Source organism: Triticum aestivum, chromosome 2A, assembly GCF_018294505.1.
Source record: "Triticum aestivum cultivar Chinese Spring chromosome 2A, IWGSC CS RefSeq v2.1, whole genome shotgun sequence".
NCBI lineage: Eukaryota > Viridiplantae > Streptophyta > Magnoliopsida > Poales > Poaceae > Triticum > Triticum aestivum.
The window spans coordinates 780339313-780411401 of NC_057797.1; the positions used below are offsets into that span (position 1 = coordinate 780339313).

At 44.8% G+C, this 72089-nt stretch overlaps 3 protein-coding genes across 4 annotated transcripts; 1 reads left to right on the top strand and 2 right to left on the bottom strand.

Annotated features, from left to right (window-relative positions):
- Positions 1-20050: 20050 nt before the first annotated feature.
- Positions 20051-25272, bottom strand: LOC123191195 (uncharacterized). The gene is made up of 3 exons (XM_044603987.1): positions 24647-25272; positions 23150-23379; positions 20051-20912 (listed from the first exon to the last, which is right to left on the bottom strand). The coding sequence occupies exons 1-3, from the start codon at positions 25206-25208 to the stop codon at positions 20289-20291; spliced, it is 1416 nt and encodes a 471-aa protein (XP_044459922.1). The 5' UTR covers positions 25209-25272; the 3' UTR covers positions 20051-20288.
- A 2583-nt stretch (positions 25273-27855) lies between these two features.
- Positions 27856-29338, top strand: LOC123191197 (RNA demethylase ALKBH9B). The gene is made up of 2 exons (XM_044603988.1): positions 27856-28156; positions 28271-29338. The coding sequence occupies exons 1-2, from the start codon at positions 27940-27942 to the stop codon at positions 29083-29085; spliced, it is 1032 nt and encodes a 343-aa protein (XP_044459923.1). The 5' UTR covers positions 27856-27939; the 3' UTR covers positions 29086-29338.
- A 1086-nt stretch (positions 29339-30424) lies between these two features.
- Positions 30425-37010, bottom strand: LOC123191198 (zinc finger protein zpr1). Of its 2 annotated transcripts, XM_044603990.1 has the most exons (16): positions 36675-37008; positions 36492-36536; positions 36354-36394; positions 36186-36267; positions 34595-34639; positions 34448-34504; positions 34288-34347; positions 34074-34201; positions 33147-33411; positions 33001-33067; positions 32784-32854; positions 32579-32668; positions 32051-32159; positions 31497-31588; positions 30882-30987; positions 30425-30726 (listed from the first exon to the last, which is right to left on the bottom strand). In XM_044603990.1, exons 1-16 carry the CDS (start codon positions 36804-36806, stop codon positions 30623-30625), a joined length of 1494 nt encoding a protein of 497 aa, XP_044459925.1. In that variant the 5' UTR covers positions 36807-37008; the 3' UTR covers positions 30425-30622. The 2 variants fall into 2 exon arrangements, with proteins under 2 accessions (XP_044459925.1, XP_044459924.1); XM_044603989.1 differs by having other exon boundaries at positions 34448-34639; positions 36675-37010.
- Between the last annotated feature and the right edge of the window lie 35079 nt (positions 37011-72089).

Consider the following 72089-nt stretch of genomic DNA (forward strand, 5'->3'; position numbering starts at 1 on the left):
ATAATCACCCAGTTACGTTGTGACATTTGGTAGCACACAAAGTGTTCTTCTGGTAAACGGGAGTTGCATAATCTCATATTCATAGGAACATGTATAAGTCATGAAGAAAGCAATAGCAACATACTAAACGATCGTGTGCTAAGCTAACGGAATGGGTCATGTCGATCACATCATTCTCCTAATGATGTGATCCCGTTAATCAAATGACAACCCACTTCAATGGCTAGGAAACTTAACCATCTTTGATCAACGAGCTAGTCAAGTAGAGGCATACTGGTGACACTCTGTTTGTCTATGTATTCACACATGTATTATGTTTCCGGTTAATACAATTCTAGCATGAATAATAAACATTTATCATGATATTAGGAAATAAATAATAACTTTATTATTGCCTCTAGGGCATATTTCCTTCAGTCTCCCACTTGCACTAGAGTCAATAATCTAGATTACACAGTAATGATTCTAACACCCATGGAGCCTTGGTGCTGATCATGTTTTGCTCGTGGAAGAGGCTTAGTCAACGGGTCTGCAACATTCAGATCCGTATGTATCTTTCTATGTCTCCCACCTGGACTAGGCCCCGGATGGAATTGAAGCGTCTCTTGATGTGCTTGGTTCTCTTGGGAAATCTAGATTCCTTCGCTAAGGCAATTGCTTCAGTATTGTCACAAAAGATTTTCATTGGACCCGATGCACTAGGTATGACACCTAGATCGGATATGAACTCCTTCATCCAGACTCCTTCACTTGCTGCTTCCGAAGCAGCTATGTACTCTGCTTCACATGTAGATCCCGCCACGACGCTTTGTTTAGAACTGCACCAACTGACAGCTCCACCGTTCAATGTAAACACGTATCCGGTTTGCGATTTAGAATCGTCCGGATCAGTGTCAAAGCTTGCATCAACGTAACCATTTACGATGAGTTCTTTGTCACCTCCATAAACGAGAAACATATCCTTAGTCCTTTTCAGGTACTTCAGGATGTTCTTGATCGTTGTCAAGTGATCCACTCCTGGATTACTTTGGTACCTCCCTGCTAGACTTATAGCAAGGCACACATCAGGTCTGGTACACAGCATAGCATACATGATAGAGCCTATGGCTGAAGCATAGGGAACATCTTTCATTTTCTCTCTATCTTCTGCAGTGGTCGGGCATTGAGTCTTACTCAACTTTACACCTTGTAACACAGGCAAGAACCCTTTCTTTGCTTGATCCATTTTGAACTTCTTCAAAACTTTGTCAAGGTATGTGCTTTGTGAAAGTCCAATTAAGCGTCTTGATCTATCTCTATAGATCTTAATGCCCAAAATATAAGCAGCTTCACCGAGGTCTTTCATTGAAAAACTCTTATTCAAGTATCCCTTTACGCTATCCAGAAATTCTATATCATTTCCAATCAGCAATATGTCATCCACATATAATATCAGAAATGCTACAGAGCTCCCACTCACTTTCTTGTAAATACAGGCTTCTCCAAAAGTCTGTATAAAACCAAATGCTTTGATCACACTATCAAAGCGTTTATTCCAACTCCGAGAGTCTTGCACCAGTCCATAAATGGATCGCTGGAGCTTGCACACTTTGTTAGCTCCTTTTGGATCGACAAAACCTTCCAGATGCATCATATACAACTCTTCTTCCAGAAATCCATTCAAGAATGCAGTTTTGACATCCATCTGTCATATTTCATAATCATAAAACGCGGCAATTGCTAGCATGATCCGGACAAACTTAAGCATCGCTACAGGTGAGAAGGCCTCATCGTAGTCAATCCCTTGAACTTGTCGAAAACCTTTCGCAACAAGTCGAGCTTTGTAGACGGTAACATTACCGTCAGTGTCAGTCTGCTTCTTGAAGATCCATTTATTCTCTATTGCTTTCCGATCAACGGGCAAGTCAACCAAAGTCCACACTGTGTTCTCATACATGGATCCCATCTCAGATTTCATGGCTTCAAGCCATTTTGCGGAATTTGGGCTCACCATCGCTTCTTCATAGTTCGTACGTTCATCATGATCTAGTAGCATGACTTCCAGAACAGGATTACCGTACCACTCTGGTGCCGATCTTACTCTGTTTGATCTACGAGGATCAGTAGCAATTTGATCTGAAGTTCCATGATCATCATCATTAACTTCCTCACTAGTTGGTGTAGGTGTCACAGAAACCGATTTTTTTGATGTACTACTTTCCAATAAGGGAGCAGGTACAGTTACCTCATCAAGTTCTACTTTCCTCCCAGTCACTTCTTTCGAGAGAAACTCCTTCTCTAGAAAGGATCCATTCTTAGCAACGAATGTCTTGCCTTCGGATCTGTGATAGAAGGTGTACCCAACAGTCTCCTTTGGGTATCCTATGAAGACACATTTCTACGATTTGGGTTCGAGCTTATCAGGTTGAAGCTTTTTCACATAAGCATCGCAGCCCCAAACTTTCAGAAATGACAACTTTGGTTTCTTGCAAAACCATAGTTCATAAGGCGTCGTCTCGACGGATTTCGATGGTGCCCTATTTAACGTGAATGCGGCCATCTCTAAACATAACCCCAAAACAATAGTGGTAAATCTGTAAGAGACATCATAGATCGCATCATATCTAGTAAAGTACGATTACGATGTTCGGACACACCATTGCGCTGTGGTGTTCCGGGTGGCGTGAGTTGCGAAACTATTCCGCATTGTTTCAAATGTAGACCAAACTCGTAACTCAAATATTCTCCTCCACGATTAGATTGTAGAAACTTTATTTTCTTGTTACGATGATTTTCAACTTCACTCAGAAATTCTTTGAACTTTTCAAATGTTTCAGACTTATGCTTCATCAAGTAGATATACCCATATCTGCTTAAATCATCTGTGAAGGTGAGAAAATAACGATATCCGCCACGAGCCTCAATATTCATCGGACCACATACATCTGTATGTATGATTTCCAACAAATCTGTTGCTCTCTCCATAATACCGGAGAACGGTGTTTTAGTCATCTTGCCCATGAGACACGGTTCGCACGTACCAAGTGATTCATAATCAAGTGGTTCCAAAAGTCCATCAGTATGGAGTTTCTTCATGCGCTTTACACAGATATGACCTAAATGGCAGTGCCACAAATATGTTGCACTATCATTATCAACTCTGCATCTTTTGGCTTCAACATTATGAATATGTGTATCACTACTATCGAGATTCATCAAAAATAGACCACTCTTCAAGGGTGCATGACCATAAAAGATATTACTCATATAAATAGAACAACCATTATTCTCTAATTTAAATGAATAACCGTCTCGCATCAAACAAGATCCAGATATAATGTTCATGCTCAACGCTGGCACCAAATAACAATTATTTAGGTCTAATACTAATCCCGAAGGTAGATGTAGAGGTAGCGTGCCGACCGCGATCGCATCGACTTTGGAACCGTTTCCCACGCGCATCGTCACCTCGTCCTTTTCCAGTGTTCGCTTAATCCGTAGTCCCTGTTTCGAGTTGCAAATATTAGCAACAGAACCAGTATCAAATACCCAGGTGCTACTGTGAGCTCTAGTAAGGTACACATCAATAACATGTATATCACATATACCTTTGTTCACCTTGCCATCCTTCTTATCCGCCAAATACTTGGGGTAGTTTTTCTTCCAGTGACCAGTCTGCTTGCAGTAGAAGCACTCAGTTTCAGGCTTAGGTCCAGACTTGATTTCTTCTCCTGAGTAGCAACTTGCTTGCTGTTCTTCTTGAAGTTCCCCTTCTTCTTCCCTTTGCCCTTTTTCTTGAAACTAGCGGTCTTGTTGACCATCAACACTTGATGCTCCTTCTTGATTTCTACCTCCGCAGCTTTTAGCATTGCGAAGAGCTCGGGAATTGTCTTATTCATCCCTTGCATATTATAGTTCATCACGAAGCTCTTGTAGCTTGGTGGCAGTGATTGAAGAACTCTGTTAATGAAACTATCAACCGGAAGATTAACTCCCAGCTGAGTCAAGTGATTATGGTACACAGACATTCTGAGTATATGTTCACTGACAGAACTATTCTCCTCCATTTTGCAGCTGTAGAACTTATTGGAGACTTCATATCTCTCAATCCGGGAATTTTCTTGAAATATTAACTTCAACTCCTGGAACATCTCATATGCTCCATGACGTTCAAAACGTCGTTGAAGTCCCGGTTCTAAGCCGTAAAGCATGGCACACTGAACTATCGAGTAGTCATCAACATGCAACAGCCAGGCATTCACAATGTCTGCAGTTGCTATGGCAGGAGGTACACCTAGCGGTGCTTCCAAGACGTAACTCTTCTGTGCAGCAATGAGGATAATCCTCAAGTTACGGACCCAGTCCGTGTAATTGCTACCATCATCTTGAAGGAAATATGCCCTAGAGGCAATAATAAAGTTATTATTTATTTCCTTATATCATGATAAATGTTTATTATTCATGCTAGAATTGTATTAACCGGAAACATAATACATGTGTGAATACATAGACAAACAGAGTGTCACTAGTATGCCTCTACTTGACTAGCTCGTTAATCAAAGATGGTTATGTTTCCTAACCATGAACAAAGAGTTGTTATTTGATTAACGAGGTCACATAATTAGTTGAATGATCTGATTGACATGACCCATTCCATTAGCTTAGCACCCGATCGTTTAGTATGTTGCTATTGCTTTCTTCATGACTTATACATGTTCCTATAACTATAAGATTATGCAACTCCCGTTTACCGGAGGAACACTTTGGGTACTACCAAACGTCACAACGTAACTGGGTGATTATAAAGGAGTACTACAGGTGTCTCCAATGGTAGATGTTGGGTTGGCGTATTTCGAGATTAGGGTTTGTCACTCCGATTGTCGGAGAGGTATCTCTGGGCCCTCTCGGTAATACACATCACATAAGCCTTGCAAGCATAATAACTAAGATGTTAGTTATGAGATGATGTATTACGGAACGAGTAAAGAGACTTGCCAGTAACGAGATTGAACTAGGTATTGGATACCGACGATCGAATCTCGGGCAAGTAACATACCGATGACAAAGGGAACAACGTATGTTGTTATGCGGTCTGACCGATAAAGATCTTCGTAGAATATGTAGGAGCCAATATGGGCATCCAGATCCCGCTATTGGTTATTGACCGGAGACATGTCTCGGTCATGTCTACATTGTTCTCGAACCGTAGGGTCCGCACGCTTAACGTTACGATGACAGTTATTATGAGTTTATGCATTTTGATGTACCGAAGGTTGTTCGGAGTCCCAGATGTGATCACGGACATGACGAGGAGTCTCGAAATGGTCGAGACATAAAGATTGATATATTGGAAGCCTATGTTTGGACATCGGAAGTGTTCCGGATGAAATCGGGATTTTACCGGAATACCAGGAGGGTTACCGGAACCCCCCCGGGAGGCAAATGGGCCTATCGGGCCTTAGTGGAAAAGTGAAAGGGGCTGCCCACAAGGGTTGTGCGCCTTCCCCCCTTCCCTAGTCCTATTAGGACTAGGAGAAGGGGCCGTCCCCCTCTTTCTCTCTTCCCTTTGGAAGAATCCTATTGGGAATAGGATTGGGGGGGAGTCCTACTCCCGGTAGGAGTAGGACTCCTCCTGCGCCCCTCTCCCTAGCCGGCCGAACCCCTCCCCCTGCTCCTTTATATACGGGGCAGGGGGTACCCCATAGACACACAAGTTGATCCTTGAGATCGTTCCTTAGCCATGTGCGGTGCCCCCTGCCACCAAATTCCACCTCGATCATACCGTTCTAGTGCTTAGGCGAAGCCCTGCGTCGGTAGTACATCAAGATCGTCACCACGCCGTCGTGCTGACGGAACTCCTCCCCGAAGCTTTGCTGGATCAGAGCCCGGGGATCGTCATCGAGCTGTACGTGTGCTAAGAACTCGGAGGTGCCGGAGTAACGGTGCTTGGATCGGTCGGATCGGGAAGAAGACGTACGACTACTTCCTCTACGTTGTGTGATCGCTTCCGCAGTCGGTCTGCGTTGGTACGTAGACAACACTCTCCCCCTCGTTGCTATGCATCACCATGATCTTGCGTGTGCGTAGGAAATTTTGAAATTACTACGTTCCCCAACAGTGGCATCCGAGCCTAGGTTTTTATGATTTGATGTTATTTGCACGAGTAGAACACAAGTGAGTTGTGGGCGATACAAGTCATACTGCCTACCAGCATGTCATACTTTGGTTCGGCGGTATTGTTGGACGAGACGATCCGGACCAACCTTACGCGTACTCTTACGTGAGACCGGTTCCCTCGACGTGCTTTGCACATAGATGGCTTGTGGAAGACTGTCTCTCCAACTTTAGTTGAACCAAGTGTGGCTACGCCCGGTCCTTGAGAAGGTTAAAACGGAGTCTATTTGACGAACTATCGTTGTGGTTTTGATGCGTAGGTGAGATGAGTTCTTACTTAAGCCCGTAGCAGCCACGTAAAACTTGCAACAACAAAGTAGAGGACGTCTAACTTGTTTTTGCAGGGCATGTTGTGATGTGATATGGTCAAGGCATGATGCTGATTTTATTGTATGAGATGATCATGTTTTGTAACCAAGTTATCGGCAACTGGCAGGAGCCATATGGTTGTCGCTTTATTGTATGCAATGCAATCGCGATGTAATGCTTTACTTTATTACTAAGCGGTAGTGATAGTCGTAGAAGCATAAGATTGGCGAGACGACAACGATGCTACGATGGAGATCAAGGTGTCGCGCCGGTGACGATGGTGATCATGACGGTGCTTCGGAGATGGAGATCACAAGCACAAGATGATGATGGCCATATCATATCACTTATATTGATTGCATGTGATGTTTATCCTTTTATGCATCTTATCTTGCTTTGATTGACGGTAGCATTATAAGATGATCTCTCACTAAATTATCAAGAAGTGTTCTCCCTGAGTATGCACCGTTGCCAAAGTTCGTCGTGCCCAGACACCATGTGATGATCGGGTGTGATAAGCTCTACGTCCATCTACAACGGGTGCAAGCCAGTTTTGCACACGCAGAATACTCAGGTTAAACTTGACGAGCCTAGCATATGCAGATATGGCCTCGGAACACAGAGACCGAAAGGTCGAGCGTGAATCATATAGTAGATATGATCAACATAACGATGTTCACCATTGAAAACTACTCCATCTCACGTGATGATCGGTTATGGTTTAGTTGATTTGGATCACGTGATCACTTAGAGGATTAGAGGGATGTCTATCTAAGTGGGAGTTCCTAAGTAATTTGATTAACTGAACTTAAACTTATCATGAACTTAGTACCTGATAGTATCTTGCTTGTTTATGTTGATTGTAGATAGATGGCTCGTGCTGTTGTTCCGTTGAATTTTAATGCGTTCCTTGAGAAAGCAAAGTTGAAAGATGATGGTAGCAATTACACGGACTGGGTCCGTAACCTAAGGATTATCCTCATTGCTGCACAGAAGAATTACGTCCTGGAAGCACCGCTAGGTGCCAGGCCTGCTGCTGGAGCAACACCAGATGTTATGAACATCTGGCAGAGCAAAGCTGATGACTACTCGATAGTTCAGTGTGCCATGCTTTACGGCTTAGAATCGGGACTTCAACGACGTTTTGAACGTCATGGAGCATATGAGATGTTCCAGGAGTTGAAGTTAATATTTCAAGCAAATGCCCGAATTGAGAGATATGAAGTCTCCAATAAGTTCTATAGCTGCAAGATGGAGGAGAATAGTTCTGTCAGTGAGCATATACTCAAAATGTCTGGGTATAATAATCACTTGATTCAGATGGGAGTTAATCTTCCAGATGATTGCGTCATTGACAGAATTCTCCAATCACTGCCACCAAGCTACAAGAGCTTCATGATGAACTATAATATGCAAGGGATGAACAAGACTATTCCCGAGCTCTTCGCAATGCTGAAAGCTGCGGAGGTAGAAATCAAGAAGGAGCATCAAGTGTTGATGGTTAACAAAACCACTAGTTTCAAGAAAAAGGGCAAAGGGAAGAAGAAGGGGAACTTCAAGAAGAACAGCAAGCAAGTTGCTGCTCAGGAGAAGAAACCCAAGTCTGGACCTAAGCCTGAAACTGAGTGCTTCTACTGCAAGCAGACTGGTCACTGGAAGCGGAACTGCCCCAAGTATTTGGCGGATAAGAAGGATGGCAAGGTGAACAAAGGTATATGTGATATACATGTTATTGATGTGTACCTTACTAGAGCTCGCAGTAGCACCTGGGTATTTGATACTGGTTCTGTTGCTAATATTTGCAACTCGAAACAGGGACTACGGAATAAGCGGAACGCTAGCAAAGGACGAGGTGACGATGCGCGTGGGAAACGGTTCCAAAGTCGATGTGATCGCGGTCGGCACGCTACCTCTACATCTACCTTCGGGATTAATATTAGACCTAAATAATTGTTATTTGGTGCCAGCGTTGAGCATGAACATTATATCTGGATCTTGTTTAATGCGAGACGGTTATTCATTTAAATCAGAGAATAATGGTTGTTCTATTTATATGAGTAATATCTTTTATGGTCATGCACCTTTGAAGAGTGGTCTATTCTTGTTGAATCTCGATAGTAGTGATACACATATTCATAATGTAGAAGCCAAAAGATGCAGAGTTGATAATGATAGTGCAACTTATTTGTGGCACTGCCGTTTAGGTCATATCGGTGTAAAGCGCATGAAGAAACTCCATACTGATGGGCTTTTGGAACCACTTGATTATGAATCACTTGGTACTTGCGAACCGTGCCTCATAGGCAAGATGACTAAGACACCGTTCTCTGGTACTATGGAGAGAGCAACAGATTTATTGGAAATCATACATACCGATGTATGTGGTCCGATGAATATTGAGGCTCGTGGCGGATATCGTTATTTTCTCACCTTCACAGATGATTTAAGCAGATATGGGTATATCTACTTAATGAAACATAAGTCTGAAACATTTGAAAAGTTCAAGGAATTTAAGAGTGAAGTTGAAAATCATCGTAACAAGAAAAATAAAGTTTCTACGATCTGATCGTGGAGGAGAATATTTGAGTTACGAGTTTGGTATACATTTGAAAAACTGTGGAATAGTTTCGCAACTCACGCCACCCGGAACACCACAGCGTAATGGTGTGTCCGAACGTCGTAATCGTACTTTACTAGATATGGTGCGATCTATGATGTCTCTTACTGATTTACCGCTATTGTTTTGGGGTTATGCTTTAGAGACGGCCGCATTCACGTTAAATAGGGCACCATCAAAATCCGTTGAGACGACGCCTTATGAACTATGGTTTGGCAAGAAACCAAAGTTGTCATTTCTTAAAGTTTGGGGCTGCGATGCTTATGTGAAAAAGCTTCAACCTGATAAGCTCGAACCCAAAGCGGAGAAATGTGTCTTCATAGGATACCCAAAGGAAACTGTCGGGTATACCTTCTATCACAGATCCGAAGGCAAGACATTCGTTGCTAAGAATGGATCATTTCTAGAGAAGGAGTTTCTCTCGAAAGAAGTGAGTGGGAGGAAAGTAGAACTTGACGAGGTAACTGTACCTGCTCCCTTATTGGAAAATAGTACATCACAGAAAACTGTTTCTACGACACCTATACCAATTAGTGAGGAAGCTAATGATGATGATCATGAAGCTTCAGGACAAGATACTACTGAACCACGTAGATCAACCAGAGTGAGATCCGCACCAGAGTGGTACGGTAATCCAGTTCTGGAAGTCATGCTACTAGATCATGATGAACCTACGAACTATGAAGAAGCGATGGTGAGCCTAGATTCCGCAAAGTGGCTTGAGGCCATGAAATCTGAGATGGGATCCATGTATGAGAACAAAGTATGGACTTTGGTTGACTTGCCCGATGATCGGCAAGCAATTGAGAATAAATGGATCTTCAAGAAAAAGACTGACGCTGACGGTAATATTACTGTCTATAAAGCTCGACTTGTCGCAAAAGGTTTTCGACAAGTTCAAGGGGTTGACTACGATGAGACCTTCTCACCCGTAGCGATGCTTAAATCCGTCAGAATCATGTTAGCAATTGCCGCATTTTATGATTATGAAATATGGTAGATGGATGTCAAAACTGCATTCCTGAATGGATTTCTGGAAGAAGAGTTGTATATGATGCAACCAGAAGGTTTTGTCGATCCAAAGGGAGCTAACAAAGTATGCAAACTCCAGCGATCCATTTATGGACTGGTACAAGCATCTCGGAGTTGGAATAAACGCTTTGATAGTGTGATCAAAGCATTTGGCTTTATACAGACTTTTGGAGAAGCCTGTATTTACAAGAAAGTGAGTGGGAGCTCTGTAGCATTTCTGATATTATATGTGGATGACATATTGCTGATTGGAAATGATATAGAATTTCTGGATAGCATAAAGGGATACTTGAATAAAAGTTTTTCGATGAAAGACCTCGGGGAAGCTGCTTACATATTAGGCATAAAGATCTATAGAGATAGATCAAGACGCTTAATTGGACTTTCACAAAGCACATACCTTGACAAGATTTTGAAGAAGTTCAAAATGGATCAAGCAAAGAAAGGGTTCTTGCCTGTGTTACAAGGTGTGAAGTTGAGTCAGACTCAATGCCCGACCACTGCAGAAGATAGAGAGAAAATGAAAGATGTTCCCTATGCTTCAGCCATAGGCTCTATCATGTATGCAATGCTGTGTACCAGACCTGATGTGTGCCTTGCTATAAGTTTAGCAGGGAGGTACCAAAGTAATCCAGGAGTGGATCACTGGACAGCGGTCAAGAACATCCTGAAATACCTGAAAAGGACTAAGGATATGTTTCTCGTATATGGAGGTGACAAAGAGCTCACCGTAAGAGGTTACGTTGATGCAAGCTTTGACACTGATCCGGACGATTCTAAATCGCAAACCGGATACGTGTTTACTTTAAACGGTGGAGCTGTCAGTTGGTGCAGTTCTAAACAAAGCGTCGTAGCGGGATCTACATGTGAAGCGGAGTACATAGCTGCTTCGGAAGCAGCGAACGAAGGAGTCTGGATGAAGGAGTTCATATCCGATCTAGGTGTCATACCTAGTGCATCGGGTCCAATGAAAATCTTTTGTGACAATACTGGTGCAATTGCTTTGGCAAAGGAATCCAGATTTCACAAAAGGACCAAACACATCAAGAGACGCTTCAACTCCATCCGGGATTTAGTCCAGGTGGGAGACATAGAGATTTGCAAGATACATACGGATCTGAATGTTGCAGACCTGTTGACTAAGCCTCTTCCACGAGCAAAACATGATCAGCACCAAGGCTCCATGGGTGTTAGAATCATTACTGTGTAATCTAGATTATTGACTCTAGTGCAAGTGGGAGACTGAAGGAAATATGCCCTAGAGGCAATAATAAAGTTATTATTTATTTCCTTATATCATGATAAATGTTTATTATTCATGCTAGAATTGTATTAACCGGAAACATAATACATGTGTGAATACATAGACAAACAGAGTGTCACTAGTATGCCTCTACTTGACTAGCTCGTTAATCAAAGATGGTTATGTTTCCTAACCATGAACAAAGAGTTGTTATTTGATTAACGAGGTCACATCATTAGTTGAATGATCTGATTGACATGACCCATTCCATTAGCTTAGCACCCGATCGTTTAGTATGTTGCTATTGCTTTCTTCATGACTTATACATGTTCCTATAACTATGAGATTATGCAACTCCCGTTTACCGGAGGAACACTTTGGGTACTACCAAACGTCACAACGTAACTGGGTGATTATAAAGGAGTACTACAGGTGTCTCCAATGGTAGATGTTGGGTTGGCGTATTTCGAGATTAGGGTTTGTCACTCCGATTGTCGGAGAGGTATCTCTGGGCCCTCTCGGTAATATGTTAGTTGTGGGATGATGTATTACGGAACAAGTAAAGAGACTTGCCGGTAACGAGATTGAACTAGGTATTGGATACCGGCGATCGAATCTCGGGCAAGTAACATACTGATGACAAAGGGAACAACGTATGTTGTTATGCGGTCTGACCGATAAAGATCTTCGTAGAATATGTAGGAGCCAATATGGGCATCCAGGTCCCGCTATTGGTTATTGACCGGAGACATGTCTCGGTCATGTCTACATTGTTCTCGAACCGTAGGGTCCGCACGCTTAACGTTACGATGACAGTTATTATGAGTTTATGCATTTTGATGTACCGAAGGTTGTTCGGAGTCCCAGATGTGATCACGGACATGACGAGGAGTCTCGAAATGGTCGAGACATAAAGATTGATATATTGGAAGCCTATGTTTGGACATCGGAAGTGTTCCGGATGAAATCGGGATTTTACCGGAATACCGGGAGGGTTACCGGAACCCCCCCGGGAGGCAAATGGGCCTATTGGGCCTTAGTGGAAAAGTGAAAGGGGCTTCCCACAAGGGCTGCGCGCCTCCCCCCCCCCTTCCCTAGTCCTATTAGGACTAGGAGAAGGGGCCGGCCCCCTCTTTCTCTCTTCCCTTTGGAAGAATCCTATTGGGAATAGGATTGGGGGGGGAGTCCTACTCCCGGTAGGAGTAGGACTCCTCCTGCGCCCCTCTCCCTAGACGGCCGAACCCCTCCCCCTGCTCCTTTATATACGGGGGCAGGGGGCACCCCATAGACACACAAGTTGATCCTTGAGATCGTTCCTTAGCCGTGTGCGGTGCCCCCTGCCACCAAATTCCACCTCGATCATACCGTTGTAGTGCTTAGGCGAAGCCCTGCGTCGGTAGTACATCAAGATCGTCACCACCCCGTCGTGCTGACGGAACTCCTCCCCAAAGCTTTGCTGGATCGGAGCCCGGGGATCGTCATCGAGCTGTACGTGTGCTAAGAACTCGGAGGTGCCGGAGTAACGGTGCTTGGATCGGTCGGATCGGGAAGAAGACGTACGACTACTTCCTCTACGTTGTGTGATCGCTTCCGCAGTCGGTCTGCGTTGGTACGTAGACAACACTCTCCCCCTCGTTGCTATGCATCACCATGATCTTGCGTGTGCGTAGGAAAATTTTGAAATTACTACGTTCCCCAACACATCTTTCAACTTTGCTTTCTCAAGGAACACATTAAAATTCAACGAAACAATAACACGGGCCATCTATCTACAAACAAACATAGACAAGCAAGATACTATCAGGTACTAAGTTCATGATAAATTTTACTTAAGAACTCCCACTTATAAAGACATCCCTCTAATCCTCTAAGTAATCATGTGATCCAAATCAACTAAACCATAACCGATCATCACGTGAAATGGAGTAGTTTTCAATGGTGAACATCACTATGTTGATCATATCTACTATATGATTCATGCTCGACCTTTCGGTCTCAGTGTTCCGAGGCCATATCTGCATATGCTAGGCTCGTCAAGTTTAACCTGAGTATTCTGCGTGTGCAAAACTGGCTTGCACCCGTTGTAGATGGACGTAGAGCTTATCACACCCGACCATCACGTGGTGTCTGGGCACGACGAACTTTGACAATGGTGCATACTCAGGGAGAACACTTTTATCTTGAAATTTAGTGAGAGATCATCTTATAATGCTACCGTCAATCAAAGCAAGATAAGATGCATAAAAGATAAACATCACATGCAATCAATATAAGTGATATGATATGGCCATCATCATCTTGTGCTTGTGATCTCCATCTCCGAAGCACCGTCATGATCACCATCATCACTGGCGTGACACCTTGGTCTCCATCGTAGCATCGTTGTCGTCTCGCCAATCTTATGCTTCCACGACTATCGCTACCGCCTAGTGATAAAATAAAGCATTACAGGGCGATTGCATTGCATACAATAAAGCGACAACCATATGGCTCCTGCCAGTTGTTGATAACTCGGTTACAAAACATGATCATCTCATACAATAAAATTTAGCAACATGTCTTGACCATATCACATCACAACATGCCCTGCAAAAACAAGTTAGACATCCTCTACTTTGTTGTTGCAAGTTTTACATGGCTGCTACGAGCTTAGCAAGAATCATTCTTACCTACGCATCAAAACCACAACGATAGTTTGTCAAGTTGGTGATGTTTTAACCTTCGCAAGGACCGGGCGTAGCCACACTCGGTTCAACTAAAGTTGGAGAAACTGACACCCGCCAGCCACCTATGTGCAAAGCACGTCGGTAGAACCAATCTTGCGTAAGCGTAAGCGTAATGTCGGTCCGGGCCGCTTCATCCAACAATACCGCCGAACCAAAGTATGACATGCTGGTAAGCAGTATGACTTATATCGCCCACAACTCACTTGTGTTCTACTCGTGCATATAACATCAACGCATAAAACCTGGCTCTGATGCCACTGTTGGGGAACGTAGTAATTTCAAAAAAAATCTACGCACACGCAAGATCATGGTGATGCATAGCAACGAGAGGGGAGAGTGTTGTCCACTTACCCTCGTAGACCAAAAGCATAAGCGTTAGCACAACGGGGTTGATGTAGTCGTACGTCTCCACGATCCGACCGATCAAGTACCGAACGTACGGCACCTCTGAGTTCAGCACACGTTCAGCCCGATGACGTCCCTCGAACTCCGATCCAGCCGAGTGTTAAGGGAGAGTTTCGTCAGCACGACGGCGTGGTGATGATGTTGATGTTCTACCGACGCAGGGCTTCGCCTAAGCACCGCTATAGTATTATCGAGGTGGACTATGGTGGAGGGGGGCACCGAACACGGCTAAAAGATCAAGCAGATCAATTGTTGTGTCTCTAGGGTGCCCCCCTGCCCTTGTATATAAAGGAGCAAGGGGGGTGCGGCCGGCCATAGGAGGAGGCGCGCAGGAGTAGGAGTAGGACTCCGCTCCTTTTTCCTAGTTGGATTAGGACTTGGGGGAAGGAGTGGAGGAGAAGGAAGGAAGGAAGGGGGGCGCCGCCCCCCTCTCTTGTCCTATTCGGACTAGGCGGAGGGGCGCGCGGCCAGCCCTTGCCTCCTCTCCTCTCTTCCACCTATGCCCACTAAGGCCCATTTGATTCCCGGGGGGTTCCGGTAACCTCTCGGTACTCCGGTAAAATCACTATTTCACCCGGAACACTTCCGATATCCAAACATAGGCTTCCAATATATCAATCTTCATGTCTCGACCATTTCGAGACTCCTCGTCATGTCTGTGATCACATCTGGGACTCCGAACAACCTTCGGTACATCAAAACATATAAACTCATAATATAACTGTCATCGTAACGTTAAGCATGCAGACCCTACGGGTTCGAGAACTATGTAGACATGACCGAGACATGTCTCTGGTCAATAACCAATAGCGGAACCTGGATGCTCATATTAGCTCCTACATATTCTACGAAGATCTTTATCGGTCAGACCGCATAACAACATACGTTGTTCCCTTTGTCATCGGTATGTTACTTGCCCGAGATTCGATCGTCGGTATCTCAATACCTAGTTCAATCTCGTTACCGGCAAGTCTCTTTACTTGTTCCATAATACATCATCCTGCAACTAACTCATTAGTTGCAATGCTTGCAAGGCTTAAGTGATGTGCATTACCGAGAGGGCCCAGAGATACCTCTGCAACAATCGGAGTGACAAATCCTAATCTCGAAATACGCCAACCCAACAAGTACCTTCGGAGACACCTATAGAGCACCTTTATAATCACCCAGTTACGTTGTGACGTTTGTTAGCACACAAAGTGTCCCCCGGTAAATGGGAGTTGCATAATCTCATATTCACAGGAACATCTATAAGTCATGAAGAAAGTAATAGCAACATACTAAACGATCGTGTACTAAGCTAACAGAATGGGTCATGTCAATCACATCATTCTCCTAATGATGTGATCCCGTTAATCAAATGACAACCAATGTCAATGGCTAGGAAACTTAACCATCTTTGATCAACGAGCTATTCAAGTAGAGGCATACTAGTGACACTCTGTTTGTCTATGTATTCACACATGTATTATGTTTCCGGTTAATACAATTCTAGCATGAATAATAAACATTTATCATGATATAAGGAAATAAATAATAATTTTATTATTGCCTCTAGGGCATATTTCCATCACTCTCTTTCCCTTATGGCCCAACAAGGCCCATTAGCCCCCGGGGGGGTTCCGGTAACCCCTCCGGTACTCCGGTAAAATCCTGATTTTACCCGGAACTATTCCGATGTCCAAATGTAGGCTTCCAATATATCAATCTTTATGTCTCGAACATTTCGAGACTCCTCGTAATGTCCGTGATCAAATCCGGGACTCTGAACTACCTTCGGTACATTAAAACATATAAACTCATAAAACCGATCGTCACAGAACTTTAAGCGTGCGGACCCTATGGGTTCGAGAACTATGTAGACATGACCGAGACACGTCTCTGGTCAATAACCAATAGCGCAACCTGGATGCTCATATTGGTTCCTACATATTCTACGAAGATCTTTATCGGTCAAACCGCACAACACTATATGTTGTTCTCTTTGTCGTCGGTATGTTATTTGCCCGAGATTCGGTCGTCGGTATCCCAATACCTAGTTCAATCTCGTTACTGGCAAGTCTCTTTACTCGTTCCGTAATACATCATCTCGTAACTAACTCATTAGTTATCATGCTTGCAAGGCTTATAGTGATGTGTATTACCGAGAGGGCCCAGAGATACTTCTCCGACAATCGGAGTGACAAATCCTAATCTTGATCTATGCCAACTCAACAAGTACCATCGGAGACACCTGTAGAGCACCTTTATAATCACCCAGTTACGTTGTGACGTTTGGTAGCACACAAAGTGTTCCTCCAGTATTCGGGAGTTGCATAATCGCATAGTCATAAGAACATGTATAAGTCATGAAGAAAGCAATAGCAGTAAACAGAAATGATCAAGTGCTAAGCTAACGGAATGGGTCTAGTCAATCACATCATTCTCCTAATGATGTGATCCCATTGATCAAATAACAACTCATGTCTATGGTTTCGAAACTTAACCATCTTTGATCAATGAGCTAGTCAAGTAGAGGCATACTAGTGACACTATGTTTGTCTATGTATTCACACATGTATTATGTTTCCGGTTAATACAATTCTAGCATGAATAATAAACATTTATCATGAAATAAGGAAATAAATAATAACTTTATTGTTGCCTTTAGGGCATATTTCCTTTAGGAGGATCATTACATGTTTTGCTGAATTCCAAACTACCCTTTGGTGCTTATTCACGGATTCGTCAACTTTAATAAAGAAGGGGTTTTGAAGGACAAGTGCAAGCAAACACGATACTCGCACACATATACGAAGCATCTGTATGTGTTTCTTGTTTGTTGTTTTTGTGTTGATATGTAGGCACCATAAATTATTTATTGTGATTAGTTGTAACAGATTTAAACCCATATCAATGTAGGGAATTTGTCAAGTTCTATGATGGTGTGCTGGATGATGTGGAGAAATTCTTGATTGTGCTTTATAGAAAACCTAATTCGAAGCCATCCAAAGAAGGTCGTTTGGTGTTTGAGACGATCTTCGTACTCCTTGGCGAATGCCCTCGGTTTGGGCCCTTGGAAGAAGATGCTTCGTGTTCTATTATCTTCTGGGACAGAGCTCTGGCTAGGTGCATTGCTGTTGGGCGGTTGTTTGATTTGATCAAAAACTGTCTTACACAGCATTCTGTTTATTATTACTGCTCTTGGAGGAGAGCTTGGTTGCCAAAATCAAACAAGAAGTGCGTGAGGATGAGACTGATCTTGGTGCTTTGATTGAGGAAGTGGAGGAGAACCGTGTTGTGTTGGGAAGGAGATTTGAAGCCATCTTTGTGAGCTCCAAGGCGTTAGATACATTCCCTGCTCTGAAACAAGAGACTAAACGGTTGTTGGCCAAACCTGATCAGATGGTACCCTATGTAACTGCCACTGTTGCTCCATCTGTGCGTGGGAAAGCAAGTTTGGATCACTTGATCCACCGTTTTCTCTACCTTCTTAGGTTTGACAACGCGGTTGTTCCTGGGATCCTTGCGAGGAAGGGTGGCTACAAGGGTCCCCTTGGTATCCACTTCTGGATAGAGACAGAGGATGGTCAATCTTGAACAATCTGTGGTGGTTTATCTTGTATCCTGCTCTCGTGTTAAAACTTGTTATGTGATGTACCTGAACACCTTCAGTTATATCGAATCATGTAGCCCTTGTTGTTGTTGTTTGGTGTAGGAGCTGAACACCTTGAACAAATGTGGTGTGGTGGCTAAGTTTTGCCTGCCTCTTGTGTTGAACATGGTAATGTTAGTGTAGTATCCTGAACACCTTGAACAATTGTGGTGGCTGATCTTGAAACTTGTGTAGTTGATGAGCCTGACCGCATCCGTGGTCACAGTCTTGTCGGGATTAAAAATGCAGGTCCGTTTAGATTATTAGAAGTGCATCTTCTCTTCTCCCCTCCCCTCTGATGTTCCTCTCTTGCTTCTCGAGCTTGCCTAAACTGTCAGCTCTCGAGTTTAGGCAAGCTCCTCGAGGAGCTTGCACAGATTTAATCAATGCTGGGGACGAAAACTGTCAGCTCGCCTCGAAGCATGTGGCGTGCTTGCTCTTGGCGACTCATCTTTCTCCTGCAGATTAAAGCTGCGTGCTCAAACTGACCAGGTACTGAGTTCAACGTGCGCGCTTGGCCTGCTGCTGGTAGGTGGCCAAACACTAGTAGCTCACTAACGGGATGTTCCATTCTTTGACTGCGGGGCGAATCATCTCAAGTTACGAACTTCAGTTAGCAGCTTATCCATTAACTTGGCAAACGGAGCATCCCTCTTTGGCCATCAGAGCTTTTGCTCCTACCCAAGGCCGTACCCCAAAAATCAGGGGGGGCCACCGAAATCAGCACCATGCATAAGAAAATCAATTAGGTGATTAAATAGAAACACCTTTTATTAAGAAATATCTCAAAGAATACCAAAAGAAAATCTCAGAATTTTGAGCTACAAGTCTATCTACATTAGAATCTATATTCTGATTTTCTGAAGATACTTGTGCTTCTTTCATAGATATATAGAAAATAATAATATCAATAGCCCACTTTCTGATATTTAGAAGACATCCTGGAAATTTAAGGGCCTTGTTTGGCTGCCTTTTTTTTCCTTCTCTTTTTGTAGTTAAACGTTTCAGTCATTAATCCCCCGAAATCGCGTGCTCCTGGGAGATTTCGTTTCTGGTTTTCTCTTTTTTCACTTTAGTCCTGAAGGGTTTTAGGTTTCCTGGTTTTGTTGATCTGTTTGTCTCTCGTGTTGCCGTCCGTGCTGCTGCCGCCATTTCTTCTTGCTCCGTTTCCTTTTTGCCGGCCTTGCCGGCCCCGCCTGCGTACGGCGGCCCTTGTTCGCCAACGGTAATTGTGTTCTTTGTTGGTTCCCTGTTTCCCATTAGTTTTCATGTATGTTTCCCATTATATTTCCGGGCAATGGAGATTTATGGGGTGACTATGGCTGGGGGCTTCCAACACTATCAAATGTCAACTTTTAACTCGCTTTCACTCTAAATTACTACCCTCATCTCCTGTGTTGCTATGTATCAGTACAGTAGTATATCTGCATACCCATATACACCAGTTAATTTCCATGCACAGCATCATAGCTTGGAGCTTGCAATGGGTAGGTCCCCAGGGCCTTGCTTCTGGCTATGTTCCACATCTGCTTCTTCAGAATCAAATTTCTTCTTCTCCTTTCAGCTTCTACTGTTGCTGGGATAGTATTTCCATCTTCTCAGATTTTCTTCCACTCTGTTTCTAGCATTGTCAGGTCAGGTCGTACTGAACCTAATTGGATGCTGCACTCAAGGGCTACCCCAGTGTGATTAATCAAGGGTATTTTTTTTCTACTATGATGCTACCCCAATGTTATTAATAAGAGTATAGCTTTTTTCTACTATGAGAAACGTTTTGCTCCAGTTTGCCCATGCGGGACGACCCACATTTGTTAGCTTGGCAAAGGTCACGGCTTTGTCCAAAACAAACTACATTCGTCAATTTGATTCAACCACAATTATATACTCCCTCCACTTGAAAATACTTGTCGGAGAAATGGACAACCAGACAAAGGGAGTATTACATAATAAAAGGCACCTTCCCAGCCAGTTCGACTCAACCACAGTATATATTACATAATGAAGGTACCTTCCCAGCAGGGCAACAGTTGTACGAATGGAACAAAAGAAAGCATAGGTCTACTTAGTTTGATGACACGTTTAATCACACAACACAACATAGGTCAACTTCAAGTTAGATTACACAAGACAACAAAGTTCTAAGTTTGATCACCCCACCAAGTTGTCGAACTAGCCACAGAGAGAGGGATAAGTGAAGGCATACCCCGCTGCCATGTTGTCAAGCTTGTCCCTCACAAGTAGGGACCAAGCAATGACAACCTGCAGCTTAGAATCACCAATAACACGTTCCTGACTGCTTATCTGACAATGCTTGGCATCGAATTCAAACTCAGCCTGGTGAGCAACAAGATGAGATTCTGTGTAACTTTTTATGATGATCCTCAGTGAACCTTTTGATTCCACCGTAACAACATTCCTTGCCAATGGAACGTAACCTTCCAGATCTTCACAAAATTCTTCACTAGAATCAAACAACACAACTTGGCGACCTGCAGTAGACAATGAACACGCAATTTGCCCTCCAAATTCAAAAGTAGACAGCCCTCCAGTGACACGAACTGATAATATCGTGACCTGGACAGCACTAGCAACAGTCTGGAGGTTTAACTTTGCTGAACACAGGCAGCCAAAGAAAAGAGCAGTATCAGCACAAAAATGGTGGTGGTTAGTAGAACTGATCAATGCTTTATCTTGAGACTCGCTTCCATCTTTTATCCTTAGTTCAACTTCAAAATCAACCGGATACTCAGACAGAATAGCACGAGAAGGGCCAGTCAAGTGCAAAAAAGGATCCTGCAAACAACAATCATCATTATCATTACTAATGCCATGTGAAATGGTTTACCATGAGATACACACACGGAGAGAGAGAGAGAGAGAGAGAGAGAGAGAAGAAAAACCACTGGATCTGAATCGAATATGATTGCTTAACCATCATTGACACTTCATTTTTGTACACAAATAACAAATGCAACTGCCGTGCTGTACACGTACAGCGTACAGACCTACAATGCCCACCACACAATGCAGTGACACACTCAACTCTCAATACTCAAAAGTGTGAACCACACTAGCTTGAGGACAGGACCGGATCAGATTAGAGTACTATTATCATCACCTAGCAAGCCTTATTATTGTAATCATCACCATCATACAGCTTGCGCTCAAGACTTACCAGGTGCCATGTCCACTGGAAAGTCAAATGGTTAGCAGCATAGAACCCGGGGAATGAACCAGGAATTAATGGTCTCATTGATTGTTTGAATGTTCCTCTTGCTGCTCACCACACTACAATTGATTATATCTTCCATGGTTATTAGAAGGTAGAATGGGAGATCGACAGACACATTGGCATAGTACTTGTTGGACCAAATAGTTAAATGAAACCGAGTCAATTGCAAGAAACCACCACATTTGTGGCTAGGTTTGCAGAAAACCACCAACTCGTTAATCCGTTGCAAAAAACACCGCAAAATCACTTAAGTCATTGCAAAAAACACTGATCGGGTGATTTAGCTCATTTAATCACTTTCTGACAGGTAGGACCGAGTTGTAAGGTGCTGACTTGGCAATCAAATGTCATACACACCCATGTATCTTAAAAAGAAAAGCAATCAAACCCTCCCTTCCAATCCCCGTCCATTGCTCCAATCAGCTCCCACCAGCTCCCGTCGCCGCGCCACCCCCACCGGCTCCCGTTGCCGCTGCCGGATCCCGTCGCCGCGCCGCCCCCACCCACTCCCATCGCCGCCGCCGGCTCCCATCGCCGCACCGCCCCCACCGGCTCCCGTCGCCGCCCCCACTGGCTCCCGTCGCCGCGCCGCCCCCACGGGCTCCCGTTGCCGCGCCCACGGGCTCCCATCGCCGCGCCCACGGGCTCCCGCCGCCGGATCCCGTCACCGCGCCGCCCCCACTGGCTCCCGTCGCCGCCGCCAGAAGCCCACCCGTTGCCCTCTCTCAATGGCGCAAACGCCGCGAGCGCTTCTGCCGTGGCAGCGCCAGAGCGGCCTCCGGCCAGAGCGCCAGGAGGGCGACGGGAACGGCTTGTCGAGCAGGTGGAGCTCGTCGCCTCCCCCCCCCCCCCTCCACTCTCTTCGCCAACCACATCAGAGGAGGCTGCCGCTCCTCCGCTTCGGCTCCTGACACATGCTCCAGATCGCCGCCGCACCGGCAGGCCAACGCCTCGAAAATGCGCACACCCTGGCCGCCTCCTTGTCCTCTACCGCGGCCGTACCCGTCTCCGATGCCGACGAGGGCGCCGCCGTGCCTACCGGACAACAGGGCCAGTGCGCTGAGGTTGTCCACACCGAGGGGGCTGATTGCACTTTTTAAAAGGTCTAGGGGGTGTGTGTGTCAATGTTTTGCCAAGTCAGCTCTTAACAGCCAGGCCCCATTTGTCAGAAAGCGATCAAACAGGCTAAATCACCCGATCAGTGCTTTTTGCAACGACTTAAGTGATTTTGCAGTGTTTTTTGCAACGGATTAACGAGTCGGTGGTTTTCTGCAAACCTAGCCACAAATGTGGTGGTTTCTTGCAATTGACTCATTGCTTGACACCGAGCCCCTCTACTTCCTAATATGTTTTCATTTCTGTTTACTGAATTAATTTTCTTGCTTGAACTACATCAGGCGAGCAAGTGTCAGAACCAAGCCTATGATATTGATGCTGTTGAGATATGCATTAAACTATTGCAATCAACTTTGACCATGCAACTATATCAACAAGGGCCTGCATTGTGCCTGGAAGGTGCAGTATTGAAGATGCTTGCACTGATCCAGAATACATCTTGACTTCGACCAGAAGTAGAAACTATTTTTTTCATGTAATATTTCCTTGTACTAATTATCACTAGATTGTTAACTCATAGAGCGAATTTGTTATCTTCTGTACTAATCAACCAATGCTGCTGAGCTTAAGAACCAGCAAAGCCATATCAACCGACATATTAATTTTCTATCTTTGCTAGTATAAATGTATGTATTATGCACAAGATCACATGCAAGAGGAAGGGGAAATGTTGTATACATACCTCTTTAGTGAGTAATTGGCAGTTAGCCGTGGAGCGAGAGAAGAGAAGGTTGCGGTTACCATCCACAGCATCTCGAGCAGCGACCACACCATAGATATTGAGTGGCCACTTCAAGCTGTCATCCAGCTCAAAGATTTCGAACGAGTAGATCTGTAAGGCCTCGGTGGCAAAGGCGGACGATGGGATGATACGAGGGGCGCAGGGGGTAAAATACATAGGAGACAGTGTGGCTGCAACATCAATGTGTGTAGTGTTATATAAATGTAGAAACTACTAAACAAAGGGAAGTACAATCTCTTACTATACAAGAAGAAAATGAGCAAGTGAAATGATTGCATTGACTGAGAAATGCATATTAATAAGAAAGAAAAAGGAAGCAAAAGCAGGAAATACATAGGAGCACACAGGTGCTACACATTCACCGACTTCAAAGCCGAACGTCCACTTGGGAAACTGTGAACTAGTGTGTATTTGTGTATGTATATAGCTTTTCCCATCATCCATATCATTGGTGTATTTTCTTTCAAATGCACTGCGTAATGGGCCCTCCACAACTTCACTATCCAGACTTTACTTCATTAGTTACTACCTTCCAGCAGCTACTCCTACTAGACAACTTATTGTCTCCATGTTTGAATGGTACGGTTCGCTAGTCCTCTGAGATGCACATATGATCAAGCAATACCCTTTTCTCTACGGTAAACGGATTAGAGAATCAATTGATCTGTCCGTAACTCTGACACACATGTTGCATTTTAAATTCTAGGAATTTGGTGTGGATTTCTCTAATTTCTGACATGAGCACTAATTGCCCGGGAACTACTACAATGAATTTCCCCAGAGTTAAAAGTTTCCTATAAAAACTGGAATTTTGGAATGACAAGTGGTACTGAATTTCAATGACAAGTGGCTCGTTGTCTCTTAAAAAAATCTGAAGAAATGTGTTCTGTGCTCTGTGGAAGGATGGCAACATTGTTTGCTGCTTCTCTGCAATTTCTTGGTTCTTTTATTTGCATAAATCTGTACATTATCTCTTGTCATGTTTGTGGAATGGAAGTTTATATGGTTCTCTGCAATGTTGTTTTATTCAGTGCGTATACAACAACAACTTTTCTAATGTAGTATGTACAACATTTATTGCTGCTGTTTGTATTTCTACTAACTGAAAATTGCTATTCCTATTGCTAACTAACGGAAAGCTGATATTCCTATTGCTAACTAACTGAAGAACTTGTGCTTGTATTTTCTAATGGCTGAAATCATCCAAGTCTGAAGTATTTTTCTTGTTCTGTTGTGCTGGATAGATGCCTAGCAGCAATGTCTGAAGCATGTGTCTTTGTCTTATATGGTTCACTCGTTGCACTAGTTGCTGAGCTTACTCAATACATTTTCCTTTCTCTGCAGCCACTAGTCAATTCTGCATGCGTATGAAGCATTTTAAGGAAGAAACAGGAAGGAAAGCTGAGATAACCAAAACATGGACGAAGTCTAACTTACTTATGTCATGGAAGCCGCCGCATCCTAATACTGGACTCCCCCAAGTCGACACCCAGCTCTTACGTCGCTCCTTGTAAGGAGAAATTGCAGCATCCTGAGAAGACTCGCTTGAGGTTGGCGATGCATGCGTCCTTATTCTTCTGGAGAGGCTCGCACACATTCCGGACAAGCGAAAAAGTAATTCGAGCTTCTCCAATGGGATTGGCACACCGAGTTCCCTCAGAGATTGGATGCGGTAGGTCAGTCTGTGTGCCTCGTGCAAGAGTAGCTCCACGGCCTCCTCATGATGAGGAACAAGGTAAGGCCAAGACACCAGAGGCACACTCCCGACCTCAGGGGCGGACAACAGCTCTTGCAGTTGTCTTCCATCAGAATGGCGCTCAAGATAAGCCTTCTTTCCAGCAATCGTATCGAGGCCCCGGGACCTGACCTCACTCCGCAGCAAATCGGTCTCCCACCTCAGGAGACCACGGTAGCGACGAAGAGCTTCTCCCGAGTCTGGATTCGACCCGCTGCCCATCGGCGTCTCTTGCACCCACCGTTGATCTCCGCTGCCGCCCATCGGCGCCTCTTGCACGCACCGTCGATCTCCGTCTCCGGTTTCCTTTTTCTTTGGGGCGAATAACCTAGCACCTTAGGGTTTCAACAACGATGCGGCCGGGCTGGGATGGTTGTATATACTGGTCCCACCCAACAAGCAAGCTCAGTCCGGCCCGGTCTCTCCTCGGAGGGACTGGCCCAAGAAGAACCTATTCTTCTCCACAAGTAAGTACGGCCCAGTTCTCCGCTTGCCGGCCCGTCTATTAACATCCGTGCCCCTTATTTTTTATTTATTTTTGCCTCGAAAAGAAAAAAGATGCAGGTGCTTTCCTGTTTTATCCAAAAATCAAACTTCGTAAACTAGAAAAAATATCTCTTTTCTTCTATACTCATGTTGAATCGTTATGTAATTTACATAAGATTTGTTGCCCCCAACACTACTACAAAACCAAACACAAGTGACCACTCATCACTAACTGCCCTATGACCACACGTCAATGATGAGGGTCATCACTGGAGGGACAGCACAGACGCGTCAGTGATAAGCCTCTGCAGGACATCCAAGACGGTTAACACATACCGGTTAAAATTAGGTCGGTCTGTATTATTGTCCTCCTCAATCTTAGTGAGGTCGATTTTTCATCACAGACCGATGTCAAAATGGACCGTCAGTGCTGCTACTACTTTATCAATTATCACTCGCTACCCCTAGTGGCTTGTCATGGATGTTTGTTCAAACTTCGTTCTCTTTTTTCGGTAGGGAGAAACGTGTGAAATATAATATTGACGCATTCATGACTCCTCGATTACCATCGCCATTGTCTGGCCACCGGTGTGTGGGTTCACGACGAGCATGCACTGAACCAGCGATGATTCCCACATACAATGATAGGTCGGCTCTCAATGTGCATTTCCCATGACACCGGTCGGCCCACATTATTCTTCGACATATTATAAATGTCAAAAGGGGATTGACACTGAAAATGAAGAACCAAAATTATATGGCAGAGGAACACAGACAGGCTAAGTTTCCAGATGGTATGTGTTATACTCCCTCCGTTTTTATTTAGTTTGCATATTAGCTTTGGTCAAAGTCAAGCTTTACAAACTTTGACCAAATTTATATACAAAAATATTAAGATATACAATAACAAATCAACAATATTAGATTTATTATTAAATGTACTTTCACATCGTATAAATTTATTATGATAAATGTCTATATTGTTTTCTATAAACTTGGTCAAATTTTACGAAGTTTAACTTCAGTCAACTCTAATATGCAGAGTAAATAAAAACGGAGGAAGTACTTTCCCCACCAAATAACCTCAATCCAACCAGGTTTCTCCTCTCCGTCTACTAAGAGGGACTGGTCCAAGAAGAAGCTATCATCTCCACGGCGGCAGCAGACAGGCTGGCGACATAAGTATGACCCATTTCTCCACTCGTCGTCCTGTCCAAGAACCTCCGTGCCCCTTATTATTTGCCTCCGAAAGAAAAATATGCTGTAATGAAAAATATGCTTACTATTCTAAAAAAATACAGGCGCTTGCCTATTTGGATGCACGGTTTAAGAGATAAAATATTTTGAATAAACAGATCTATAAAAAAGGGAAAACTTTCAGGTTACGACAAGTGACGCACTGCATGCGCCCACTTGTCGCAACCTGGGAGTTTTTTTCTTTTTTCGTATATCCGTATATTCAAAACCTTTTATCTCTTAAACCATGCATCCAAATCTCGAACCGTTTCACCGTTGGATTCCGCGTCGAGATCTTCAAAAACTAGATTCTGTGTTGATAGGTTTTGACGAAAAAATTCAAAAAAATCGGACAAAAAAACGGACGAAAACCCCGAAGTGGGAGCAAGTTTTTTTCCTTTACGAAAGAGGCACGGTTGTGCCTCTCGTGAAAGCATAACCATGCCTCTCGCGGAAGGAAACAAAAAACAAAAAACGTATTTTTTTCCCGTTTCCGAGAGACACGGCCGTGCCTGCCTCTCGTGGAATAAAAAAAATAGGAAACACGTTGTTTTCGTTTTTGAGAGGCATGGTCGTGCCTCTCGCAGAAGCATAACCATGCCTCTCTCGTGAAAGCAAAACCTTGCTTATCACGGAAGAAAGAAAATAGAAAACACATTTTTTTTCGTTTTCGAGAGGCATGGGCGTGCCTCTCGCGAAAGCAAAACCGCGACTCTCGCGGAAGAAAAGAATGTGTTTTTTCGTGCAAGAAAAGAAATTCGAAATTTTTTCTTGTGCGGAAGCTAAGAAAGACAGGTGAAAACCAAAAAGTTCAAAAAAAACCTGCTTAAAAAATCGAAAACGCATGCGGGAAAATAAAAAACAAACGCGCTTTCAGCCTATCCCAAAAAATTGCTGGAAGTCTTTAAAGGAGCGCTCCCTAATTAGTTGCTCCCGCTCCCGAGAGCTCGGCAGGCTCAGCAGTGTAAAGTAAAGGCCGTCCGTCGCGGAGGCCAGCCCACCCGATGCCGGCCCAGATAGAATAGGGGTTATGCAAATCGACTGACGAACGCGCGCGCTAGTAGAAGGCGGGAACGCGAGAATACGCGTCCGCCCGCGCCCACCCACGCGCGCCACACGTGTTCGGCGAAACACCCGACCCGACCCCGATTTGGAAGTGGCCTCACCTTTCCGTATAAAGCTGAGCTGCCTCAGCCGCAGCCGCCAATCCAGTCAAAATCCTCTGCCCAGATCCCCTTGCTCTGTTCCCACTGCCGCCGCCGGAGCCGCCGCGATGTCGACGCCGACGCCGGCGCTACTAACCGACGAGGGCATGGCGAGGGTGCGCCGCAAGAAGGACTTCCGCCACATGGAGCGGGTGGACGGCCGCATGCTCAACGTGCTGCAGGGCCTCGAGCTCCACGCCAACGTCTTCTCCCCCGACGAGCAGGCCAAGATCGTCGCCTGCGTCCTCGACCTCCAGGACCAGGGCCGCCGCGGCCGCCTCCGAGGTACCCAACCCAACCTTCCCCCTCTTCTTCATCTCCAACACCCCTCCGATGAATTCTCCCGTGCTCCTTCTTCCATGCCCGATCTTGATCTGACGACCTCGATTCTTCTTCCAGAGCGGACCTACTCGGAGCCGCGCAAGTGGATGCGGGGCAAGGGCCGGGCGACGATCCAGTTCGGCTGCTGCTACAACTACGCCGCCGACCGGGACGGCAACCCGCCGGGCATCGTGCGGGACGAGGCCGTCGACCCGCTGCCGCCGCTGCTCGCCGCCATGGCGCGCCGCCTCGTGCTCTGGCGCGTGCTCCCGCCCTCCTGCGTGCCCGACAGCTGCATCGTCAACGTCTACGACGTCGACGACTGCATCCCGCCGCACGTCGACCACCACGACTTCCTCCGCCCCTTCTGCACCGCCTCCTTCCTCACCGAGGCCCCAATCCTCTTCGGGAAGGACATGAGGGTGGTCGCCCCCGGTGAGTTCTCCGCCGCGGCCTCCATCCCGCTCCCCGTGGGGTCGGTCCTCGTGCTCGCCGGCAACGGCGCCGACGTCGCCAAGCACTGCGTCCCCGCCGTGCCGGCCAAGAGGATCTCCATCACGTTCAGGAAGATGGACGCCTCCAAGGTCCCGTTCGGGTTCCGGCCCGACCCGCTGCTGCAGAGCCTCGCCGCTGCGGTGGTCCGGCCGGCGATGACGGCGGCGAGCGCGCCCCCGAACAGAGCGGCCTGGGAGCAGAGCAATGGCGAGGCGGCGAAGCATGCGGCGCCTCAGCAGCAGCACCAACCGGCGGCGCCTCTGTACAAGGCTGCTGCTGCTGTCAGGGCGGGACAGACACAGAGCCCCGGGGGCGGCGTCTCTTTCAGCCTCTCCACCGACGAGTTCCCGGCGCTTGGTGCCTCGCCGGCCAGCGGACGACGGCCGGGAAGGAGATAAAGAATTCGATTGTTTGAAACATGATGAGTTGAGAGATACTGTACTTTAGTTTTGTTGGAGCTCATGTAGTATTAACGACATTCATCCATTCATCCGATGTATTACTACCACTCATCATCATAGGTTAAAGAAAGAAAACTTGATATTAGTACATTGATGATGATGATGATTTACTCTGATTGCGTTGGTTTGATGATCGACTACAATCTGCGGCTCATGAAATTTCAAAGATGACCGCCGATTTCTAAATACTAATGGTGATTTACTATACATTTTCTTTTTACCATTATGTTCAGCATATTTTTTAGTTTTGTCTCCGCAAATAAAGTTTAAACAGCAAGAAGAGGTGTGTTTCTTGATTCAGTTCATTACGGCATCTCCAACACAAGCCCTCAAACTGCCTGCAACTGTTTGAACTGGGCGGTCCCAACACATTTCCATCCAACTCCCCATCTGTCCAAACCTAGGGGGTGGGGCTTTGTGGCCGTTCAAACCTTGCCACATACGCAACGGACACCCCGGATCCATTCAAAACCTCTCCCGTGCCCGCGTCCTCTCTCATGCCAACCGGTTGCCACGCATTCATGCCGGCCCGCAGTGCGACTAGACGCGATGGGATGGCTATTTGCCGCATGCACAACGGTTACCCGTTCGCCTGCCTGTCGGCATTAAAAACTGGCGCGTTGGAGAAACCCACTCTGATGCCTGCTTGCCCTAGCTGGTGCCCGCTATTTTATAATTGTCCATGCCCGACACCATCCGCACCGCACCACCGTCGCTCCCACTCCTTCTCACTGCACCACCTCCGCCATGACCGCGAGCCCTAAAGTGACCTGGGATAACCTTACGGCAGAGCAAAGACACCATCTCTCGACTCATCTTAGAGTAAATCATCATTAGAGAAACCCGAATTACTCTAGTTGATCTGGTATAATGATCAGCTCCAATCAGTGGTTCATGAAGTTTCTAAGATAGACTATAAAAGTAGTGTGTTCAATTCTATCAGGATAACAAAGTAATAAACAGTAATGAGATATCCTCTTACCACTTCGTCGGCAGAACTAAAGCTTAAACAACAAGTAGAGGCAAAAAGGAAATTAATGATCTCATGTGGACTTGAGAAACAAAATCTGAACTACAGAGAAAATTTGCTGCATTGGAAGAAAAAAATGTTGAAAATCAGGTCATTGGAATCTGCTGCCTGCCAAATCATCTCATGTCGATTTCGGCTACTGCCGTAGTATCAGAACATTTCTCCATTCAGCTACTTCTACTCGGTACATATTTTCATTGCAGCATATTTTTTATACTGAAAAAAAAAATAAGTTGACCTGCAGCCTTCAAGAATACAAGTGTTGCACGATTGAACCAACGTCTTTGCCAAGGTGAACAAATAAACTATATAGTTGAAACCATCTCGATAGCACCTATTGATTAGGTTCATTCGTAAAATAAAAATTGAATACACCACGGAGTACCAAATTTCAAATTACAGGTTACAACATTGTGCACAACAAGAAGACTAAACCAATATCGATTATGACGTGCTCGTCGTGTTGTAAGCCATGTCCGCAGAGGACGTGTCCATGTCATTCAAGCCCAGCTCCTCGTTTTGCTCCCAGCTCCTCTCATACTCCTCAACTGCAAGTCAATTCATGGACAAACAGGTACTGGAATATTAATAAACATTTTTCGGCAATTCAAAGCAAATGGCTAAATTATTGAGTATAGGAAAAACAAAACAAAAGAGTTTGCAACGAGCAATATCATTTCTTGCTAGTTGTTTGTCATCTTACTTGTTAGCTGTTTGTCATCTTCTAGCGAATCTGTCGCTGGAGCAATAAACGAAGCCGCTAATGCGTCATCAAGAATTAGAGTCCATGGCTCTTCTAGATTTAGAAGCTGAAATATACAGATACACATTGAAATATGTACGTAACAGATTGAAGGGAATCATTAACTCATTAACTCATCGTATCCTTCAGCACCTATGCTGAAAAGGGATACCCAAAACAGCAGGTTATTTTGCACATGTTAGTAATAATTACATTCAATTCTGGACAGTAATTTGAAAAAAACGATTTGCTCCATGTTTACCAAGAAAACAACGCTGCCAGACAGCGAAGACTTTAACAAGTACTCCCTCCGTTCCCAAATAATTGTCTTTCTAGCCATCTCAAATGGACTACAACATACGGATGTATGTAGACATGTTTTAGAGTGTAGGTTCACTCATTTTGCTTCGTATGTAGTCACTTGTTGAAATCTCTAGAAAGACAATTATTTAGGAACGGAGGGAGTATAACTTTGCGCAAGAACTGATGTGTGCTTTATAATATTCTGAAGATTAGGTGAAATAGAACCTTGCTACAGAGACAATGTTCAACATATCAAAAGGAAAAAATACCAACCTTTGCTAATCTCTCTGTGAAACCATCCCATTTCTTCTTCTTCCATTCATATGTGCTGTCACCCAACTGGAATCCATGAACTCGCTCCAGTGCTGTAAGCCCAAAAAGATGCATATATTTGAGTTTCAGGAGGAAATTTGTACCCATAACAATTCTAACGATCACATCGTATTCTGGTGTACTTCATATCGACATAAGTTGCACAAACTCTGTTGGAACACAAAAGCTTCCACAAACTTCAATTTTTTTTAAAAAGCTTCCTCTAAATCTAACGTATATGCATAACTGAAAGTGCAGAGAGTAACAAACATACATGTGCCACAATATTTCGAATAAATTCCTGCCTAGTCATATACTGTTAAGCTGTTGGCAGAAGAGACGGGCCTACGTCTAGCGAGGAAATCAACTATGCAACTTACCTTCGAGATACTTCCATCTCATACAAGCTACAAAAAAAAATACTGGAAGGCACACCTTTGACTAGAATTAGCATGGCTCTTGCAGTCAATTTTGGTCCCATAAACAGAGGAGGCATGAGTATATGGCGAACATACCCTCGCATATTTTCACAATTAAACCTTCAACTGTTGTCACAATGCCACCCAGTGTTCCGCTTGACAGCTCCAACTCAAGTTCAGGTACACTAACTGCTGCTGAATCTGACTGAAAAAATTAAGAGGTCTGAATCAACTAAGTTACATATGAGATATTGCAACGAGTCTGAACATTCTTTTCGGTTTTGCTAAATAATGGATAGTGGAGCCTATTCATCCATTTTGGCATGAAGAAACTGTAGTAAGATTCAACCTAACACATATCATGTTCCTTAATTACACAAGTATCACCAAGTTAAACTGTATTCACTCGCTAAAAGCTCCAGGTTAGGTAGTCCAAAACAGCCGAGTCATAACTAAATAACTACCAGCTCAATTGAAGAAGAAAATTACAAGGGGTAAGACACAAAGAAGTAACACTAATGTTCCCCATTCCATATGTAGAATCATTAATCTAATGCACATATATGAAAATTAAGAGATTTGCATGAGAGAGAATGAGAGAATGGGAAAGAGTACATTTCTAACCTTGATGACATCACGACTAAGATCTTTTACATTTCGCACAATCAGTGTTGTTTTCTTTCCTTTAGCTGGGATTTCACCACCAGGCTTCAACTGGTTAACGAGACAGTGGCATCTTTTAGTTCAGAAGTGTGGCCAAGTACAACACTGGTAAATCCAGTTCTTTTTTATATGGAAAATAATAATCAAATATGACGCTGGAACTGACCTCTGAGTTGCGATAGCCACAAGCATCACATGATGTAGCCATAACAATCACCTCTCGAAAATATGGGATTTCTACCAAAGGTCAAGGATCAGACACTAGTAAATACTGATTACTTGCAGCATTGCACCTCCATATAGTAGGATTGATCACATAAACAAAGCTACCAGAACCAAAAACTACAGTCTTTCTGAGATTGAATTTAAGGTGGAAAGGATACTTGTAGAAAAGAATCGTGTGACACACTCAGTAGCACAAGCCGCACATGTTGATGGTAAAGTATCAACCTGCCCAATTAAATTTTGTAAGGCATAAGTAAGAGATCTTAGTAATTGTTATAATTTTTAGGCGACTGAACAGACGTACCTCTTCTGGTGCTGAATATCTACACAGCGCTGCAGTAATTTCATCAGAGTTTCCCTGAGCTATAGCACGGCGACCTGCAACAGCTCCAACTGAACCATGTGGAATCCTTTGCGGCCCACCAGAGTTTCCTTCCACTGTTGACGCATCCTGAGAAGAGTCTCCAGATTCTTTGGTTGGTTCAGCAAGAAAACCGAGTGCTGCTTGTTGTTCATATGTCCTCTCATAGAATCTCAAAGATAACAAAGGATCTGATGAAGGTGCATTCCTGTTGATATACGCAGATAGATAAATATATGTCCAATTGCAAGTAATTAATGCGTGTGTGGAGCTATCAGCTATGTGCACCATAAGCCGTCACTCAAACTACTACAGGTTGTGCAGATTGCTGAACGAAGATAGAAACTCTGCTCTGCAAAAGTCCATTTCTCTACCCTGAACTCTAAAAATCATTTGAATTGCAACCCTGAAATATGAAAGCAGCTTACTCCACACCCCTCGGTTGACTACACGGATTTTTTGGCTGACATGTGTCGCACATGTTTTGTTTAGTTGATGTGGTGCCTACATGGGAAATGTAGAAAACAGTGGGAAAATCAAGGAATTATTTAATGATAAATAATTTGTAAATCCCATAATTTATTTATGGATTAGTTGAATTTCATAATTAATATATAATAATACAAATTTACAGTTTTAAACACACATGCCTTAACAATATTTCCTTTGATATCATTCACAATTTTCTGTTATTAGTATTTATCTTTACTTTTACGACCGTTTCTATTATTTGATGAGAAAGAAGAAACAAATGTAGTTTGAAGTGCAGATATCTTAGAAGTTAGAACTATTCTTTCATGGCAAAACAATTTCAAGAATCCAAGTATTCTCATCTCAAATAATATGAACTCTGAAGGTACAAAAACTCACGGGTTCTCGATGAAGCTGTTACCAGAAGCATCATCAAGAATAAAGGTAAAAGCAGCTTCCCCTGATCCAAGAGATCTCAATTTTACTAAGAACTGTTCAATAGCTTCAGCCTTTTCAGGATCCACTTTCTGCAGGTACCAAAAGACAATTAGTGTGTATCACTAGGTGGCTCAATTGTAATTCAAAAACTCAGCAGACAAGCCACAAGTTTCACCTTTCTTTCATCCTGAAGTGCTTGCAACTCACTAACAGCTCGCATAATGCTCCCTTCCACCTAATACATGACAAAAAAACTAAGTAAACTAACAATAAAAGAAAATAATTTAGAAGGAACCATCTCCCCAGAATTATATACAGAAAACGATGACGCGTACTGTTGAAAGTGTTCCACGTTGAGCTTCTGGAGGGATCTCAAAGTCTAGTTCTGGAATCTGCATATAAGTCAAAGTGTAAAAGAACATAAAACACAGTGAATATGTGTATAGCACAAATGCATTAACAAGTGCATGGATCAGCATTACCTTAATAGTTGCTGAATCAGATTTCACAACTTGGCGGTTCAGTACCTGTGCCAAAACAGCTTGTCAGTGACATGAATATGGATAGGAAGCCAAATGCATATGGATTTAAATGTGAAGTGAGGTTCACATCTGTTAGTGCAGTGAGGTATGGAAGAAGGTGGTTCAGTAATATAGACAATAATAACACATCACAAGTAAAAAAAGGTACCAGCGCAAGATATACACAGATAATAATGAATAATACAGTGAGCCTATATAATCCATTACCATAAATGTGGTGGCAATTAACTGGTGAACTGGGACGCGTTGCAGTGAAGAACATATGAAATACGTACAACAGGAAACAACTTTTCAGGTGCAAGTTGTAACATTAAAACAATGCAACATTTCAATCATTTGGAGGAGTCACCAGAAAACTGATGTTACAATCTATCAAACAAGATCATGTTTTGTGGTTGGAATAGACAAGTATGTGCATCTATCAAAGAAGCGATGCTCTTAAACAAACTTCACAAATTTTCTGCAATGAGAAATTGAGAATGTGGCGTGGGTAAAGTTGATCTGGTTGCTTTATGAACCTGGTGCCCATCATGCTCAGGTTTATCTTGGTGGAGGAATGTTATTGGTTAAGATATTAACCACAGTATTAGTCACTATATCCCAAGTGATGGAGCTTCTATCTTGCTTAGGAAAGATTTTTGGTCCAACCGAGAGATACTGGCTGGCAAGTTTAACTGCCTATTTTTTTCGCCCTCAATCAAGATGCCACAGTTCAAGAATTCTTAGTTACTGCGCACTTACATTCTCTCTTAGCTTTGCCCCTTTCAGTTCAAGCATATGAGGAGAGCTTCCGCTCGTTATCCAGCTATACGTGACTCTGTTATCCACGCGCTGGATCAGAATGATACTAGAACATTTGCTTGGGGACCTCTCACTATTTTTGGGTGGACAGGTTCTACAGATTTTTGTTTGAAAGAGTACCATCAGACCTAGTCCTGAGAAGCATTTGGAAATCTAACTGTTTAATAAAAGTGAAGGTGGCTGCTCCACCTGAACACGAGGGGTATGATGCTCCATTGACAGTGGCAGCTTGATTCAGGGTCGCAAGTGTGATTTATATCCTACTAACGTCCTGGAAACTCATGATCGGATTTCTGGCTGTGATTTTGTGTGGTATTTCTACGCATTCATTGGGACCTTCACAGGCCAATTGCCCCATACCTCGGTTCTGCTTCTCAGCACTTTGTTGGGCTTTGTTTTGTGGACATAGTACGAACGTACCATGCGCCTCCTGGAATATTTGGAAGGAAAGGAGCGGGTTCATCTTTCAAGGACAGCCACCCTCATTTGCTTGCTGGAAAGTTCACTTTCAAAGTAACCTACAGCTTCGCCATTTGAGTGAGGACATGTTTGGTAGTTTAGTTCAACCTCTATTTGACTGGTTGCTTAATCTGTTTGTTTAAGTTCATTTTCCTTTGTTCTCTCTTTTATCCACCTTGGATACATAGAGTTTGTAAGATACTAATTTCTTTACAAAATCTACACCCTACTGTATCTCAGTGAACAAAAAGAAAAGAGAAGAAAGAAATACCTCAGGCTGCCCCTTGGGGACTTTCAAAGTGTAGCAGCATCCCTTGGGCTGGAGCTGCCCCGCAAACTGAACCTCATTGTTCCTAGCACACAGGTAGACCAGAATTAGACTTCACACAAAAAAATCAAACAATTCTACACTTGTGCCGCGACACGGACGCCGAATTACCTTTCGCTGCAATGCGGGCACTCGAAGGCCATCAGAACAACCTGCAGATTCACAGAGGGAAATTTCAACGCATATCCCAAATCAGAACAGCCAGCTTTGTCCACAGACACAGAGAGAAGAGTAGTAGCTGTAGCTCACCTCCCGGAAGTGCGGGATTAGAGTCAGCAGTATCCTCGTCGTGCCCTGATAACCACAGCAAATCACAATTGACAAACGTCAGCCAGCCCATGAGGAACCTCCGGCACGATGGACCGGCCTTGGAACACGGTGCAGAGAGCAGAGAGCAAAGCGAGGGGAAAAAAGGGTGGAGAGGCTTCTCACGTTCTCGCCGCAGCGCATGCAGAGGGACTCGACGACGTGGAGCGGCGCGTCGCGCGCGCCGTCGTCGCCCGCCGACTCCGCCGCGGAGCGGATGTCCACCACCACGCCCCTGTCCTCGCCGGAGCTCGCCATGGCGTGGCGTGGGGCGGGGAGGTCCGTGCGGGCTGGGCTCTCGCGGGGGTATGGGGCTTTCGAAAGCTCGCTGGTCGGCGGAGACCACCGGCACGGGCGGCGGCAGGAGGGTGTGAGCGGCGGCGGCGGCGGCGGCGCGAACCCTCGGAGCAGGTTTTGGTCGCTGTGGGGGAGAAGGATTGGGTAGTTGGGCTGGGGAAGAAGCCGACCCAAATCCAGTGCAAGTAGAAGTCTCTCGAAACAAGTGGACTGCGGAAAGATGGGCTGGACTAATATGGGTCGAAAGCTTTTGGTAATCCAGGCCCAAATTGTGCAGGATCCATCCTGCCATCAAACACCGAGAGCAACTAGTTAACGAGCGCTCCTTTCGGAGCCTCGCAACGATCAGCACCACTTGGCGCGCTCTCACCCACTCGTCACGTATCATGCTTTGGACGCTTCCTTCGGATTTTGTTTTTCTATACTTTTCCGCACGCGTTTTCGGTTTTAAACGGTTTTTTTGGTTATTTCAACGTTTTGGTTTTTCCCCAGTTTTCCTTAGCTTTTCGATCAAAAATAATTTTGAAAAAAAATATTTTGCGCGAAAAAAACGCGTTTTCTTGTTTCTTTCTTTTACGAAAGTCACGGTTTTTTCCCGCGAGAGGCACGGTTATGCTTTAGCGAGAGTCACGGCCGTGCCTTTCGGAAACGAAAGAAAAACACGTTTTCTGTTTTTTTTTCTTTCGTGAGAGTCACAGTTTTGCTTCCGCGAGCGGCACGGTTGTGCTTTCGCGAGAGTCACGGCCGTGCCTCTCGGAAAGGGAAAAACAAAACGCATTTTCTGTTTTTTTTTCTTTCGCGAGAGTCACGGTTTTGCTTCTGCGAGAGACACGGTTTGTGCTTTCGCGAGACTCACGGCCGTGCCTTTCAGAAAGGGAAAAAATACGGGTTTTCTGATTTTTTTTTTCTTTCGCGAGTCATGGTTTTGCTTCCGCGAGAGTCACGGCCATGCCTTTCGGAAACAAAAAAACGTTTTTTCTGTTTTTTTTCTTTCGCGAGAGTCACGGTTTTGCTTCCGCGAGCGGCACGGTTGTGCTTTCGCGAGAGTCACGGCCGTGCCTTTCGGTAACGAAAAAAAACGCGTTTTCTGTTTTTTTTCTTTCGCGAGAGTCACGGTTTTGCTTCCGCGAGAGTCACGGCCGTGCCTTTCGGAAACAAAAAAACGTTTTTTCTGTTTTTTTCTTTCGCGAGAGTCACGGTTTTGCTTCCGCGAGCGGTACGGTTGTGCTTTCGCGAGAGTCACGGCCGTGCCTTTCGGTAACGAAAAACAAAACGCGTTTTCCGTTTTTTTTCTTTCGCGAGAGTCACGGTTTTGCTTTCGCGAGAGGCACGGTTGTGCTTTCGCGAGAGTCACGGTCGTGCCTTTCGGAAAAGGAAAAACAAAACGCGTTTTCTGTTTTTTTTTCTTTCGCGAGAGTCACGGTTTTGCTTTCGCGAGAGGCACGGTTGTGCTTTCGCGAGAGTCACGGCCGTGCTTCTCAGAAAGGGGAAAAACACGTGTTTTCTGTTTTTTTTTCTTTCGCGAGAGTCACGGTTTTGCTTCCGTGAGAGGCACGGTTGTGCTTTCGCGAGAGTCACGGCCGTGCCTTTCGGAAACGAAAAAACGCGTTTTCTGTTTTTTTTTCTTTCGTGAGAGTCACTGTTTTGCTTCCGCGAGCGGCACGGTTATGCTTTCGCGAGAGTCACGGCCGTGCCTCTCGGAAAGGGAAAAACAAAACGCGTTTTCTGGTTTTTTTTTCTTTCGCGAGTCACGGTTTTGTTTCCGTGAGAGGCACGGTTGTGCTTTCGCGAGAGTCACGGCCGTGCCTCTCGGAAAGGGAAAAAATACGCGTTCTCTGTTTTTTCTCTTTCGCGAGAGTCACGGTTTTGTTTTCGCGAGAGGCACGGTTGTGCTTTCGCGAGAGTCACGGCCGTGCCTCTCAGAAAGGGAAAAAATACGCGTTTTTTTTCTTTCGCGAAAGTCACGGTTCTTTTCCGCGAGAGGCACGGTTGTGCTTTAGGGAGAGTCACGGCCGTGCCTTTCGGAAACGAAAGAAAAACACGTTTTCTGTTTCTTTTCTTTCGCGAGAGTCACGCTTTTGCTTCCGCGAGAGGCACGGTTGTGCTTTCACGAGAGTCACGGCCGTGCCTCTCGAAAACGAAAAAAAATACGTTTTCTGTTTTTTTTTCCACGAGAGTCACGATTTTGATTCCACGAAAGGCACGAGTGTGATTTCGCTAGAGGCACGAGCGTGCCTCTTTCGGAAAGGGAAAAAACCGTGCTCCTGGTTTCGGTTTTTTTCGTCCAATTTTTTTTGTAAAAAAAAGTTCGTCAAAACCTATCAATATGGGATCTAGTTTTGAAGATCTCGATGCGAGAAATCCAATGGTGAAAACGGTTCAAGATTTGGACGCACGGTTTAAAAGATAAAACGTTTTGAATAAACGAATCTACGAAAAAAAGAAAACTCCCAGGTTGCGACAAGTGACGCGCTACATGTGCGCCACTTGTCGCGACCTGGGAAAGTGGAGTGTTCTTTGCAACGAGTACTCCTTAATTAGTGATTTAGTCAAACACTGGCGAAAGAATTGGCCACCTTGCCGCCCGCCCGCCCGCAAGTACAGACAGCGTGTTTGGTAAACATTTAGGCAGGGGAATGGAAGTTTGCATAAGGGTGTTTATAGAGAGATATGGTGTGCGAAGTAGACTTTTACTCCCATTACCTTGTTTGGCATATGATGGGAATTGACGTGGGATAAAACTTTGCTCAGAATTTAACAGGATACCCCCGGGATGAAATCGGTGAGAATTGGCTTCCTCAACTCTCATTCCCTTTCCCACTTAAATTCTCATTCCCTCTAATCAAACAATGGACTTTTAATCTCCTCACCCCTCAACTCCCATTCCCCATCTCGAATTCCTCCAAACCAAACACGCTGATAAAAAGCCCTAAAAAAACATGGATAAAGATGTGGAAAACTGAAGTTCCAGCTAAACTAAGGGTCTTCCTGTGGTGACTCGCGCAACAATCCCTGTCAACGTAGAGTGTTCAAATGCATAGGAACATGGCGAGTACTCATAGTTGCGATGTGTGTGGCAGTGAAGATTCCTAGCCCAAACATAATATTTAAAAATTACAAAAAAGGGAATGTTTAATGGGCCGCATTAGTTGTGGCATGTAGCCCACTGTTGGCGGTGGGGCACTAGGCACATTTTTGCTAGGGGCGTCAAATGAGGGTGGCCACATTCCCTGGCTGCCTTCTTCTTGAGATGCGTGATGGAGCCAACTCAATTCCTATTCCAAAGCATAATATTTGGATTTCCCTCCACATACAAGGAGCGTCGAGCGAGTTACATTTGGCCATTCTCGGGGAATGGGAGCGGCATCGGTTCCCTCTATCTAGGGATGGCAATGGGGACAATCCTCTATGGGGATACCTACAACATCCCCATCCTCATCTATTCCCTATCATTCCATCCCCATCCCCGTTTACATGACTGGGGATGAAATTTCCCCATACTCATGCCCCACTGGGGAACGGGGCCCCATTAGGGTTCCCATCCCCATAAACAAATACTCATATACATAATATGACAACCTATAATCAACATACATAAATGGTGTTGTCCTTGTCCTGCTAATGCATATCTAGGTTGTACTGACTTCTTCGTCATGGTGGCAGCTAAGATGAGGACTTGAGATAGGCATAAGGTTTTTTCCAGAGCTTTTTTGTTTTCGTAAGTTTGTTTGTGAATATTTTAAGGTTGGCTGCAGTGTCACAGTTACTAACCGGGTCCCTGATGGATATTGGGTCTAGGGAATAGGATATCGTCCCCATCCCCATTGTACCCTATGAGGAATAAATTAGTTTGGTAAATATCCCCATGGGGATGTTTTTCGCCCATCCCCACCCCCTAATAAATGAAATCCCCATGGGTTTGGCGGGTATGGGGCCCCGTTGCCATCCCTACCTCTATCAGACATATCATTCCTCTCCAATGCCGTTGAGAGTCGCCAATATGCTTATGGTACCCTGAATGATACAAAGGTTTTTAGTGTGTACTCTGGTAGCGGCAAAGGTGCTCAAGTGCCCGGTCGGCAGTGTTGTGGGGTGTTGGACTTCTAGCGTCTTGTATGTCGTGTATGTACTGTGGTGCTTTAGTACTAGAAGCATCTCTAGCATACCGTTTATATTGCGGACTCTTATAGCGCGTTTACAGTTCGCGACTGTCTTCGGATACGGGCCGAAAACAGCGGCGGCAGAATCGGAATCAAATATGAACCCGCAAAATTTGAAATCACACATTCGCGCGAGAAATTGAATGTCACACCCTGCATTTTGTAACACTTCATTTGCATTAATAAAGCATGAAAATTTGGACCAACAAAAACTTTTGCATTATTTGGCTTTTTATTTTGGAGTTGGTTTTCTCTCTGTGATTTTTCAAGTGCTCTTTAAAGTCAACTACTCCACCTTCTGTACTTCATCTCCTTGCCCCAAACTTCTGTCCATTGATCATGCCATGTGTATAGTGCAATATAGTATTTTCCTACAAAAATAATTTGGCCAAATAGTATTTTCAAAAATTAGTTTTCCAAAACCCCCTGAATTGAGGTTTGCACTACAAGTACTTGATTTGGGGTATGAGAAATATTTCAAAAAGTATATTTGAAACCCATTAGATATAGGTTTCCCATAAACCCCAAAAATATAATTTTAAAAGTTATTTTCCTATTTTATTTAAAAGCTTTTTCTTAAGGCCATAAATGGTCTTTAATAGGGAAAAATTATTTTATTGTTTCAAAAATATTTGACAAAAATCAGGGAAACTCAGTGGGCATATATTTCCCATATAGAAGAGTTTCAACACATGGTCATGTTCAAAATATTGGACACAACCTCCCAAAACCATTTCTTCCCATTTCAAGGATTTGAAATATTTCTACAGGAAATATTTTCATAAAAATCCAAGAAAATTCCAGAAAGTCACAAATGCATATTGTGATGATCTTGCAAAGCCTCACTTCAATCAAGGTCATTTTGGTCCACCAAAATGCCCCATAACCCTTTCTGTTCAGAACCTAATTTGAACAGCTTTGTACTACCAACTTTCTCTGTTTGACCTCAACTTTTGTGAGCATGTTCATATGCCCAAATGAGCATGCTACACCAAGTGGTGCATCAATGGGAAGTGTTATGCTCAACTAGATCTACACAAGTCTATTTCTGCTCATTTCTAGGGTTTACCAAAGTTGTATTGGACAACTTCTCTAAATGAGCTCATACTCCTTGAACCTTGATGTTTTGTCATTGCAAAGGCCCCTGCCAAATGGCACATCAAGAGGATTAGTGAAACTACCCCAAGCACTAATCAAACATCTTCTGCATTTCTACTAAAAGCCCTATTTGGACCCCTTCCTATAATCTATTTGAGCTCCCCTCTTAAGCACACCTTCCCCTAACATCTCTACACCACTGGTAATAAGTACAAAGTAATGCCCAATGATCTAGGGGAGGAATTCATCATTTTTCTATTCTAGACAGCCCATTTGCACACTTCTTCTTCCTCTCTCCTCACCCCAGTGGCCATCCAGAGCATCCAATGCCTCTCCCTATTTCTTTACTCCACCCTTGAGCTACTGGACATGGTTGGCCGCGCCCACAAGGCATAGAAAATGCCATACCGGCCATTTGGGCACTCTGGAGCGCGCTACAGTGCGCTCCCGTACTGTAGACGCCCTCTGCCCGACGCCTCCGACCACCTCGGGCCTCCCCAGCACGCCAACCAATGCCCCTCGACGTCCGCGTCACGACACGACGCTGTCCCCCTCCTCTCTCCCCCTCTCTCTCCCCTGCTCGCACGCGCGTTGGCCGCCCGAGCGCGCCAATGGTGCGGCTCACACGCGCGATGCTCTCTGGCCTTCCCCCGCTCTCTCCCTTAGCTCTCGGCGTAGTCCACGCCCAGCAACACCCCAGACACGACGCCAGCTCCTCCCGAGCCCTGTGGCGACGAGCAGGAGCTCTCCGGCGCATGGGTCCACGGCACCCCGCCGTTCTCCTATTTAAGGGCTTCCCCGAGCCTCTCCATCACCACCACTCGCTCCTACCTACTCCAAATCGGGCCCCTGCGCCCTCCACTCTCCTCCAGGAGCACCCGAGCTCGAGATCGAGCTCGAGCTCCGCCGCCTCGGGTCACCGTCGATCTAAGGGTACAGGCCCTCTCCGCCGCCCCTCTTCCTCGATCTGGAACCTCCACACCTCCCTGATCATTTCCCCTCTGTTTCCCTTCTCTTTTGTAGCCGGAATCGGCCGGGGCAAGCACCTCCCGAAGCTCTGCCGCCGGCTTCCTCGTCGCCGGCGAACCCCTGCACCCCGGCGACCACCTCCACCTCCACCCGAACGGCGACTCCGCCCTGAGCACGCCAGTGCCCTCAGATCGCCTCGCCGTCGACCACAGCGGCGCCGGTGAGCTCGCCGCCCTCTCTGACCCAAGGTTGACGACGACGGCCGTGGGGCCCGTCCGTCAGCCTCACGTCCTGACGTGTGGGTCCCACACGTCAGGTTTAAAACCCACGCGCGCGCGTACCGGTTTGCTGCGGCGTCTGGAGGCATATTTCCCCAATACGCCTTCGACGTGGCAGCCTTGCACGGGCTGGATTCCCCCTGGGTCTGCTGAACTGTGGCCGAATAGGCCCAATTGCACAGTGGCCTTTTCCCTTTTCTTTTTCTATAACTTTTCCAAAAATTCCACTGGATTGAATATTCATCCAAATGAAATAATTCCAACTCCCGTATTTTTCTAAAAATCCCACCTATTTAATGGTATAATTTTCACTCATGTCCAAACAACTTTTATGTATTGTTCATATTCAAATTCGAATTTGAATATATTTAAACCCCTCTAAAAATCCATTTCTTATATTCTGCTACTCCAAAACCAAAACTAGGAATTTTTCCCTTCTTAGTTTTTACCCTAGTATTTAACAAAAATGGGTTGACATTTTTCTGAGCACTTTGGTTTTTCTGTTTTATTATTGCCTTATTTTTTTCTCGTTATTATTTTGCGACGATAGATTGCGTTGCTGACGAAGGATTTGGACCAGAAGACTTTGAAGACCCAGAAGACTTTGTTGAGCCAGGCAAGTAGCCCTTTGACCATGTCTATGAAACCCTTTTTATGCATGTCATATAGCACTTTTATTGCTTGCATCGGAGACATGATGATGAGGTGACCACATGGGGGTGGTTTGCCACCGTTACTTCCTCATTGATACTTGCATTGTGCATGACCCTACCTTCTTATGAGGGTTATGCCGGTGGGAGTAGATAGGATGCTAAGTAGTGCTACGCAAAAGGGACGGGGATATGCATGGTAATGGAGACAAGGCATTTTCAAAAGACTTTTCGAAAACCCCATCGGGTGCCACTTATGCCCGGGGGAGATGATGAGTTGGGTAGCCACTTGATGACGAAGTGGTGTACCGAGGCAAGTGTGTGTGTTGTTTTCAAAACGGATTGGTTTAAGTTGCGACCGTTATTCCAACCTTACATGCGCAACCACTCTACCCTTGTATGGGAAAGGGCATTATTGATTACCTAGGCCGATACTAGTTTGGAGCCCGCATTACTAGTGACGGGGGAGAGTTGGTGCTCTCTCTCGGGACGGGGTCGTGCCAGGTAGGGCGACCATGACTGTTTTTACAGGGCACCGGATACACCGTTGCGTCCCCTCTTGGATGTTACGATCTCGAGTGAGTCTCGTATGATGTACATCATGAGGATACGGAACAACGAGTGGACTCTTTGTTAGTATCGTCTAGGGAAAGATAGTGATCGGGTGCTTACCCCGGGTACTTGAGGTACCGCGGGTCGTGGATGACACGGAAGTTCCCCAGATCTTGTGGGTAAAGTGTGCAACCTCTGCAGAGTGTAAAACTATTCGAATAGCCGTGTCCACGGATAAGGACAGTTGGGTAACCGCTCTTGGGCTACATCCACATGATTACAAACCAGTGTGTGTGTTTGGATAAGTGGGAAGAGCTACTTGGGTCAAGTCAGAGGACTTGACATGATTGATTTGGGTTGATGCCCTCTCTACTTATGTTGATATCTGTAACCTATCCTCATGGTTACTTGAATTCTCCTGATGCATGTCTTACAAGTTGTTGAACATGTCATTGCACTCAAAATTAGCTGTGTGCAAAAATTTACCTATATCATGCATTGTTGTATCTTGAACCAAAACATGGGTTGCTTGCGAGTACATTCAAAGTACTCATTGGCTTGCCACTGGTTCTTTAATTGGTCAGGCATGGAAGAACAGGAGTTCGAAGAAGAGTTCTTTAGAGACGAACATGCGAACTAGGACGTTTCCCAGTCAGAATGCCTGTAGGGTTAAGGCAGATGGCATGGGTTCTACTTATCGACGAAGATTTCCGCTGCTTAAGTTTATTTGGTATTCAGCCCTTGTGGCTTTATCTATGTAAGACTTGACCATAATGGTCATAATTTGTGTAAGACGATATGTATGGATGTAAGACTCTTGTTATTGAGCTTCTGTGTGTTTAGTGAGCATTGATCTCTGGGATCACTGTACACGTGCATTCAGTGATCACGACTTATGAGTCGGGGTCCCCACAGAGCTGGTATCAGAGCCAGGTTGACTGTAGGAAGTCTTAGTTAGCATGGGCATTAGTTAGCTTGAGACCATCTAAACTTCTCTTCTTTTCTAAAGCTTACCCAACCCAAGATATATTTCCCTTATTGACCTCTCCCATTCAACCTTTGTAGATGGCTGCCATACTCGAAGACTTCCTGACCACCGGATTTCCCGTGCTTCTCAAGGATAGCCTCAAGAAGTGCCAGTTCCACCGAGCCCCCATTTTCACCTACCATGAGCATTGGATCAATGACACCGAGACGGAGTATCATGTGGAAGTGATCGTGAAGGCCAATGACTCTCCAACAAGCTGGTTCTTCGAGGGACCCTAGATGGCAACACTAGTTCTTGCCGTCGAGACGGCAACCCTCAAGGCACTCACCCGCCTCCGAGACCTTCTTCCAGAGATGGCAGACGAGTTGGCAACCCGCTTCTTGCCTTATCGGAAGGAAGGTGAGGATGAGAGCAGTGCACCAACTCCACCATTAGAAGAAGGACTTCCACTCCGATTCCAGACCTACTTCAGCCTTTGTGCCGATAGTTTGGCAGAACACTTGGCCTCGGAATCAATGGAACTCCGAAAGAAACTTCATGAGACCAAGGCACTTCTTCACCAAGCACAAGAGAAGACGGATAGGATCAAGAAGGAAGGTGCTCCCCCTGGTCAGCCCGCAATCGCATACCGAGGCGGAAGACCCCCAAAGGATGGGGAACCACCACATCAGCACCGCATGAGCGCAAGGGATTACCGCAAGCTCTTCACACCACCGGCAAAGCAACGCCGTGTTGAGCTCCTCCACTCCCCCACCCCTTCGAGCAATGAAGGAAGTCAGGCCACCGATGACGAGGAGGAAGACCCAGAAGAGCCAGACTACGCGACCGAGCATTCCACCACTTAGGCATCATTCGCAACCCGGATATGCCCGTTAGTAACCCCTACGGTAGGATAGGTCGTGTACCCCTATGCGAAGTCGAGTCCTTGTAATGGTTCATATGAAACCATGTAGTGTTGTGTTTGCTTTTGATGTGTTTGATGGACGTCGTACTTTCCTTCGGGAACTTGTAAGCGACTACATCACCCATTTGGACTTTAATGAATGTGTTTGGCCTTTTGGCCCTTGCATGAAAACAATTAGTGTCATACCAACCCCCTTACTAGGCGTCCCATCTATATTGCTTTCCCCATCTTTCCCAATTATGAGACCTTGACCGCTCCAACAGGATGCCTGTTGTAACACGTACTGGTACCTCTACCCAGCAGCAAGAAGCCGGAGCAGGAGCCAGTCAGGACCAAACCCAAGGACAAGCTCCACCACCGCCACCACCTCCAAACATGGACATGGCTCAGCTTCTCCAAGCCTTCCGAGAGGAACGCCAAGCCAACACTGCAGCCCTCCAGATGATTGCTCAAGCTGTCAACCGCCAGCCAGCGGGAAACAACAATGGACGTTCCATGTTGGTGGAATTCAAGAAGCATGCACCACCCACCTTCATCGAGACTGCTGAACCCCTGGATGCAGACGACTGGGTCCGCACCATTGAGGATCTGATGGAACTAGTCGGATGCACTGAGGACCATGAGAAGGTGGCATATGCTGCTCACTGTCTCGGGGGAACTGCCAGAGCTTGGTGGGATGGATTCAAGGCCATGCATGCTGAGCAAAACATCACCTGGAATGACTTCAAGGCAGAATTCTGCAAGGCCCACATTCCTTCCGAAATCATGGCCATCAAGAAGCGTGAGTTCCGAGCCCTGAAGCAAGGAAGTAGCACTATCAAGGAGTACATGCAGAAGTTCAGTGTTCTCTCAAGGTATGCTCCTGAGGATGTCAACACTGATGCTGCCAAAAGGGAGCGCTTCATGGAAGGCCTTAACCAGACTCTGCAGTACTCGCTTGTTGTGTGTGACTGCCCGACCTTTCCTGATCTGGTGAACAAGGCACTCATGCTTGAAGACAAGCGACGTGCTTTGGATGATACCTGTAAGCGCAAGATGATCAGCAAGGGTAGCTCCAGCAACCAGAGGCCTCGCTCGTGGCAGCCAGCCTCGGTCAATCCAACCTATCAGCAGCCAAGAGCCCATGTACCTCGCACCAACTATCAGCCTCAGCAGAACTCCAACCCCAGGCCAGCTTACAACAACCCCAATAACAATGCCGGCAAGAGCAGCAACCCCAACCAAGTCACTTGCTTTGGATGTGGTCAGCCAGGACACTACTCCAAGAATTGCCCCAACAAGAAGCCCGACGCCCCGCGCCCCAATGCGCAAAACCCAGGACAAGGCCGTGGAATGCCACCAAGGAACCAAGCTCCCCGCAACCCGCCCAACAACAGCAAGGGTCGTGTGAATCATGTCACTGCAGAAGAAGCCCAGGAAGACCCGGACGTTGTGATGGGTACGTTCCTTGTCAACTCAGCACCTGCAACTGTCTTGTTTGATTCTGGAGCCATGCATTCATTTGTCACCCAAAACTTTGCATTAAAAAGTGGCATGACCCCTACACCCCTGAATAACCCTATGGTGGTACAAACCCCCAGAGCAGAGATGAGAGCCAAGATAGGATGTAAAGGAGTCGGGATTGTCATTAATGGGGTAGACTTCCTAGCAGACCTTATCATCTTAAGATCACAAGGCTTGGATGTGATCTTAGGAATGAATTGGCTCATCAAGCACCAAGGCTTGTTAGATTGTGCCAACCGGACTGTCACTGTGACCAATGAGCAAGGAGTCAAAGTTAAATTTGCCTCCAACCCTTCCTCTGCTCAAGCCAACCAAGTCAACTGTCTAACTGAAGTTGGATTGGAGCAAGTGCCGGTAGTATGCGAATACCCCGATGTCTTTCCTGATGAGCTACCGGGAATGCCTCCTGACCGAGACATTGAGTTCATCATCGAGCTCATACCCGGAGCAGGACCCATCTATAAGAAGCCGTATAGAATGGGATCAGAAGAGTTAGCAGAATTGAAGAAGCAACTGGAAGAGCAGTTGAGGAAGGGATTTATCCGCCCTAGTGCCTCCCCTTGGTGATCACCTATTCTGTTTGTGGCAAAGAAGGACAGTACCATCCGCTTATGCATTGACTACCGCTCCCTCAATGAAGTTACAATCAAGAACAAGTATCCACTTCCCAAGATTGAAGATCTGTTTGATCAACTCAATGGGGCCAAGGTGTTATCCAAGATTGACCTCAGATCTGGGTACTACCAGCTGAAAATCAGACCCCAAGATATTCTGAAGACGGCATTTGTAACCAAATATGGCCTGTATGAGTGCACGGTCATGTCCTTTGGATTGACCAATGCCCCCGCTTTCTTCATGTATCTCATGAATAAGGTCTTCATGGAATATTTGGACAAGTTCATCGTTGTCTTCATTGATGACATTCTTGTCTTCTCAAAGACGGAAGAAGAGCACGAGCAACACTTGAGGATGGTCCTAGACAAGCTTCGAGAGCACCAACTGTATGCCAAGTTCAGCAAGTGCGAATTTTGGCTGCATGAGGTTGGATTCTTGGGCCATGTTTTGACCGAAGAAGGATTGTCGGTCGATCCCACTAAGATTGAAGCCGTGACTGAATGGCAATCCCCAAGCAATGTGAAGGAAGTCAGAAGCTTCCTTGGACTCGCAAGATATTACCGCAATTTCGTTTGAAGGATTCTCAAGCATTGCACGACCCATGACTCAGCTCTTGAAGAAGGACAAGAAGTTTGAATGGACACCGAAGTGTGAAGAAAGCTTCTAGGAGCTGAAGAAGAGATTGACCACCGCCCCAGTTCTGGCCACACCAGATATAGACAATGAGTTTGTGATATATTGTGATGCGTCAAGAACCGGACTGGGAGGTGTTCTGATGCAAGAAGGCAGAGTCGTAGCTTACCTTTCAAGGCAACTACGGCCTCATGAAGAGAACTATGCTACTCATGACCTCGAGTTGGCAGCGGCAGTTCATGCCCTGAAAACATGGCGACATTACCTCCTAGGGAAGCGGTGTGAGATATACACGGATCACAAAAGTCTGAAGTATATTTTCACTCAGAAGGAATTGAACATGAGGCAGAGAAGGTGGCTAGAGTTGATCAAGTATTATGACCTCAGTGTTCAATACCACCCTGGGAAGGCTAATGTGGTAGCAGAAGCATTAAGCAGGAAGGCTTGTTCCTTGAATGCTATGCTTAAGGAAAGGCTACCCGCCTTGTATGTAGAACTTGAAAGCTTCGGGTTGGAACTGGTTGCACCAGGATTCTTGGCCAACCTCGAAGTTAGGCCTACCCTGATGGATGATGTTAAGGAAGCCCAGAAGGGACACGAGAGTATTGAAGGCATTAAGAGGAAGATCAAGGCAGTCAAGGCCCCAGGATTCTCAGAGGATGAGCAAGGAATTGTGTGGTTTGGGAATCACATTTACGTACCCAATAAGATTGAGCTCAAGAATTTGATCTTGCAAGATTCTCATGACACCCTGTATTCCATCCACCCCGGAGGAACCAAGATGTATCAAGACCTGAAGGAAAGATTCTGGTGGCATGGCATGAAGAGAGAGATAGCCACTTTCGTCGCTAAGTGTGATGTATGCCAAAGGGTCAAAGCTGAATATCAGCGACCTGCTGGATTGCTCCAACCACTCAAGGTTCCCGAGTGGAAATGGGATAAAGTCGGAATGGATTTCATCACTGGACTACCTAGGTCAAACAAGGGACATGACTCCATCTGGGTCATAGTCGATCATTTGACTAAAGTAGCCCATTTCATTCCTGTGAAGACTACCTATGATGGCAACCAGCTAGCGACTCTATACATCAACAGAATCTTAAGTATTCATGGTGTTCCCAAGGAGATTGTGTCAGATCGAGGAACCCAGTTTACCTCAAGGTTCTGGAAGAAGTTCCAAGAGGCCATGGGGACCAAGTTGTCCTTCAGCACCGCTTTCCACCCACAGACCGGAGGTCAGACAGAACGAGTGAATCAGATACTTGAAGACATGCTCCGAGCCTGTGTCTTAGCATATGGAGCTAGGTGGGAAGATTGCCTCCCTTTTGCCGAGTTCTCCTACAACAACAGTTATCAGTCAAGCCTCCAGATGGCACCATTTGAGGTATTGTACGGACGGAAGTGCCGCACACCCCTCAATTGGTTAGAGACCGGAGAAAGACTAGTGTTTGGGCCCGATATCCTCCGTGAAGCAGAAGAGCAAGTTCAGGTAGTCAGAGAGCAACTGAAGACAGCCAAGTCGAGATAGAAGAGCTATGCTGACACTCGTCGCCGACAAGTGACTTCCAAGTCGGAGACCATGTATACCTGTGAGTAACTCCTCTTAAAGGAACCAAGCGTTTCCATGTTAAGGGAAAGCTCGCACCAAGATATATCGGCCCCTTCGAAATCACCGCACGACGCGGAGAAGTGGCTTATCAGTTGGAACTTCCACCTGAACTATCCGATGTGCACAACATATTCCATGTGTCACAACTCCGGAAGTGTCTCCAAGTTCCAGACAAGCATGATCTTTACAAGGACGTCGAACACCAAGCCATTGACCTTCAGCCTGATTTGACTTACCGTGAGAGGCCCATCTGCATTTTGGATGAGGCTGAGCGACGCACTCGAAGCCGCACGATCAAGTACTTCAAGGTCCAGTGGAGCAACCACACTGAAGCAGAAGCAACCTGGGAACGTGAAGACTACCTTAGATCCGAGTTTCCGTATCTCTTTAAAGCCTAGTTTAGGAATCTCGGGGACGAGATTCTTGTAAGGGGGGTAGGTCTGTCACACCCTTCATTTTGTAACACTTCATTTGCATTAATAAAGCATGAAAATTTGGACCAACAAAAACTTTTGCATTATTTGGCTTTTTATTTTGGAGTTGGTTTTCTCTCTGTGATTTTTCAAGTGCTCTTTAAAGTCAACTACTCCACCTTCTGTACTTCATCTCCTTGCCCCAAACTTCTGCCCAATGATCATGCCATGTGTATAGTGCAATATAGTATTTTCCTACAAAAATAATTTGGCCAAATAGTATTTTCAAAAATTAGTTTTCCAAAAACCCCTGAATTGAGGTTTGCACTACAAGTACTTGATTTGGGGTATGAAAAATATTTCAAAAAGTATATTTGAAACCCATTAGATATAGGTTTCCCATAAACCCCAAAATATAATTTTAAAAGTTATTTTCCTATTTTATTTAAAAGCTTTTTCTTAAGGCCAGAAATGGTCTTTAATAGGGAAAAATTATTTTATTGTTTCAACAATATTTGACAAAAATCAGGGAAACTCAGTGGGCATATATTTCCCATATATAAGAGTTTCAACACATGGTCATGTTCAAAATATTGGACAAAACATCCCAAAACCATTTCTGCCCATTTCAAGGATTTGAAATATTTCTACAGGAAATATTTTCATAAAAATCCAAGAAATTTCCGGAAAGTCACAAATGCATATTGTGATGATCTTGCAAAGCCTCACTTCAATCAAGGTCATTTTGGTCCACCAAAATGCCCCATAACCCTTTCTGTTCAGAACCTAATTTGAACAGCTTTGTACTACCAACTTTCTCTCCTTGACCTCAACTTTTGTGAGCATGTTCATATGCCCAAATGAGCATGCTACATCAAGTGGTGCATCAAGGGGAAGTGTTATGCTCAGCTAGATCTACACAAGTCTATTTCTGCTCATTTCTAGGGTTTACCAAAGTTGCATTGGACAACTTCTCTAAATGAGCTCATACTCCTTGAACCTTGATGTTTTGTCATTGCAAAGGCCCCTGCCAAATGGCACATCAAGAGGATTAGTGAAACTACCCCAAGCACTAATCAAACACCTTCTGCATTTCTACTAAAAGCCCTATTTGGACCCCTTCCTCTAATCTATTTGAGCTCCCCTCTTAAGAACACCTTCCCCTAACATCTCTACACCACTGGTAATTAGCACAAAGTAATGCCCAATGATCTAGGGGAGGAATTCATCCTTTTTCTATTCTAAACAGCCCATTTGCACACTTCTTCTTCCTCTCTCCTCACCCCAGTGGCCATCCAGAGCATCCAATGCCTCTCCCTACTTCCTTACTCCACCCTTGAGCTACTGGACACGGTTGGCCGCGCCCACAAGGCATAGAAAATGCCATGCCGGCCATTTGGGCGCTCTGGAGCACGCTACAGTGCGCTCCCGTACTGTAGCCGCCCTCTGCCCGACGCCTCCGACCACCTCGGGCCTCCCCAGCACGCTAACCAACGCTCCTCGATGTCCGCGTCACGACACGGCGTTGTCCCCCTCCTCTCTCCCCGTCCCTCTCCCCTGCTCGCACGCGCGCTGGCCGCCCGAGCGCGCCAATGGTGCGGCTCACACGCGCGATGTTCTCTGGCCTTCCCCCGCTCTCTCCCTTAGCTCCCCTCGGCGTAGTCCACGCCCAGCAACACCCCAGACACGGCGTCAGCTCCTCCCGAGCCATGTGGCGATGAGCAGGAGCTCTCCGGCGCATGGGTCCACGGCACCCCGCCGTTCGCCTATTTAAGGGCTTCCCCGAGCCTCTCCCTCACCACCACTCTCTCCTACCTACTCCAAATCAGCCCCCTGCGCCCTCCACTCTCCTCCAGGAGCACCCGAGCTCGAGCTCGAGCTCCGCCGCCTCGGGTCGCCGTCGATCTAAGGGTACAGGCCCTCTCCGCCGCCCCTCTTCCTCGATCTGGAACCTCCACACCTCCCTGACCATTTCCCCTTTGTTTTCCCTCTCTTTTGTAGCCGGAATCGACCGGGACAAGCACCTCCCGAAGCTCTGCCGCCGACAAGCACCTCCTGCACCCCGGCGACCACCTCCACCTTCACCCGAACGGCGACTCCGCCCTGAGCACGCCAGTGCCCTCAGATCGCCTCGCCGTCGACCACAGCGGTGCCGGTGAGCTCGCCGCCCTCTGTGACCCAAGGTTGACGACGATGGCCGTGGGGCCCGTCCGTCAGCCTAACGTCCTGACGTGTGGGTCCCACGCGTCAGGTTTAAAACCCACGCGCGCGCGTACCGGTTCGCTGCGGCGGCTGGAGGCGTATTTCCCAAATACGCCTTCGACGTGGCAGCCTTGCGCGGGCGGGATTCCCCCTGGGCCTGCTGCACTGTGGCCGAATAGGCCCAGTTGCACAGTGGCCTTTTTCCTTTTCTTTTTCTATAACTTTTCCAAAAATTCCACTGGATTAAATATTCATCCAAATGAAATAATTCCAACTCCCATATTTTTCTAAAAATCAAACCTATTTAATGGTATAATTTTCACTCATGTCCAAACAACTTTTATGTATTGTTCATATTCAAATTCGAATTTGAATATATTTAAACCCCTCCAAAAATCCATTTCTTATATTCTGCTACTCCAAAACCAAAACTAGGAATTTTCCCCTTCTTAGTTTTTACCCTAGTATTTAACAAAAATAGGTTGACATTTTTCTGAGCACTTTGGTTTTTCTGTTTTATTATTGCCTTGTTTTTTCTCGTTATTATTTTGCGACGATAGATTGCGTTGCTGACGAAGGAGTTGGACCAGAAGACTTTAAAGACCCAGAAGACTTTGTTGAGCCAGGCAAGCAGCCCTTTGACCATGTCTATGAAACCCTTTTTATGCATGTCATATAGCATTTTTATTGCTTGCATCGGAGACATGATGATGAGGTGACCACATGGGGGTGGTTTGCCACCGTTACTTCCTCATTGATACTTGCACTGTGCATGACCCTACCTTCTTATGAGGGTTATGCCGGTGGGAGTAGATAGGATGCTAAGTAGTGCTACGCAAAAGGGACGGGGATATGCATGGTAATGGAGACAAGGCATTTTCAAAAGACTTTTCGAAAACCCCATCGGGTGCCACTTATGCCCAGGGGAGATGATGAGTTGGGTAGCCACTTGATGACGAAGTGGTGTACCGAGGCAAGTGTGTGTGTGTTGTTTTCAAAACGGATTGGTTTAAGTTGCGACCGTTATTCCAACCTTACATGCACAACCACTCTACCCTTGTATGGGAAAGGGCATTATTGATTACCTAGGCCGATACTAGCTTGGAGCCCGCATTACTAGTGACGGGGGAGAGTTGGTGCTCTCTCTTGGGACGGGGTCGTGCCAGGTAGGGCGGCCATGACTGTTTTTACAGGGCACCGGATACACCGTTGCATCCCCTCTTGGATGTTAGGATCTCGAGTGAGTCTCGTATGATGTACATCATGAGGATACGGAACAACGAGTGGACTCTTTGTTAGTATCGTCTAGGGAAAGATAGTGATCGGGTGCTTACCCCAGGTACTTGAGGTACCGCGGGTCGTGGATGACACGGAAGTTCCCCGGATCTTGTGGGTAAAGTGTGCAACCTCTGCAGAGTGTAAAACTATTCGAATAGCCGTGTCCACGGTCAAGGACAGTTGGGTAACCGCTCTTGGGCTACGTCCACATGATTACAAACCAGTGTGTGTGTTTGGATAAGTGGGAAGAACTACTTGGGTCAAGTCAGAGGACTTGACATGATTGAGTTGGGTTGATGCCCTCTCTATTTATGTTGATATCTGTAACCTGTCCTCATGGTTACTTGAATTCTCCTGATGCATGTCTTACAAGTTGTTGAACATGTCATTGCACTCAAAACTAGCTTTCTGCAAAAATTTACCTATATCATGCATTGTTGTATCTTGAACCAAAACATGGGTTGCTTGCGAGTACATTCAAAGTACTCATTGGCTTGCCACTGGTTATTTAATTGGCCAGGCATGGAAGAACAGGAGTTCAAAGAAGAGTTCTTTGGAGACGAACATGTGAACTAGGACGTTTCCCAGTCAGAATGCCTGTAGGGTTAAGGCAGATGGCATGGGTTCTACTTATCGATGAAGATTTCCGCTGCTTAAGTTTATTTGGTATTCAGCCCTTGTGGCTTTATCTATGTAAGACTTGACCATAATGGTCATAATTTGTGTAAGACGATATGTATGGATGTAAGACTCTTGTTATTCAGCTTCTGTGTGTTCAGTGAGCGTTGATCTCTGGGATCACTGTACACGTGCATTCGGTGATCACGACTTATGGGTCGGGGTCCCCACATTGAACTTGTTCAGTAGAACTACTAAGTACAATTTTTGCAACTAATATTTGGAGGAGCACGCGCGCACTGTAACCATAATTTCAAAACTTGGCTCACCAGTGGAGGCGACGCTGCGGCGACGGAGTAGCTCGGTCCTTGTTGTCAGAGACAAGGTCGACGTAGACCTCATCCTGCTTCACGGCTACAAGGCGCCACTCTTCCATGTTGGCCGCGAACTCCGGCGCCGCCGCGATCCCTTGCTCGAGGAAGATTCTGTTGATGTCGGCCTCCCGTCGACGGCGCTGCTCCGCCTTCTCCTCCACCCGCGCAGAGTGCGCGATGATGGCGGCCGCCATGACGTCCGCCTCTGTCGAGGGGTGGTAGCCCGATGATGCCCACCACTCCAGCTCCGCTTCCGGCTCCCTCTTCGTTGCGCGGAGCGGCGGAGCTCCTGTGGCTCTCTTTTGACCGGCGTGAGCGGCATCCGCGAGCTCGAGGCACCGGCGGAGGAGCCAGAGGATTGCCGGCTTCTGAGGAACGCCTGCCTACGGTCGTACTCCTTCGTCTCTCGGCGTCAGAGCGACGGCCGCGGTGAGAGCCCCTTTGTTGGTGTACCTACGGGTGCTCCTTTTCCTCGCGGCGTCGGCGGTGACGCGCCGCCTCCGCTCGGGGTCATCGCCACCGCCGGTGCTGCGGCCCGCCGACCACATTCCGCTCCACATCGAGAGGGGAGAGGGGGAATTGAAGTCGTCGATGGCGAAATATCAAGGGGGGTTGGGGATTGCGGCGGCGCACTGATAGGTTTTCGACCCGTATTTCAGCCGCAAACCCTTACATATACTGCATGGGGGGTGGCGGTTGGCAGGCCACTATTAAAAAATTACGAGTCAGGCGAGTCTACGGGCTCTGGTCAGGCCCAAAAACGGGCCAAACCCGTATAGTGGCCGGATTTTTACGGGTCACCCTATTTTAAGGGGTCTACTAGAGATGCTCTAAGCTAGGTAGGCGCTATTTAGGTTTTCACCCGGTATCCCTCAAATAAACCGAGCAACCCTTTTTCCTTTATTCCTTTTTGGCACTCACCTTTATGAGGTCCATTCCTCCTTTCAAATTGTTCTTGTAATACCTCTTTCTAATCAATGAATTTGACTGCTCTATTGCCAACATTCAAAAAGAAATATATTTTTAGGGATGCTTAATAATATTCGGATGAATGCAATATTTGGCCTTTGTTTCATGGATGGTTTTAATGGATAACGCAAGATTGCTAGCTGTTGCACATTAGTGATGAACTGATGATTAAAATCTCTTGCTGGATGCACAATTGGTTAATTTTCTTAGATTATTTAGACATATACATATATGGAGATTGCCCAAATCTGTTATTAGATGCTCAATTCTAATCAGTGCTGAATCTTGGAAGAAAATTGAGGGGGGCTCAAAGATAACAATGTGAAAAAGACACTAACTCCCAGTTCTTTTGTCCAAAGAAGGTTAAAATTTGCCAGAATACTACGGGGAACATGTCTATTTACTAGAATTGTTTCAGAATGTTTTGAAAATATGAAATTTTGAACCAAAATTTGGTTCTATTTAGTAAAAAAGCCAAATCTCAAAATCTTATAGCCCAAATTAGCTCAAAATTTCCCAAAATACTACTGGGCACACATAATAGTTATAGTACTTTTTTGGGATTTTTTTGGAAAGTATCCAATTTTAGTCCTTTCTAGCAAATTAGACATCATCTCAAAGCAATATAGTAACATGTTTGACCAGCAAAGATTCATATTCCAAAGCAATACAATCACACACCAATATAGAAGGACTAGGGAAGCAACAACAATGATAGTAATGTTGCTTACTAATGGTATTGTAGAACACCTAGTAACCAAAATATAGAAATCGATGTCCAATTGTCCAACCGCAAGCCATCTGTCCAAATTGGCATATTTACTAGCAATATAATAGTACGACAATATAAGGAATCCACAAGTGACTATTAACACTAGTAAAACCGAGATGTACCTCTAAGAAATCGCATTATACTCACGAGGCAAATGTCCTTTGCGATCTTTCTTTTTATGGAATCGTATCATAATTTGATCATCACGAATACTATTGAATGTCCATTTTTCATAGTGGCACACCATTATATCATTGACCCAATCATCTGATTTCTTATTGCGCAAAATCGGTTTTGATGATCTTCATTGCTGAAAATATTCGCTCAACCGATGAAGTTGCCACTAGAAGAATCAATGTCAACTCTATGAGGTGATATACCAATTGGAAAAGTCTATGTTTTGTTGTTTGAACCATCAATCGAGCAAGGGTAGAAACATCCGAGCATCCATTAAATTCATCACTTCTCCTAATATTTGTAAGGAATGTTGAAAGTCGAGTTCTTAGCAACAACCGTTCATCTTGTGGAAAATCCTCAGCATAAATTCCAGCAAGCCAAATAAGTTTGTCAATGATAAACTTTGAGAAGTTGTTTGTTGGAGACATGTGATCCACTAACTCAGTCTTAAGTTCATTGAATCAGTGATTCATCTCGGTGAGAGTTGCATCAATAGAACCATTGAATATGCTAACCTTAAAATAATAATGTCGAGTCACCTTATTCTTGGTGCGAACAAAATGCCCCATAGCAACAACAAGAGCATCCATATTTGGCACCTCAATGCCATGTTCCTCGCAAAAGTTTTTTGCTTGGTCGCATAATTGCTCATACCTATTGCCCCTTGATACGTCTCCAACGTATCTATAATTTTTGATTGCTCCATCCTATATTATCTACTGTTTTGGACTATATTGGGCTTTATTTTCCCCTTTTATATTACTTTTGGTACTAACCTATTAACCGGAGGCCCAGCCTAGAATTGCTGTTTTTGCCTATTTCAGTGTTTCGAAGAAACGGAATATCAAACGGAGTCCAAACGGAATGAAACCTTCGGGAGCGTGATTTTCTCATCAGATATGACACAGGAGACTTGGACCCTCCGTCAAGAAAGCCACGAGGCGGTCACGAGGGTGGAGGGCGCCCCCCAGGGCGCGCCCCCTGTCTCGTGGGCCCCTCGAAGCTCCACCGACGTACTTCTTCCTCCTATATATACCTACGTACCCCCAAACGATCAGATACGGAGCCAAAAACCTAATTCCACCGCCGCAACCTTCTGTACCCACGAGATCCCATCTTGGGGCCTATTTCGAAGCTCCGCCGGAGGGGGCATCCATCATGGAGGGCTTCTACATCATCATCATCATAGCCTCTCCGATGAAGTGTGAGTAGTTTACATCATCATCATCATCTTTGCTATGTCTACTACTTGTTGCAATGATTATGATTGGGGTGATTCTTCTTATGATCTTGAAAATTTATTTAAGCCCCATGATGAATAAAAGATTGATAATAGTGTTTGCAATAATATTGAAAGTGGGTTTGGAAGAGTGTCAACTTTAGATCCCACATATTTGGATAATATTCAATCTTATGAAATTTTTGATAAAAGTGGGCTTGGAGAAACCATGACTTTAGTTAATGATAACCCCACTATTTTGGAAGAGTGTCAACTTCGCATGCGTGTGAATCATGTTTAGAATATGTTATGTGATAGCTATATTGTTGAATTTTCTTATGATCCTACATGTAATTATTATGAGAGAGGAAAAATATGGTTATAGAAATTTTCATGTTACTAAATTACCTCTCGTTATGTTGAGATTGCTATTGTTTCTTTCCGTTTCCTTGCATATGCTAGTTTTTGCTTGCTACGATAATTTGTTTGCCTATAATATGCCTATGCATAGGAAGTATGTTAGACTTAAGTGTGTTTGTCACATGTTTTATGATGCTCTCTTTGTGCCTCAATTCTTGTCTTTCTTGTGAGCATCATTGAAATCTCAACGCCTAGCTAAAAAGGCTTTAAAGAAAAGCGCTTGTTGGGAGACAACCCACTGATCCATATACCTTCTGTTTAGATGTGGTTTTATCTTTTAATTAGTGTTTGTGCCAAGTTAAACCTATAGGATCTTCTTGGATGATAGTTATTTGATCTTGCTGTAATTTCCAGAAACTTCCTGTTCACGAAAACAATTGCTGTAGTTTCTTTTGTTGAGCTTTCATATACTTATAGCTCTAGTGCATCCGTTGCATGGCAATCCCTACTCACTCACATTGATATCTATTGATGGGCATCTCCATCGCCCGTTGATACGCCTAGTTGATGTGAGACTATATTCCCCTCTTTTTGCCTTCTCCACAACCACCATTCTATTTCACATATAGTGCTATATCCATGGCTCACGCTCATGTATTGCGTGAAGATCAAAAAAGTTTTGAAAATGTTAAAGTATGAAACAATTGCTTGGCTTGTCATCGGGGTTGTGCATGATTTAAATACTTTTTGTGGTGAAGATAGAGCATAGCCAGACTATATGATTTTGTAGAGATAACTTTCTTTGGCCATGTTATTTTGAGAAGACATAATTGCTTTGTTAGTATGCTTGAAGTATTATTATTGTTATGTCAATATGAACTTTTGTCTTGAATCTTCCGGATCTGAATATTCATACCACAATTGAGAAGATTTACATTGAAATTAGGCCAAGTAGCACTCCGCATAAAAAATTCTCTTTTTATCATTTACCTACTCGAGGACGAGCAGGAATTAAGCTTGGGGATGCCTGATACGTCTCCAACGTATCTATAATTTTTGATTGCTCCATGCTATATTATCTACTGTTTTGGACTATATTAGGCTTTATTTTCCACTTTTATATTACTTTTGGGACTAACCTATTAACCGGAGGCCCAACCCAGAATTGCAGTTTTTTGCCTATTTCAGTGTTTCGAAGAAACGGAATATCAAACGGAGTCCAAACGGAATGAAACCTTCGGGAACGTGATTTTCTCATCAGATATGATCCAGGAGACTTGGACCCTCCGTCAAGAAAGCCACGAGGCGGTCACGAGGGTGGAGGGCGACCCCCCTAGGGCGCGACCCCTGCCTCGTGGCCCCCTCGAAGCTCCACCGACATACTTCTTCCTCCTATATATACCTATGTACCCCCAAACGGTCAAATACGGAGCCAAAAACCTAATTCCACCGCCGCAACCTTCTGTACCCACGAGATCCCATCTTGGGGCCTGTTCCGGAGCTCCGCCGGTAGGGGCATCCATCACGGAGGGCTTCTACATCATCATCATAGCCTCTCCAATGAAGTGTGAGTAGTTTACCTTAGACCTTCGGGTCCATAGTTAGTAGCTAGATGGCTTCTTCTCTCTTTTTGGATCTCAATACAATGTTCTCCCCCTCTCTCGTGGAGATCTATTCAATGTAATCTTCTTTTTGCGGTGTGTTTGTTGAGACCGATGAATTGTGGGTTTATGATCAAGATTATCTATGAACAATATTTGATTCTTCTCTGAATTCTTTTATGTATGATTGGTTATCTTTGCAAGTCTCTTCGAATTATCAGTTTGGTTTGGCCTACTAGATTGGTTTTTCTTGCAATGGGAGAAGTGCTTAGCTTTGGGTTCAATCTTGCGGTGTCCTTACCCAGTGACAGAAGGGGCAGCAAGGTACATATTGTATTGTTGCCATCGAGGATAACAAGATGGGGTATTTATCATATTGCATGAATTTATTCCTCTACATCATGGCATCTTGCTTAAGGCGTTACTCTGTTTTCATTAACTTAATACTCAAGATGCATGCTGGATAGCGGTCGATGAGTGGAGTAATAGTAGTAGATGCAGGCAGGAGTCGGTCTACTTGTCTCGGACGTGATGCCTATATACATGATCATACCTAGATATTCTCATAACTATTCTTAATTCTGTCAATTGCTCAGCAGTAATTCGTTCACCCACCGTAGAAATACTTATGCTCTTGAGAGAAGCCACTAGTGAAACCTATGGCCCCCGGGTCTATTCTCAACATATTAATCTCCAATCACTTTATTATTGCTTTGATTTTTTACTTTGCCTTTTATTTTACTTTGCATATTTATATCAAAAATACCAAAAATATTATCTATCAGATCTCACTCTCGTAAGTGACCCTGAAGGGATTGACAACCCCTAATCGCGTTGGTTGCGTTGAGCTATTGTTTTGTGTAGGTACGAGGGACTCGCGCGTAGCCTCCTACTGGATTGATACCTTGGTTCTCAAAAACTGAGGGAAATACTTACGCTACTTTGCTGCATCATCCTCTCCTCTTCGGGAAAATCTAGCGCAAGCTCAAGAGGTAGCAAGAAGAATTTCTGGCGCCGTTGCCGGGGAGTCTATGCAAAAGTCAACATACCAAGTACCCATCACAATCCCTTATCTCTCGCATTACATTATTTGCCATTTGCCTCTCGTTTCCTCTCCCCCACTTCACCCTTGCCGTTATATTCGCCCTCTCTTTTCGTTTGCCTTGATGTCTTACTTGGCTCATTTGCTCGTTTGGTTGAAATAGTTGAGTATTTATTTCTAAACAGAGAAGCCAATATCTATGGATCCTCAGCCACTTGCCAATCTTTTTAAGAGATCCAATTATGATGAACCAATTCCTAGTGATTTGGATGCACTAGATTATCTTTATAAGCTTTTGCCTGAAATCCGTAAATATGAAAATTTTGATAAAGTGCTTCACGATAGATATTTGAATAAAAAGCATGATTGCAATGATTTTATTATAAATTCTCTTGATGTCAATTATGCTAATAAGATGCAAAACCCTAAGCTTGGGGATGCTAGTTTTGCTATGTCTACTACTTGTTGCAATGATTATGATTGGGGTGATTCTTCTTATGATCTTGAAAATTTATTTAAGCCCCATGATGAATAAAAGATTGATAATAGTGTTTGCAATAATATTGAAAGTGGGTTTGGAAGAGTTTCAACTTTAGATCCCACATATTTGGATAATATTCAATCTTATGAAATTTTTGATAAAAGTGGGCTTGGAGAAACCATGACTTTAGTTAATGATAACCCCACTATTTTGGAAGAGTGTCAACTTCGCATGCGTGTGAATCATGTTTAGAATATGTTATGTGATAGCTATATTGTTGAATTTTCTTATGATCCTACATGTAATTATTATGAGAGAGGAAAAATATGGTTATAGAAATTTTCATGTTACTAAATTACCTCTCGTTATGTTGAGATTGCTATTGTTTCTTTCCGTTTCCTTGCATATGCTAGTTTTTGCTTGCTACGATAATTTGTTTGCCTATAGTATGCCTATGCATAGGAAGTATGTTAGACTTAAGTGTGTTTGTCACATGTTTTATGATGCTCTCTTTGTGCCTCAATTCTTGTCTTTCTTGTGAGCATCATTGAAATCTCAACGCCTAGCTAAAAAGGCTTTAAAGAAAAGCGCTTGTTGGGAGACAACCCAATGATCCATATACCTTCTGTTTAGATGTGGTTTTATCTTTTAATTAGTGTTGTTGCCAAGTTAAACCTATAGGATCTTCTTGGATGATAGTTATTTGATCTTGCTGTAATTTCCAGAAACTTCCTGTTCATGAAAACAATTGTTAAAAATCACCAGAACGTGATAAAATACTGATTCCAATTTCTGCTGATCAATAAAAAAATCCTAGGTCGTCCTATTTTGGCTGATTTTTTGGAGTTCCAGAAATTTGCGTTAGTTACAGATTACTACAGACTGTTCTGTTTTTGACAGGTTCTGTTTTTCGTGTGTTGTTTGCTTATTTTGTTAAATCTATGGCTAGTAAAATAGTTTATAATCCATAGAGAAGTTGGAATACAGTAGGTTTAACACCAATATAAATAAAGAATGAGTTCATTACAGTACCTTGAAGTGGTCTTTTGTTTTCTTTCGCTAACGGAGCTCACGAGATTTCTGTTGAGTTTTGTGTTGTGAAGTTTTCAAGTTTTGGGTGAAATCTTTTGATGGATTATGGAACAAGGAGTGGCAAGAGCTTAAGCTTGGGGATGCCCATGGCACCCCCAAGATAATCCAAGGACACCAAAAAGTCAAAGCTTGGGGATGCCCCGGAAGGCATCCCCTCTTTCGTCTACTTCCATCGGTAATTTTACTTGGAGCTATATTTTTATTCACCACATGATATGTGTTTTGCTTGGAGCATCTTGTATGATTTGAGCCTTTGCTTTTTAGTTTACCACAATCATCCTTGTTGTACACACCTTTTGAGAGAGCCATACATGAATTAGAATTTGATAGAATACTCTATGTGCTTCACTTATATCTTTTGAGCTATATAGTTTTGCTCTATGTGCTTCACTTATATCTTTTGAGCTTTATAATTTTGCTCTATGTGCTTCACTTAAATCTTTTGGAGCACGGTGGTGGATTTGTTTTAAAGAAACTATTGATCTCTCATGCTTCACTTAGATTATTTTGAGAGTCTTAAATAGCATGGTAAATTGCTCAATAATAATATGCTTGGCATTGAAGATTTGTAAAACTTTCTTTTGAGTGCGTTGAATACTAAGAAAAGTTTGATGCTTGATAATTGTTTTGAGATATGAAGATGGTGATATTAGAGTCATGCTAGTTGAGTAGTTGTGAATTTGAGAAATACTTGTGTTAAAGTTTGTGATTCCCGTAGCATGCACGTATGGTGAACCGTTATGTGATGAAGTGGGAGCATGATTTATTTATTGATTGTCTTCCTTATGAGTGGCGGTCGGGGACGAGCGATGGTCTTTTCCTACGAATCTATCCCCCTAGGATCATGCGCGTAATACTTTGCTTTGATAACTTCTAGATTTTTGCAATAAGTATATGAGTTCTTTATGACTAATGTTGAGTCCATGGATTATACGCACTTTTTCCCATACTTCCACCATTGCTAGCCTCTCTAATACCGCGCACTTTTCACCGGTATCATACACCCACCATATACCTTCCTCAAAACAGCCACCATACCTACCTATCATGGCATTTCCATAGCCATTCCGAGATATATTGCCATGCAACTTTCCACCGTTCCGTTTATTATGACACGCTCCATTATTGTCATATTGCTAGCATGATCATGTAGTTGACATCGTATTTGTGGCAAAGCCACCGTTCATAATTATTTCATACATGTCACTCTTGATTCATTGCATATCCAGGTACACCGCCGGAGGCATTCATATAGAGTCATATTTTGTTCTAAGTATTGAGTTGTAGTTGTTGAGTTGTAAGAAAAATAAAAATGTGATGATCATCATTTTTAGAGCATTGTCCCAAGTGAGGAAAGGATGATGGAGACTATGATTCCCCCACAAGTCGGGATGAGACTCTGGACGAAAATAAAAAAAATAAAAAATAAAAAAGAGAGGCCATAAAAAATGAGAGAAAAAGAGAGAAGGGACAATGTTACTATCCTTTTACCACACTTGTGCTTCAAAGTAGCACCATGATCTTCATGATAGAGAGTCTCTCATTTTGTCACTTTCATATACTAGTGGGAATTTTTCATTATAGAACTTGGCTTGTATATTCCAATGATGGGCTTCCTCAAATTGCCCTAGGTCTTCGTGAGCAAGCGAGTTGGATGCACACCCACTTAGTTTCTTTTGTTGAGCTTTCATATACTTATAGCTCTAGTGCATCCGTTGCATGGCAATCCCTACTCACTCACATTGATATCTATTGATGGGCATCTCCATCGCCCGTTGATACGCCTAGTTGATGTGAGACTATATTCCCCTCTTTTTGCCTTCTCCACAACCACCATTCTATTTCACATATAGTGCTATATCCATGGCTCACGCTCATGTATTGCGTGAAGCTCAAAAAAGTTTTGAAAATGTTAAAGTATGAAACAATTGCTTGGCTTGTCATCGGGGTTGTGCATGATTTAAATACTTTCTGTGGTGAAGATAGAGCATAGCCAGACTATATGATTTTGTAGGGATAACTTTCTTTGGCCATGTTATTTTGAGAAGACATAATTGCTTTGTTAGTATGCTTGAAGTATTATTATTTTTATGTCAATATGAACTTTTGTCTTGAATCTTCCGGATCTGAATATTCATACCACAATTGAGAAGATTTACATTGAAATTAGGCCAAGTAGCACTCCGCATAAAAAATTCTCTTTTTATCATTTACCTACTCGAGGACGAGCAGGAATTAAGCTTGGGGATGCCTGATACGTCTCCAACGTATCTATAATTTTTGATGGCTCCATGCTATATTATCTACTGTTTTGGACTATATTAGGCTTTATTTTCCACTTTTATATTACTTTTGGGACTAACCTATTAACCGGAGGCCCAACCCAGAATTGCAGTTTTTTGCCTATTTCAGTGTTTCGAAGAAACGGAATATCAAACGAAGTCCAAACGGAATGAAACCTTCGGGAATGTGATTTTCTCATCAGATATGATCCAGGAGACTTGGACCCTCCGTCAAGAAAGCCACGAGGCGGTCACGAGGGTGGAGGGCGACCCCCCTAGGGCGCGACCCCTGCCTCGTGGGCCCCTCGAAGCTCCACCGACATACTTCTTCCTCCTATATATACCTACGTACCCCCAAACGATCAAATACGGAGCCAAAAACCTAATTCCACCGCCGCAACCTTCTGTACCCACGAGATCCCATCTTGGGGCCTGTTCCGGAGCTCCGCCGGTAGGGGCATCCATCACGGAGGGCTTCTACATCATCATCATAGCCTCTCCGATGAAGTGTGAGTAGTTTACCTTAGACCTTCGGGTCCATAGTTAGTAGCTAGATGGCTTCTTCTCTCTTTTTGGATCTCAATACAATGTTCTCCCCCTCTCTCGTGGAGATCTATTCAATGTAATCTTCTTTTTGCGGTGTGTTTGTTGAGACCGATGAATTGTGGGTTTATGATCAAGATTATCTATGAACAATATTTGAATCTTCTCTGAATTCTTTTATGTATGATTGGTTATCTTTGCAAGTCTCTTCGAATTATCAGTTTGGTTTGGCCTACTAGATTGGTTTTTCTTGCAATGGGAGAAGTGCTTAGCTTTGGGTTCAATCTTGCGGTGTCCTTACCCAGTGACAGAAGGGGCAGCAAGGTACATATTGTATTGTTGCCATCAAGGATAACAAGATGGGGTATTTATCATATTGCATGAATTTATTCCTCTACATCATGGCATCTTGCTTAAGGCGTTACTCTGTTTTCATTAACTTAATACTCAAGATGCATGCTGGATAGCGGTCGATGAGTGGAGTAATAGTAGTAGATGCAGGCAGGAGTCGGTCTACTTGTCTCGGATGTGGTGCCTATATACATGATAATACCTAGATATTCTCATAACTATGCTCAATTCTGTCAATTGCTCAGCAGTAATTTGTTCACCCACCGTAGAAATACTTATGGTCTTGAGAGAAGCCACTAGTGAAACCTATGGCCCCCGGGTCTATTCTCATCATATTAATCTCCAATCACTTTATTATTGCTTTGCTTTTTTACTTTGCATCTTTATATCAAAAATACAAAAAATATTATCTATCATCTCTATCAGATCTCACTCTCGTAAGTGACCGTGAAGGGATTGACAACCCCTAATCGCGTTGGTTGCGTTGAGCTATTGTTTTGTGTAGGTACGAGGGACTCACGCGTAGCCTCCTACTGGATTGATACCTTGGTTCTCAAAAACTGAGGGAAATACTTACGCTACTTTGCTGCATCATCCTCTCCTCTTCGGGGAAATCCAACGCAAGCTCAAGTGATAGCACCCCTCCTATCTCGCGGAGCTGCTTCTTTCAAATCCATGATCAAATGCATGGCTTCAACAACATCTTGATTCTTTGTTTGCAAAGATTGTTAATGCAAATAAGTGATGCTCAACAAGTTTCTTAAGAATAGCATGATGAACACAAATTGGAAGCATTCCATCTATATGATCAAACCTAAAGCTCCACCTTGAGAAGTGTGTTCCCAGGCATCGTCAAGCACAATTGCAAGCACATCCACCACTACATTCCAAATTGTGTAAAAACGAAGCAAGGTTCTAAGATGTGAGCTCTAATGAGTAACTCCTAGTCTAGCTAGGTTAGTTTCTTGATGTAACCTAGTTCTAGATGATATCTTACAATTCTCCTTCATTTCTATCAAGTTTTCTTGATGCTTTGCAAGCAATGCATCTTTTCTTTTGCAAGATGAACCCACATGAATCACTATCAAGGGAAGATAGTTGAAGAAAATCAACAATAACCGGACAACACCGAGCCACTATGACAACCACTAATTGCAACTGATGGGCAAAACAATGAACAAAGAAAGCATATGTACTCTCATCATGAATTAGCTTTTGCTAACCATTGAATTCTCCTCTCATATTTGAAGCCCCGTCATAATCTTGTCCACGTAGCCAACCATGGTACTTCATCACATGAACCAATGCTTCTTTAATTCCGGCATATGTACAATCTGTGATGTGCTTAATAGCAAGAAATCTCTCCCAAAGCTCCCCATGATCATTAAAAAGTCTGCACATAAGCGAAGCTACAAAAAAGAACATAAACGAACAACAACTTAAAATAAAATATTGCTAATTCAGATGCATTATCTCAAAATTATTGTCGTTTCTCATTTATTTAGCAATCTCTAGCCTCATCAATAAGTATTGAGAAATTATTATCTCCAGGTTCATCCTTGATTTTGGTTACCTCCAATGACCAACATGTAGCAAGCTCCTTCTGATTATCTGGAATATCATAAGTGCATATTTCACATCTTTATTCTTGTCCTTATACCGGTCCAAGAACTCTGAAATTTCCTTTGTTGATGGAATTGGGGGATTCATTATGTCCATGAAAAGCTTCACCGTGAGCTATGAGATACCTTGCACAATCCAATAATGTAGTCAAATGAATTTTATATTTTATTTTAGCCTCTTTATTGTAGACTCGGAGTTTGGTAGCCACATTTGCCCTTTGATTGTTGAAATCACACAAGCCAATTGCAGTTTTGTGATAACTGGATGGAGCACCAACATGTTTCTTAAAATTTCCCAAAGTTGTTTTCCAACGCTTGTAACCATCTATTGTAAATACATCATTGCCAAATCTAGCCGCTTGTGATGGATTCCTAAAAAGAAAACAAGGGAAACAAAAAGGCAGCCTCCTTTTCACATTATATTCCAGCCAATCAAATCTATCTAGTCATTGTGGCTGAAAGGATCTCTAGATCTTACCGTCCAATCCCAATTCAAATGTATGCCCAGTAGCTTAGTTTCTTCGTTTCAACAAATAAGCTCTTCTCACTTCACTTCAATTTCAAGGGCATAATTTTCTATTTGTATTTGATCAGCCAGATCACCAAAATTCTGACCTGGATGGAATTCTCGTATATGATGCCTTGGTGGTTGGTTTGTGCTCTTGTTAGTTGGGGGACTGGTACTCTCATTTGTAGGCGGATTAGTCCTCTCATCAACATTGGTTGAGGGATTAGTGTGCTCATTTATTGTAGGATGCATTATGTTCTCAATTTGGGCTAGTTGAACAACATCAATTGGAGGAGTTGGGTTTGGAAACAAAATGTCTCTTTGTCTTCATTTCTACAAACAAGAATGGGGACTAGTACTATATTAATATTATTAAAAAACTAGCTATATTGGTTCTTGAGGGAGTCCTGGATTAGGGGGTGTTCGGATAGCCGGACTATACCTTCAGCCGGACTCCAGGACTATGAAGATACAAGATTGAAGACTTCGTCCCGTGTCCGGAAGGTTCTTTCCTTGGCGTGGAAGGCAAGCTAGGCGTGCGGATATTCAAGATCTCCTACCAATGTAACCGAGTCTGTGTAACCCTAACCCTATCCGGTGTCTATATAAACCGGAGGGTTGTAGTCCGTAGGACAACCACAACAACCATCATCATACCCATAGGCTAGCTTCTAGGGTTTAGCCTCCTTGATCTCGTGGTAGATCTACTCTTGTACTACCCATATCATCAATATTAATCTAGCAGGAGTAGGGTTTTACCTCCATCGAGAGGGCCCGAACCTGGGTAAAATAAAGTGTCCCTTGTCTCCTGTTACCATCCGACCTTGACGCACAGTTCGGGACCCCCTACCCGAGATCCGCCGGTTTTGACACCGACATTGGTGCTTTCATTGAGAGTTCCTCTGTGTCGTCGCCTTTAGGCCCGATGGCTCCTTTGATCATCAGCAACGATGAGATCCAGGGTGAGACTTTTCTCCCCGGACAGATCTTCGTCTTCGGCGGCTTCGCTCTGCGGGCCAACTCGCTTGGCCATCTGGAGCAGATCGAAAGCTACGCCCCTGGCCATCAAGTCAGGTTTGGAAGCTTAAACTACACGGCGGATATCCGCGGAGACTTGATCTTCGACGGATTTGAGCCACAGCCAAGCGTGCCGCACTATCCCGAGGGGCATGATATAGCTCTGCCTCCGAACAGTGTCCTGGAGGCCGCATACGCTCCGGCCCCGATCCTCGATTCGGAGCCCGCTGCGTCCTTTGAGGATGGACGGTTGGACGTCACCTCGGGGGCTGTGATCTCAAAAGCCATTGAGCCGAACGCAAGCCCCGCACTCCGCGTGGCCCATGACTCCAAGGAGCCGGATTCCTCTCCGAACTCCGAGCCCCACGCGCCCCTGCCAATCAAATCAGATTGGGCGCCTGTAATGGAGTTCACCGCCGCAGACATCTTTCAGTATTCACCTTTCGGTGATATTCTGAATTCTCTCAAGTCTCTCTCTTTGTCAGGAGAGCCCAGGCCGAACTACGTCCTGCGAGGTTGGGATTCGGACGACGAAGAAATTCAAGGCCCACCCACCACCCATTTAATAGCCACTATCGACGATACATCCGACATGCTCGACTTCGGCTCCGAAGACTTCGATGGTATGGACGACGAAGGAGGAGACGACCAAGAACCAGCACCTGTAGGGCGCTGGACGGCCACCTCGTCATATGACATATACATGGTGGATACTCCAAAAGAGGGAGATGGCGATGGAACTGCGGAGGATGGCACTTCGAAAAAGCCTCCAAAACCCCGGCGTCAGCGGCGCCGCTCTAAATCCCGCCACAGCAGAAACGGTGATTCCGGCACGGGAGACAATACTACCCCGGACAGCGCCGGAGAACACCAAAACCAGCAAGATTCGGCACAGGAATATGGAGAAGGCCGCCCTCACGAGAGAGCAGCAGAGCAAGAGGTCGAGGATGATAACTACATGCCTCCCTCCGAAGACGAGGCAAGCCTCGGCGACGATGAATTCATCGTACCATCAGACCCTGCCGAACAAGAGCGCTTTCAACGCAGGCTTTTAGCCACGGCGAACAGCCTAAAGAAAAAGCAGCAACAGCTTAGAGCTGACCAAGATTTGCTAGCCGATAGATGGACTGAAGTCCTTGCGGCCGAAGAGTACGAACTCGGACGCCCCTCCAAAAATTATCCTAAGCGCAGGCCGCTACCCCAATTAGAGGAGGAAGCACAAGACATGGCAGATCGGCCACCTCGCGGCCGCGACAGAGAAGCCTGTCGAACATTCAAACAAACCATGCCCCGCAGCCGCTTCACCAAGGCACGGGAACACGAGCCAGACCTGTGAGACGTCCTGGATGACAAAGCAAGGCAAACAAGATCGATCTATGGATCGCGCGGACGCCCGACGGCACGTGATAATCTTCACCCCGGACATAATAAATCTGGCCGGGCCGAACACAACAGGCACAGCTCCTCCGAACTGCGTCGTGACATAGCCCAGTATAGTGGCGCCGCACACCCACTATGCTTCACAGACGAAGTAATGGATCATAGAATCCCAGAGGGCTTCAAACCCGTCAATATCGAGTCGTACGATGGTACGACAGATCCGGCAGTATGGATTGAGGACTATCTCCTCCACATCCACATGGCACGTGGCGATGATTTGCATGCCATCAAATATTTACCCCTCAAGCTTAAGGGACCAGCCCGGCACTGGCTTAACAACCTCCCAGCGGACTCGATCGGCTCTTGGGAGGACCTGGAGGCCGCATTCCTCGATAACTTTCAAGGGACCTATGTGCGGCCACCAGACGCCGACGACCTAAGCCACATAATTCAGCAGCCAGAAGAATCGACCAGACAGTTCTGGACACGGTTCCTAACAAAGAAAAATCAGATAGTCGACTGTCCGGACGCAGAGGCCCTAGCGGCCTTCAAACATAACATCCGCGATGAATGGCTGGCCCGGCACCTGGGACAGGAGAAGCCAAAATCAATGGCAGCCCTCACGACACTCATGACCCACTTTTGCGTAGGCGAAGATAGCTGGCTAGCTTGCAGCAACAACTTATCGAAGAAGCAAGGTAACTCGGATACCAAGGACAAAGGTGGCAAGTCACGACGGACTAAACAGAAACGCCGCGTCAGCAGCGACAGCAATGAAGATACGGCAGTAAATGCCGGATTCAGAGGCCATAAATCCGGTCAGCAGAAAAAGCCATTTAAAAAGAATACCCAGGGCCCGTCCAGTTTGGACCGCATACTCGACCGCTCGTGCCAGATTCACGGCACCCCCGAAAGGCCAGCCAATCACACCAACAGGGATTGTTGGGTGTTCAAGAAGGCAGGCAAGTTGAGAGCCGAACACAA

Coding starts and splice junctions, on each gene's coding strand:
- LOC123191195 (XM_044603987.1), bottom strand. CDS start 25,208: ATGGGCGGCAGCGGAGATCAACGGTGGGTGCAAGAGACGCCGATGGGC. Junction 23,380..24,646: donor CGGCGGCTTCCATGACATAA/GTAAGTTAGACT, acceptor TTGATGTTGCAG/CCACACTGTCTCCTATGTAT. Junction 20,913..23,149: donor GCCAATTACTCACTAAAGAG/GTATGTATACAA, acceptor TGTTGTTTGCAG/GATCCTTTTTTGCACTTGAC.
- LOC123191197 (XM_044603988.1), top strand. CDS start 27,940: ATGTCGACGCCGACGCCGGCGCTACTAACCGACGAGGGCATGGCGAGG. Junction 28,157..28,270: donor CCGCCGCGGCCGCCTCCGAG/GTACCCAACCCA, acceptor TTCTTCTTCCAG/AGCGGACCTACTCGGAGCCG.
- LOC123191198 (XM_044603989.1), bottom strand. CDS start 36,806: ATGGCGAGCTCCGGCGAGGACAGGGGCGTGGTGGTGGACATCCGCTCC. Junction 36,395..36,491: donor TAATCCCGCACTTCCGGGAG/GTGAGCTACAGC, acceptor GTGAATCTGCAG/GTTGTTCTGATGGCCTTCGA. Junction 30,988..31,496: donor TCACAGAGAGATTAGCAAAG/GTTGGTATTTTT, acceptor TGTATATTTCAG/CTTCTAAATCTAGAAGAGCC.